At 34.6% G+C, this 72,089-nt stretch overlaps 5 protein-coding genes and 1 long non-coding RNA gene across 8 annotated transcripts; 4 read left to right on the forward strand and 2 right to left on the reverse strand.

Annotated features, from left to right (window-relative positions):
- The first annotated feature begins 3,122 nt into the window (after positions 1-3,122).
- LOC147503686 (Beta-ketoacyl synthase) lies at positions 3,123-22,691 on the forward strand. 2 transcript variants are annotated; one of them, XM_086556923.1, is made up of 14 exons: positions 3,123-3,363; positions 3,446-3,675; positions 8,493-8,600; positions 8,704-8,775; positions 8,945-9,031; positions 9,718-9,869; positions 10,255-10,335; positions 10,417-10,450; positions 11,272-11,338; positions 11,462-11,538; positions 12,489-12,549; positions 12,659-12,741; positions 20,789-20,860; positions 21,066-21,203. In XM_086556923.1, exons 1-14 carry the CDS (start codon positions 3,249-3,251, stop codon positions 21,069-21,071), a joined length of 1,245 nt encoding a protein of 414 aa, XP_086413049.1. In that variant the 5' UTR covers positions 3,123-3,248; the 3' UTR covers positions 21,072-21,203. The 2 variants fall into 2 exon arrangements, with proteins under 2 accessions (XP_086413049.1, XP_086413048.1); XM_086556922.1 differs by lacking the exon at positions 21,066-21,203 and adding an exon at positions 21,987-22,691 and having other exon boundaries at positions 3,126-3,363.
- Positions 22,692-23,364: 673 nt separating this feature from the next.
- CPZ (Metallo-hydrolase/oxidoreductase superfamily protein) lies at positions 23,365-27,522 on the reverse strand. 2 transcript variants are annotated; one of them, XM_086556925.1, is made up of 8 exons: positions 27,022-27,521; positions 26,300-26,462; positions 26,137-26,207; positions 25,924-26,019; positions 25,702-25,815; positions 25,031-25,099; positions 23,627-23,701; positions 23,365-23,543 (listed from the first exon to the last, which is right to left on the reverse strand). In XM_086556925.1, the coding sequence occupies exons 1-8, from the start codon at positions 27,424-27,426 to the stop codon at positions 23,448-23,450; spliced, it is 1,089 nt and encodes a 362-aa protein (XP_086413051.1). In that variant the 5' UTR covers positions 27,427-27,521; the 3' UTR covers positions 23,365-23,447. The 2 variants fall into 2 exon arrangements, with proteins under 2 accessions (XP_086413051.1, XP_086413052.1); XM_086556926.1 differs by lacking the exons at positions 23,365-23,543; positions 23,627-23,701 and adding an exon at positions 24,865-24,951 and having other exon boundaries at positions 27,022-27,522.
- A 3,306-nt stretch (positions 27,523-30,828) lies between these two features.
- On the reverse strand, positions 30,829-34,144 carry LOC147503688 (uncharacterized). Its single transcript, XR_015220238.1, has 4 exons — positions 34,047-34,144; positions 32,716-33,907; positions 31,499-31,850; positions 30,829-31,193 (listed from the first exon to the last, which is right to left on the reverse strand). It is a non-coding gene; the product is annotated as an uncharacterized LOC147503688 (long non-coding RNA).
- A 470-nt stretch (positions 34,145-34,614) lies between these two features.
- LOC147503689 (uncharacterized) lies at positions 34,615-40,451 on the forward strand. The gene is made up of 3 exons (XM_086604931.1): positions 34,615-35,781; positions 35,858-36,178; positions 40,243-40,451. The coding sequence occupies exons 1-3, from the start codon at positions 34,695-34,697 to the stop codon at positions 40,449-40,451; spliced, it is 1,617 nt and encodes a 538-aa protein (XP_086461057.1). The 5' UTR covers positions 34,615-34,694.
- Positions 40,452-42,714: 2,263 nt separating this feature from the next.
- On the forward strand, positions 42,715-49,586 carry LOC147503690 (fumarylacetoacetase). Its single transcript, XM_086556927.1, has 14 exons — positions 42,715-43,076; positions 43,283-43,361; positions 44,214-44,272; positions 44,361-44,485; positions 46,532-46,606; positions 46,897-46,972; positions 47,084-47,183; positions 47,315-47,374; positions 47,559-47,629; positions 47,729-47,791; positions 47,989-48,053; positions 48,615-48,711; positions 48,820-48,945; positions 49,335-49,586. Exons 1-14 carry the CDS (start codon positions 42,870-42,872, stop codon positions 49,395-49,397), a joined length of 1,266 nt encoding a protein of 421 aa, XP_086413053.1. The 5' UTR covers positions 42,715-42,869; the 3' UTR covers positions 49,398-49,586.
- Positions 49,587-50,232: 646 nt separating this feature from the next.
- Positions 50,233-51,014, forward strand: BAG5 (BCL-2-associated athanogene 5). The gene has a single exon (XM_086556928.1). The coding sequence runs from the start codon at positions 50,307-50,309 to the stop codon at positions 50,904-50,906; it is 600 nt and encodes a 199-aa protein (XP_086413054.1). The 5' UTR covers positions 50,233-50,306; the 3' UTR covers positions 50,907-51,014.
- The last annotated feature ends 21,075 nt before the right edge of the window (positions 51,015-72,089 follow it).

The following is a 72,089-nucleotide window of genomic DNA, read 5'->3' on the forward strand; positions in this document are numbered from 1 at the left end:
AAGTGTCAATCATTTATACAGAAAGTGAAATAACTTACCAAGTGCTGAATAACACATCCTAATATATATAGTAAATAGAGACTTACTATCCCATTTATGAACCTTGATCATCAACTCTTTGTGGATAGATATGGCTCATGCAACACTCCACGTCGCATAAAAAAACTCCACATGTGTTGAAAATGACTATCCAATTCCACTTGCTCCACTACTGACAAACATGGTCATAACCATGTATATGACTATTAGTCTAGCAACGTCTTCACCAGATTCATTATCTTTTTTGTTGACATTTTTTTTTCAATGTAGCTAATATAACCACAATTGTTATTTTGGCTTATTTTTTCCAGTATCTTTGCATAAACAATGAAGCTTCAAAAGCATTCTGCCTAAGTGTTCTCAACTGGAATGCCACTATTTTCCCTTGCACTAGAAGGCCAAAAGTAACATCTACATCTTATGGAGTTAGCTCCACCCACTTATGTTTTCCAAATTTGAATTTTCGTATTTTCTTTTAGTTGGTTTGTAAGGCTTTGATTATGCAGGGGTTGTGCTTCTCTAACATTGTCTTTGTGATTGTACCATTGTGAAACACTATAAACAACTTTCCATATGGTGTTTCTTTCAAGTTTGCAATATGGTCATCTTTAAGAGTTTCCTTAAAATCTTGCACAAGACCCAGCAAAGCTACTGCGGAAGATCTAAATGTCTTGTACAACTTCTTCTAGTTTACATTCTGTAATAATGAGAGAAAACCAATTAATAGCAAAGATCATCTATACAAATTTAAAAATGTAGAAATATATTACTATGTAAATTTAAGAATGCAGAGTTAAACTACTATGAAACGTTAAGATTGTAGAGTAAAAGTACTATGAAAATTTAAGAATACAAAGTAAATTTTAAGAATGCAAAGTAAAAGTACTATGAAAATTTAACAAATTTTGTGTTTAATAATCTCCCTCATCAAAAACCCAGTACATAAAACCTCCTTGCATACATCAAACTAACAAAACACCCCTATTTTTTTAAAACAAATTAAACAGACAAAAATACTCTCGAAAAACTATCCCGACACCACCGTAAACAACCCTCTATTTCACATTTGAAATATTATCCCCACACCATAAACCCTCGCCTCTCTTTTCTCTCTCTCTCTCTCTCTCTTTCCTCTTTAAACAAACATAAACAACCATTTCGATCAACCTACATTTTTATATCTAAAACTCAAAATTAACAAAACCCCAAAAAAACGAAGTTGATAAAATGGTCGAAGGAGAAAAACACGCTAAAAGTAGTAGAAAAATGAAGCAATAATATTCAAATTATAACAAAGAAAGAAATAAGAATAAGGTTGGTAGTAAGGCAAAGTCGGTGAAAGTCACAGACCTAGTAATAATTTGTTACTATGCATTCTTATATTTTTGTAGTAGTCAATTCAAAAATTTCTATTGTTAGAGTTTTATACATTCATTTGGATGGTAATAGAGGTTCTCATTAATGGTTTCTACTTAAGTATATTCGGAAAATAAAAATTGGATTTCAAAGTTGCTTTTCACTTTCTTTTTATTTTATAAGCCTTAAATTTTCCAAGAAATGAGACTAAGCTCCTTGATTCTAATCCGATTGAGTAAAAACACCTTTCCAAGGGCCCATACCACATAACCTTCGTATTACTTAGGCCCATACCAAATAACCTCTCTGTTTTCCAAAAAAGAGCTAAAATCCGGTCTATTTTTTATTTCCCGTTTTATCTTATTTCATTTTTTTACCTTTTTGAGAAAATTCACCGTGAATACAAGTTTACAACCAAGAAGAGCGCGGTTTATCCAAGCAGAAATAAGGTTTAACCTCTCTTGTTGACGAACTAAAGTTTGATGCTGACGTTAAGATTGTAGAGTAAAAGTACTATGAAAATTTAAGAATACAGAGTAAATTTTAAGAATGCAGAATAAAAGTACTATGAAAATTTAAGGCTTATCAAATAAAAAAAAAGTGAAAAGCAACTTTGAAATCCAAATTTTATTTTCCCAATATACTTAAGTAGAGACCATTAATGAGAACCTCTATTACCATCCAAATGAATGCATAAAACTCTAACAGCAGAAATTTTTGAATTAACTACTACAAAAATATAAGAATGCATAGTAACAAATTATTACCAGATCTGTGACTTTCACCGACTTTGCCTCACTACCAACTTTATTCTTCTTTATTTATTTGTTATAATTTGACCATTACTTCCTTTTTATACTACTTTTAGCTTGTTTATCTTTTTCGACCATTTTATCAGCTTCGTTTTTTGGGGGGTTTTGTTAATTTTGAGTTTTAGATCTAAAAATATAGGTTGAAATGGTTGTTTAAAGAGGAGAGAGAGAGAGAGAGAGAGAGAGAGAGAGAGAGAGAGGCGAGGGTTTATGGTGTGGGGATAATTTTTCAAATGTGAAAAAAGGGTTGTTTATGGTGGTGTCGGGATAGGTTTTACCGGGTTTTTGATGAGGGAGATTAAATGCAAAATTTGGCAAATCTCAGCATTTCAAGTAAAAACCAAACTATCGTATCGAACTCTTCTTAGTTGAATAGTCGAAGCACACGAAATAAGAAATGTGATGTTTCATTTATTCTAATTCAATTAGAGAAATAGAAAGAAGAGAACACAGAGATAATCAATGTCAATGAAATAGTCAAGTAAGCGGAGCGAACGTTCTGGGCAGAAGGAGGTACGCGGACAAAAATGTGTTTGGTTGATTTATGTCTGTCTGTCCTCATCTCTTCACCCCTCTCTCTCTTCGTTCTTGTCCTTTTTCCTTTCTACGCACTCTCAATCTCCACTCCTCCCTATCCTCTCCACCCTCCTTCCCTTATCCGGTGGTTCGCGTCCTAGTTATAGAAGGAAAGAGAGAAAGAATATGATGGGCATTATAGAATCCCAGGTTTTGGTTCCATAATCAGTATACTAGTTATAGAAGGAAAGAGATCTTTGAAAGAAAACCAATGATGGGCTGTTGTTTTCGATTTTTTTTTTTTTCCAATCACGTTCTCCTTAGTTTTGATGCCCATAAATCCATAATGATAGTTTATAGTGAAAAATTCAGATTCTGATCTTATCAGCGGCACATGTCAATATATCGCGATATTTGTAGCAATTAACCAGAAAATATCGGATTATTTTGTCCTATTCAACGTCCGATCCAGCCATCAACAGACGATTCAACTAACATTTACCAGTGACCAGCCCTCATTCCAACATGTTGTCTCGTTCCCGTTTCAAACTAAAACCCACACTCTTGTTCTCCTCATTTTTTTCAACTCAACCCTTGGACCCTCCTCCACGTGTCCCCCAACGAAGAGTTGTAGTCACAGGTAATAATAATAATACCAATCCCCAATTTTACATTTCACTTTTTTAACATTTTGGTTAAAGTAAAATAAATATATGTCGCAGGGTTAGGAATGGTGACGCCACTTGGATGTGGTGTAGAAACGACGTGGAAGAGACTTATTGAGGGTAGTTGTGGAATAAGGGAAATTACTATAGATGATTTAAAGATGAATGGGTTTGATAGAGATACTCAAATCTATACTTTTGATCAATTGACTTCTAAAGTGGCTGCGGTCGTTCCGTGTGGTACTAATGCTGGAGAGTTTAATCAGGATTTATGGCTTAATACTAAGGTACTCATATTAGTAATTCTACAACTCTGTCATAGTATCCAGTGATTTATTTTTAATCTGTTAGAAAATGTATATTAATGTCGTAGAGGTAGTCATGTATTGTCAACCGCAGAATGTGCCAACTCTAGAATCATCCATTGGTGGTCTTTCTAGCTTACTTCTATTCCGTGTTCCCATGAGTTGGTGCAAATAGGTTGGAAGAGGGTTTGTTGTCTAAGATGGACACATAACTAGGTAGTAAAAGATAGCATGAGTTCCACATGTAACCATTGGAAGTAGGTATTTGTTTCTAGGTATGAAGAGCGTTTGTTAGGAGAATGGTCCTGTTACCAGACCTAACTATTGGGGTGTTTGGAAATGCTTACATAGAGTTGGGGATGTGTTTTATGAGCACATTGGATTTCCACTGGCAATGTTAATAGGATTTTGTCTTGAGAAGATTCTTGGTTAGATGATAGACCTTTGTGTAACTTTAAGAATCACAATGGTTTAATTACTTGGAACTCGGTCATTTCTAATGCTTTGACAAGGATATTGTGGATGCGGTATCAGGATGATTCTATTCGTTCTGTGATCCCTGGAAAAATTAGGAGACTTTTGTGCATCGACAAGGATAGATTTTCTACTAGGTCTATCTACTATGTGCTTCAATCTCAACCTCTTTGTCCTGACCTTAAACTCTTTCGTTATCCCCCATTATGTAATTTGGGGTTCCAAAGTAACTTCCGAAGTTGCTTTCTTTGTTTGGTGCACATCCCCAAGTAAAAATTGGGCAATAGATCATTTTAGGTAGAGACATTTTAAGGATGCCATTGTCAACTTCTGTCCATTGTATTGGAGAGATGGGGAATGTGATAGTAGGTTTTCTTTTTTCTTGGTGGGTTTGGTGACATTTTATAATTGTGTCTAGGGTCTGTAGGGTTTGTCCAGGTTTGAAGAAGAATTTACTTGCCTCGTGGAACTTGAATGTTTATTCTCACAAGTGATGTCGGACTCGGAGCATGCTACATTTTGCAATCCTTTGGGGTCTATGGTTGGAGAAGAACAAAGACATTTTAAAGATGTAAAAAAGCCAATGGAGGAAGTTGTTTTGGGGATCAAAGGCTGCCCATGTTTTTGGTATAAAGTGCAAAAGGAGACACGTGGCATACCTTTTGGGTATTTCATATACAGATGGGGATCCATTGTTTCCTTTAGTTGCTGGCATTGTAGGACATCTCATCCTATTTCTCTTCATTTGGATAAATAGACATTCAAAATTGTACTTCACCAACCAAACAATAATTAAAAGTGTAATAGGAATTATCTATTTATTATTTTAAATGTGTTTTGCGTTTCTATAATTGCTAGCAACGAAGGAGGATTCAGCATCTTAGACTGGACTCTTTTTTCCATTTGGCATCATCATCAGCAAATCTAAATTTCAGTGATAAAAGAAATTTGAAAAGAGAAATTGTATCTCCTGTTTTATTGTGCCAGATATTACTACAAAAGTGGAAGACGTGTGTTACGATCCTAGTTAACTAATATTTAAGTAATTAACTTTCCGTTGCTTGACTACTCGGGTTCTTAAAGAATATTTGTCAGTTGTAAACATTAATGTTATGTATGTGTATGCATCAGTGTTTTAGTTTCCATGTCCATCAACTAGATAGGTAATCTACTTAGTGGGTTAGTGGGTAGTGTCTTGTATTAGTGTCTTACTTAGTTTAGTGTAGTTATTGATGAAGTGGTGTAATTTCTATTTAAGAGTCAAGTTAAATGAATAATAGCAGGTTAAATGTAGTCTCCGCTATTTTCCTATATGTATAAAAATTTATCAAAAAGGTAATTAACCTATATGTCTTAAACCTTTATGGATTGTTGTATCAAAATTTTACGATCTTGTGTAAAATCAGTTATCCTTTATGAATTGCTGTAAAATTTTATAACCTTATTCATTCGTATTTATAAAATCAATTACGGGTTTGCTAGAGTCATATTTGAGCATATTTAATATGCCAAAGTTAGCCCATGGGTTAGCATAGGTTCTTGCGGCCTTTTGAGATATGTTACTCGTTGGAAGCCCAAATATTGTCATAATAGGGTTATCAAAATTATAATTAAATACGAATTTTAGAATTATTTTCTGGTTTTGTTCTCAAAACTTTACAAATAACAACCCCAAGAAAGAAAAACAAATTGAGAAAAGAAGAAAAGAGAAGGAACAACAAAGAACAAAGGCAAAGAAGATATTTTATTTCTTGAATTTAAAGAAGAAATAAAATATCTTCTTTGCCTTTGTTCTTTGTTGTTCCTTCTCTTTTCTTCTTTTACAGTTTCTTTCTCAATATGATATTTTATCCAAGAAATGAGACTCAGCCCCTTGGTTCTAACTCGGTTGAGTATAAACTCCCTCCCATCGACCCATATCACATAACCTCCTTATTATTTAGGTCTCGTTAAATAACCTCCTTGTTTTCCAAAAAAGATATAAAATATGGTATGTTTTTATTTCCCATTTTATCTTATTTCCTTTTTTACCTTTTTGGGATTGAAAATTTCCCGACTATATGTAAATGTTTTTTTACATAGTTATATATATATATATGTAAAACTATATTTGCATAGTTATTGGAGCCATAAAAACTTAAATTTACATAGTAACTTTTGGGATTAAAAATTTCCTATTTTTACATAGTCATATATATGTAAAACTATATTTATATAGTCATTGGAGCTATGAAAACTTAAATTTACATAGTAATTTTTGGAATTGAAAATTTTCCGACATATGACAAAATATATATAAATGTATTTTTACATAGTCATATATATGTAAAACTATATTTACATAGTCATTGGAGCTATGAAAACTTATATTTATATAGTAACTTGATCTATGAAAATTTAAGTTTAGAAGAGTGTGTTTACAAGTATGCAAAAAAATAAAAAATTATGCATGATAAATTGTTTTTACATAGCATTTCTTTGAAATTGACCAATCTAACATCTGACGTAACGAACTTGTGTAATTTTATACGACCTGTTAAAATATATTTTTACACAGTAGATTACTACAACTGATATCCGACAGAACTGATCTATGTAAATTTAAATTTACACAGTAACTGACCTATGAAAAATTAAATTTTCATAGAGAAAACAGGTCAATCATAACTTATGCAAAATTATTTGAAATGAACAACAGCCCAAAAAGATTTCATCTTTGAATTGAAAAAAACTTGACTTTCGTATTCAAAATATTCAAAGAGATTTCATCTTTGAATTGAAAAAGTAGACAATTCTCAGATCCGGTTTTGAGTGGAAGAAACAAAATTTACAAGTCTTGATATTGTTTCTCAAATCTGATTTGTTTGGTTGGAGAATAACAAATTTCAAGAGAAATTGATTGAGAGAAAGAAAAGAAGAATTTCGTATTTGAAAAAAATGAAAGAATGAGAGAAAGTGAGAAAAGAAGAAGAAAGAGGGTAGTGGTGTAATTTTCAATTAATTTGTTGTTGTAATTTTCAGATTTGTAAAGAAAAAGGAAGTTTTGATCAGAACTTAAAAAAAGATAGAGAAAGAGGAGAAGAATAAGAGTTTGTTTTCTGTCATTAAAGTAGTTTCGGGGGCATTTTCGTCCATATTGTGGGGTTTTAAAAAACAGGGAGTTTTAGTGGATTGGTCCGTTGAGAGGGAGGTTTTATGGACCGAAAATTGGATCAGGGAGATTTTTACCAAAACCTGATATTTTATCTAAGGGTTGTTATTTGTGAGGTTTTGAGAACAAAACCGGAAAATAAATCTAAATTCTTATTTAATTCAACCTTAATTTTGAAAACCCTATTATGACAATATTTGGGCTTCTAATAAGTAAGAGATCTCAAAAAGCCCCAAGAACCTATGCTAACCCATGGACTAACTTTGGCATATTAAATAGGCCCAAATATGACTCTAGCAAGCTCGTAATTGATTTTATAAATTCTGATGAATGAGCTTTACACAAGTTTATAAAATTTTGATGCAACATTCCGTAATAGTTTAAGACATATGAGGTTAATTACCTTTTTGATATATATATTTTTTATACATATAGAAAAATAGCAGTCGTTACGCTAAAGTTTTTTGCTATACAGTATTCAACTTTGAGTTGCAAATAGAGGTCACAGTTCCTCAGTAAACCGATCCGGAGGTCTCGGGTTTCCTTGAATTAACCCAAATGTATTTTATAATCTTCACGATTTTAACAACTTGATTCTCAAACCCAATGTCCAAACCTATGGCTTAGCAAGACCCAAAATCAGGAGTCCTATTATGCTCATAATCTGTATTTTATAGAAAGTAATTAGGTGTACAAAAATTTGGGGTATTACATCAAACTTTCCCAAGAATATGTTATGCTTCTGCATTTGTTAAAAAAAAGAGATGTTCAAATCTCCTGAAGTTTATCATAATCTTATCTCTACCATTGGAGTTCACAAGATTATTGAAGCCACTCTCAAGTTGTAACACAAATGCTTAATCATATCTGTATTCCTTTCTGGATAGAGTTTATCATAGCGTATATATCCGAAATGAGCTCTATACCTGATAAGGCCAGTCATTTTTGCATAACTGTAATCTAGTATATATTTCCAGGCTATGTGCATTTTTTGTCAATTTAATGATCATTCCCTGTGCTATATGATACCTATGTGACAATATAAATAGACATTTTCTCCAAAATAATTTGGTAACTGGTTTTTTTCTGTTACGTATTTTCATATTGTTGAAGGGGTTATGATATTTTGAGATGTCACTCTTACCCGTCAATTTGAGAGGTCTTGTTTGTTTAGGAGCACAGGTCGATAGCGAGGTTTATAGCATATGCGTTATGTTCTACTGATGAAGCTCTTAGAGATGCAAACTGGTTTCCAACTGAGCTGGATAAGAAGGAAAGAACGGTATGTCTTTCATTCTTCAAGTAAGCTATTAGGCTGTTATGGAATTTTAGTGTTTGATGTGGGTCTTAAATATCTAATCAGTTGAGGTTGTGCAACAAATTAGGGTGTTTCCATTGGTGCCGGAACTGGAAGCATCAGTGATATCTTAGATGCGGCACAAATGATTTGTGAGAAGGTTGTTCTTTTGAAAATTACATACTGCATAAATTAAGGTTTTACTTTTAATATAGCTGCTTCGTGAAATGATTCATCTTTCCTCTCATGGTCTTACTTACAGGCATGCATATGATCTACATGGCTCTGGCAACAATGTAATGTGATTGTTCTCTGCTTTTTGCACACAGCGTTTACGCAGGCTTAGTCCATTTTTTATCCCACGGATATTGATCAACATGGCAGCGGGTCATGTGAGCATGAGATACGGATTCAAGGTGCTTGGATTACATCTATAGCTAATTTATATTCTAGAGATAGGTTTGTTCAAGAATCAAGATGATAAGCCCTGCATGCCTGCACCCACTTCATACACAGGGCACCGGCCCATTCACTATACCGGTTTCTGATATCTCAAACTGACATATTTTTAGCCTTACAAAGATAGCTTTCAGGAAGGTTCTTTAATTTGTAAAACTTTTAGTGCAGAGTTAATACTAAAAAGTCCAGAAATGGCTATGCCCTAGGTGTTCAAGATGCATCGGTGTGTTCATATTTTATGTTTCTCTATTAAAGGAGGCGGTCCATGTATTGAATGTTCTATAGGATGAGCTGGTAGCTTTTGTTAGACATTGACTGCGGGCTCATCATCCTTAAAATGTCTGCACACATGTAATTATTATCAATTTTAATAACCCTTTGTTATAATTTTTTTTTGTTTATGAACTAGTAAAATTGTATTGTTGTTAATGGAGAGGAAGTTTGGAGAGGAAAGAGAAAAGAAGAAGATATGTCCTTATTAGTTTTGGGCTTGTATCACTTCAATATATATATGAACAATTAGAGTTTACAAAAATAGAAACTTCCTAAAATATCTGGGAGATGTCCTCTTTGAATTCTAACAGAACTCGAGCTTTGTACGTGCAGTTTATTCTGACAATTTTATGCAAACACTTGAATCCAGGGACCAAATCATGCTGCAGTTACAGCTTGTGCTACTGGGGCACATTCTATTGGGGATGCTGCAAGGATGATTCAGTTTGGAGACTCTGATGTTATGGTTGCTGGGGGAACAGAGTCCAGTATTGACGCTTTATCTATAGCGGGGTTTTGTAGGTATTTTATCAGTCAATTTATGCACCTCAACAAGCTTTCTATCTTCTTGACGTTTGAAGAGTTTCATACTCATTACTAACTCGACATGTTATTGCTGTCTTTCCATATCTGATCTTAATGTTTTAAGTGGACAATAAAGTAACCTACAAAAAAAAATCAACTTCACGCAAATCGAGAAGTACCAAAAGAATTTTGATATTATTACACAATGCCTACCAACAGAGTTGTATCATAAGAGGAGTTCTTTCAAAAATATTTTCTTTTCTCTTTGATGATTATCCTCTTTACATGCTAATGCTTTCCCTTTGAAATTTGTCAAATAAGCATACATTGTTTACTCCTTTATTTGTTACTCTGTTGTTAATATAATCTCTTTAATTTGTAGGTCTAGGGCTTTGGCTACAAAGTATAACTCTATCCCTCAAGAAGCTTCCCGACCTTTTGATTGTGGCCGCGATGGATTTGTGTAATCACATATTTCCTTAAGAATATTTGTTATTGTCTTTCTTTCGACAACAACGTAATGTATTAACTTCTTGAATCGCAGGATAGGTGAAGGTTCTGGTGTCGTGGTGCTGGAGGTGAGAGTGATATGCGTTTCTTAGTTCACCATTACTTACCACTTACCAGTAGTTTACAGCTTTTCTTGTTGAATATGACCTGATGTGTCTATTCTTTTTCCCCTCTTTTTGGAAAAGTTCTGAGGACATATATGACACAGTCAAACTTATCATTGTTATTCGTTAGTGCACTTAGAAAGTTTAAACTAAGCTACTTTTTTTGCTGTATAGATGATGTATTTACTATGTAGCTCTCCATCAGAACTTTAAAATTTCTTTCCTCATCAGATGTAGTTGAAAATTATAGAATTGCGGAGCGTTCAGGCGACTGTTAGTTGGAAACTATGTTTGGCATGTTTCAAAATTTTGGAGTAAACTGATTTTTTGGGGAGGTGATTTATGTAATGAGGGGATCATATCTCCAAAAAGCTACGGTAATATGAATTTGTAAGTGCAGTAACGACCATGAATTTGTATTTGTGAAATTTGTATGTGCCCCGGAACTGTTCCTTATTTAAAACATACCTCCCCCAAATGATTCGGAAAACAAGATTCCTGATATCAAGACCATGCAAGTTAGATCCCCAACATTAAGTACACAATACGTTACCCCTTTGCAAATTGCAAGATGATAAGAATGGTATACACCAGACCCAAATAATATATCTCCAATTCTGAAACATACACTTTTGACCAATAGTCTCTAAACCAAAGATGCCACAAGTATTTAGATATTGATGTTTGTCAATTCTTCTTGATATATTAAACTTGGTGCAGCTCTTCATTTTGTAAGGATCTCATTGGTATAAGTTAACTTTATATTATTGATCTTTTGTGATTAGGAGCTTGAACATGCACAAGAACGAGGAGCCAAAATCTATGCCGAGGTTCGAGGTTATGGGATGTCAGGTCTTCCTCTTCTTTATTGTCTTTTGTGATCAATCATTAAGTATTCTTATTGGATATGGATGATAAAGTAATCATACCTATTTTCTCGACTGATCTTTTAACATGATAATTAACATGTTGCAGGTGATGCATATCACATAACTCAGCCACACACTGATGGTAGAGGTGCTATTTTGGCCATGTCAAGTGCAATAAAACAGGTAGGTTTTCATATTTTACCTTGGTGCAATGTGTTTGAAGTGCTTCTGAATGTATTTTAGCCAAACTGGGTGTTCTGGAGGTTAATTATCATTTTTGAGTGACTAGTTAAACAAAGATACTTGTCTTGTAGACCATAGGAGAAGAGCTGGTGCCCAACTGCCCATGTAGTGCGGTACCAGATCTGCTATGCAGAGTATCAATATCGTAGGATGACTATTTGAGCTATTGGATTATTTTGAAATTTAAATATTAACAAATTATACTGAAGGGAATAATACGAATAAGCTGATAGGTGGTCAGGAAAACATAGGTATGCCTTTTGTTTTGCTGTAATGTACCTTCATGGTGAATTGGTGATTATGGGTTCTCTGTAATGTGATAAACATTTTTAGTTGGTATACCATAGATTCTGTCATTCAACACCGCTACTGTTGACAATTTAACCTTAGCCACTTCTATCTTCTCTGTTACTTTGCACCACCTATTTGTCGCTTCTTCTATGTGATTCCCTTATGTTAACTACTGTAATTGCAGAAGAGTGAGTTACAGTAATACCCTGTGTATTACTTTTTCCCCGTTTTGCCCCTGATTTTTCTATGTTTTCACTTATTTTTTCATTCATACATTTTGTCCTTTGTGATTTACTTGTTATTTAATTGACCAAAAGTGTGCTCACGTGATTAAACGGTGATCATGTATTCTTGTCGGCAATTAATAATCTTCGGTTGGGACCCACTTGGATGACTATATAAATAAGTTAGTTGGGAGGAAATCAAAGCCTGAAAAACAGGAAACGAGCTCACTGACAGATACAATACGGGCTGAAGGCAGCTCACTGACAGATACAATACGGGCTGAAGGCCCATGCACACACTAGTTTCAGAATTATGAATTCGTATGGTGGTCCCACAACTAGAATTAGGACTGACATTTTTTTAATGCCTTGCAGTCAGGACTTAATCCTAATCAAGTAAATTATGTGAATGCTCATGCAACTTCCACCCCTCTGGGTAATTTTATTTGGCCTCTACATAATTCTGTTACGGTTCTACTTGTCAGTGTAATAAGAAATTTCTACTATAGATATCTAGTTTGTATATCTGAGATCCAACTCTGCAGGTGATGCGATAGAAGCCAGTGCTATTAAAACTGTTTTTTCGGAACATGCAACATCAGGTGCTTTGGCGCTATCATCAACAAAGGTATGTTTGTGGTCTTATATGTAAATCATCAGAGGAAAAGAATGGGGAAAGAAGCAAAGAGAAAAAGTAGTTCACTTAAGAAAGTATTTTGAAAGAGGATTTCTTATGTGAAATTGTAAGAGCCAGCATGCAAGCTTGTTATCACTTCATAACCAATGATTCATATCTGTCGTATGAACTGTGTCTCCAAAGTTTTCTAGTTTCTCTATGGATGTGTCTGATAACACATTTTTCAGGGTAAAATATGGTAGTTTAGAGAGGAAAGTTATATTCCAGTGATTGATAACTTAAATTGGAGGCTGGAACATGTTTTGGGGAGAGTTTCCCTCTCATTTGGGAAAAATATGTTGTGTCCCTGCGCCTCTAGCATCACTTTTGAACTACAGAAGGACATTGAAACAAACCTTTAAATTCCTTGCACTTCCCTTGAATGTGTTTGAAATGAGTCCTCTCATTTCTATACTAATCAGCGTCCAGCAAATAATATTAAAAAGTAAATAATTAAGCACATAAATGGAAAAAATCACCATCAGATTAGTTAAACCAAGGAGGAATTTTAATAAATGTTGTGAGCGATACTTATGTCATTGGGTGTGTCTCAAAATGATGACGTGATGCGAAATATTAGTTATTGTTGTGTCGAGGACCAGAAGTCCAATCTCTGTTCCTTCGGTGACGATGAACCGATCTCTGAATCTGGTCTTCTCGACTAGGCCGTTTGCTATCTTATTGTACATTTACTAGCGGTGACCCGTTGCTATGCCTCTCAGGACATAAAGGCACACCTTCTAATATGGAATTGGAACAGTTTGAAACTGATGATGGAACATTGTTTCCAAGGATTAGGGCCAAGAGACAATGGGGATTTGGACAACGAGACAAGGGGAGAGTTTGATCATTAACCATTGGTTAGAGCTGATTTTGATTTGTTTAGCTAGTGGAATTGATCAATCAAAGGTCGCGGTGATTTTGTGGTTTTTTGATATGATACTAAATATGCAAGAGGAAGCCCATGTTTCTCAACTAGATATGTTCTCTCCCTGGGCCTGGGCCAGACCTATCAATCGTAGTCCAAAATGCTTGCAGAGTTGTCAGCACCTTGCTTTATTGTGTCAGCAGGAAAGTAGAGGTTTAATCAAGAGGGGATGAAATCCTTGTTGAGGAAACTTTTCAAGAAAGTTTGGGATGTAGTCACAAGTTGTTTCTTTTGGCAATGGTATAAGACTTTTACGATTCGAGTTTTCTGGCTCTTACCTTAATAGCACCTCTGTCAAACTCATGCTAAAGAAACAAGAACCGGAAGATATTGGCAAATTTACGATCAATTAGCCTCATCAGTGAAGATCCTTTCGGTTAGGCTGAAAAAGGTTCTTTTACAGTGATTGCTCAGGAACAAGGGGCTCTTGTTTTTGGTCGTCAGATCTTGGATGGGTCTGTTGATTGGCCAATAAGGGTTATGATCATGTCGTTTTGGGGATTTGTAGAGTACAATCTGGTTACACATGGGTTTTGGGGACATATAGGGGAGTTGGACGAGATCTATATTGTTTGCTTCATTATCTAAACTAATGATCACCAGGGGGTTTTCCACAGGTTCTAGAGGCATTGGGCAAGGTCTTCTGTTCCTCTTGGTTGTTGATGTGTTTGGTAAGATGATAGAGAGAACTGATAATTTAGGGGTTTTCAAGGTCTTAGAGTGGGTGAGAAGATCCAATCTTTCATCCCCAATATCTCGGTGATAAAATGATGTTTTTCTGTGATAGGCAGTAGCTTAGATTTCTTAGATGTATCATTTGCTGCTTGTTTTGAGGTGGTTTCCGAGTAAGAGTGAATATGGCGAAGCATTATTGAATTTGGACTTGGGAGAGGTCGCCTGGGTCAGTTTGCCTCTTTCATTGCTTGGGTTTCCATCAATATACTGAGGCCTTTCCCTGGGAGCGGATTATAGATCCAAATCCATCTGAGACCCGGTTATCAAGAGTAGGAAGTTTGCCGGGCGGAGAGGACGTTTCCTCTCTAAATGCGATCACATCATTTTGGTTAAGTGCATATCTCTTGTATGCAACTGTACTTCATGTATTTCTTTTATCAGTGTTGTGACGACGTCGATAGTGACACAGGTATCCTTTGGTGGGTTGGGAGTCATGCTTGTCTAAACAAACAGGTGGTTTGGGTCTTTGAAGATCACATGAGTTCGATCTCCCGCTGCTGGGCAAGTGGTTGTGGAGGAGAGTAATTTTGCATGAAGGTGAATACTTCCAGGTTTGGTGAGAGCCAACTGTGGTGGAATAGTGGTCATCTGTTCGTGCCTTGTGAATATGTGGTTGGGAGAAAGGGTTAGAATATTTTGGAGACGCTACATAGAAACATTAGTTACGAGCTGGGGATGGAGAGAATATTCAGTTATGGAAAGAGACCTCTTTTTGAGGTTTTGCTAGCTGATATGCTTTATCTCACTTCAAGAGGTCCCAGTTCATTTAAGCGGATTTGGAAGCTGCTTTCTTTTATTGGGGGTAGGGGTGGCAATGGGTCAGGTTCGTGTCGTGTCATACTCGGGTCACGTGTTAGGAGAGCAAACCCAAACCCGATCCAATTACTAATCCTGTCAAGTTTGTCAAACCCAAACCCAACCCGCATATGTAACGGGTGACCTGCTAAGCAAGTGAGTCAATTTTGAATTGGGTTGACAGATAACCCGTAAGTTTCTTTTTTTTTTGGATAAATAATAAAAGAACTTGCAAAAGTGTGCAAAGTTGTTGAAACACATATGCTGAACGCCTGAACCAAACAAGTGAAACAACCTATTAGCCAAAAAAAAAAAATAACCAAACTAGAAACAACCATGTCCAGTTTGTCCACTTTGCTACCACGTGGGCAAGCCTATTATTAAATAAATGCAAACATAAAATGATAAATGCAAACATAGACTAAGTCCGACTTTATTAAAAATTCTTAATTTATTGAAAAGGCATGGTATTGTCTACTACTTTTGCAAACATAGACTACTACTCTACTACAGAGTGACTTCAATCTCCAAATTAAAAGCCACCAGTTAAACTTTCTAGCCTTCCTTTGTATTAGCCACTTTCTTCAACCTCGGCCACAATTCTTCCATTCTTATCAGTCATGTTCAAGTTTGTGATGTCCTCGCACAACTCGTCCGCATTGGGCTCCATATTATCTATATAAGAAGGAAACCATTTGATATTGAAGAAATTAACATGGCAGGACATAAAAAAAAAAAATAGAAAAAAAGAAAAGAATCACACACCTGACAGTCCAAATATCCAATCACGAGTGCAAATTAAAACCTCAACATTTGCAGGCTTGAGGGCACTACAAAACTTATCGACAACTCTACCACCAATACTGAAAGCTGCTTCTGAGGAAATGGTTGATATAGGAAGGGACAGAACATCACGAGCCATCAAAGAGAGATCAGGGTATCGATACTGATTCCCCTTCCAAAAGTGAAGGACATCCAACTCTAATTTCCTATCCAATCTTGGTTCATCCAAAGTATAACTCTAACTGACTTTTTTAGCTGTGAGTAGACATTTCTTCATCATCAAATGTGTCAAAATCTTGGATCATAAGATATGATAGGTGGTACATAGTCACAACAATATAAAATTGATAGAAATATATTTAAAGAACTATATAAATTTAGTTTTACCTCCATAACAGTATCAAGGCAATTTGGAGAATGATTTGCTGGATTCTTTGAAGTGGTATTGGCAGACTCATTAGCATTTTGCATATATTGAGCAAAAAGAGAGGACAACTTAGTAGAAACATCATCTAATTGAGGTGAATCCTTACCAAAAAGCCTATTGTAACACCACTTCACAAATTCTAACTTGTACTGAGGATCTAATATCACAGCAATGGCAAGAATCCCAGAATAATCTGACCAGTACTTCTCAAATTTAAGGTTCATTTCAACAGCCATGGAATGCAGAAAATAATCACCATCTTTTATAGTTTTGGCCAAAGTCTCTTGCACCATAAACACTTGGGGAAAGAACAAGTTTGATGTAGGATACTGTGTCCCAGAAAATATGCAAGTCACCTTATAAAACACACCCAAAAACCGACAAATCTTCTCAATCCTACTCCACTCTTCTCTAACAGGACAATGAGTATAATTCGAATCACTAACTCTAAATGAATAAAAGCATTACGGTAGTAAAGAGCACTTTCAAGCATTAGAAACGTTGAATTCCATCGAGTTGGAACATCTTGACGCAAACCCTTTTTACGTTCCAAAGAAACTTGTGCAATACAATTAGAGAACCTTTGCTTTCTTTGTTGTGAACCTTTCAAATATTTTACACTTTCTCTAATCTTCACAACAAAAGAATCAATTACTTTCAACCCATTTTGAACAATAAGATTTAGAATGTGCGCACAACAACGAACATGTAAATATTCACCGTTACGTAATAAAACATTCTTCAAATTAAGTTGGTTCTGCAATAAACCAATAAATGAATTATTAGAACTAGCATTGTCTAAAGTCATAGAAAACAACTTCTTTTTAATTCCCCACTCGATCAATAAATTATAAATTTTCTCAGACATCGCAATACCAGTGTGGGGAGTAGGCATGAAACGAAAGTTCAAAATTCTCTTTTGTAACTTCCAATTAGTAGCAACAAAGTGGGTAGTGAGGGAAAAATAACCATCAGTGCTAACGGAAGTCCACAAATTAGAAGTTTGACTAATTCTTCCTGGAATGGAATGCAACAAGTCTTTAACAACTCCTTTCTCTTTCTTATAAATATTTAGGATGTGGTCCTTAGCAGTATTTCTAGGTACTAACTTGATTCCTTCATCAATATAGCTCAATGCATCCCTAATTCCCTAATATTCAACGAACTGAAAAGGTAAATCATGTCTAACTATTGCCATATACATTTTCTCTCGAAACTTTTCAAGATCAAACTTTTGGGTCCTCATCAACAAAGAAGATTTGGAATTAGACAAAAACATTTGTCCTAAGTCAGTGGTATTTCTCCTAATGCAAGACTTAATATGACGATTCATATTATCAGTACCCATTTTACTGTCACACAAATAAACGACCCCACACTTGCAACACTTAGCCCTGACCTTCCCATCAGCACGAACCGGTAACAATTCAAAACAATTCCAAGCTTTCGAAGTTTTCTTACGAGACTTACCATTGTTCGTATTTTGTTCAGCACAAGTGGCTTGAACTGCGGGGTTAAATGGGAGTCTTGGGTCTCTACGTCTACAAGATCAATATGAGTTGGCGTCACATTGTGTTGTTCAGCAACTTCAAACTCCATTTATAAGAATAAAAACAAGCAGCAAGAATAAACAACTTAGTTAGAGATGTCAAAAAGTGAATCTAATACTATACTGTTCACGTTCTATAAAATGACTACATTGAAGTGTTAACATAATGATATAAAAAAGGATTAACTTAATTAATAATTTAGAGAGGGAGATCATTCCTTCCAGATGTTATTGGAAGCTTTTTCATACCATTGCACTAGCCCCATAAAATAAACTAAGTAAATAGAAAAAGAAAAGATGAATTACCAGTAAATCAAGGTAAGGAGTTTGAGGAATTTGGGCTGTAGAGGGTTGAATACTTGAATGTGACTTTGACGGCTTCATTGTTCTCTTTATAGAATTGAGACTAGGGTAAGGGTTCAATGTTAATGTGATCATATATTTTATTGAATGAATCTATAATATTCTAGGTTACATTGACACTGGTAGGGGTGTCCATATCATACACGGATATGAATTGTCACGCAAAATATCAAAATTCGAGGTAAATTACATAGAATATGTGTCCGACACGGACACGTGGATACGTATCCGACACGGATTTTTTTTCAAAATATGGCATGTCCATGTAACCTAGATAATATTCTATATGCTGGATTGCCGGCTGATCCTTCTCAATCCAGCTGATCCTTCTCTTTTTAGTATTTTCTTTTAGGTAATTGGGTTTATGAGATTTAATAAAATACGGAAACATATATGTTTAAGGACTTAAAACAGGTCATACGGGTCATGGGCGGGAACTAATCGGGTATACTAACGGGTTATCCGGGTTAATATGTGCAACCCTAACCCAACCCATTTATTTGGTGGGTTTGGCGGGTCAACCCTTAAATGACCCAAAAGCCTTTTTCCCCAACCCAAACCCGCTAATTTCGTGTCGGGTTAGTGGGTCGTGTACAAAATTGCCACCCCTAATTGGGGTCTTACTTGGGTAGGATTCAAACCATTGACAATTTGAACCAGAGGGGTATGGATGTATTTGGTATGTGCTTGTAATGCCTGGTTGTGGAGGAAGAAGATGTGGATTACCTCCTCCTCAACTGTCCATTCGCTTTTAGAATTTGGGTACTATTCTTCATATTTTCAACATTGCTTGGGTTTCACCACCTAATTAAGGAGGTTTTGGAGAAAAATATTTTGTAAGTGGACTCTCTTAAAAAGCTAAATGGTTGGTGGATAATCTATCAAATGCTATCTTGTCGACTATATCGAAGGAAAGAAACATGAGAATGTGTGTCAAGGAGTTTCTTTATGATTGGGCGTGTGCTAATCCATTGTTTAGGTGGGTAAAATTTGTTGACTTTATGTGCAATCGGGATGGGCTAATGAGATGGGTGAGCTGTTGTACTTTGAGAATTTGGGGGAGTGAGGTCGAGTAGCCCTCTATTACTTGGATCCTTGATCATTGTAACACCTGTCACCATTATTATATTACTAATACATAGTGAATTTTACTGATAAGAAAATTTTTGTTGATGGGAAGATAATCGTAGCATTTCCTAGGATCTGGAGATTTATATTACTGTCTTGGAGATGACATTGTGAGTGTTGATGTCTTGACTCTTGACGGGCAAACTGGATTCCTTTCCTTGACGGATAAACAACTTGTTTTGAACCAAATCCTTTCACTTTGGTCTTCATTAATTTTTCCTCCAAACTCTTGAGTGTAGACCGATTTTCTATTTCCCTTTTTGGTCATTTGGGTTTCAAAAGTTCCATTCGAAGTCGGCTTTGTGTTTAGTGTTTATCCTTAAGACGTGTCCTAACAATTGATGACCTTTGGAAGAGACATTACAAAGAAGCTTTAGTTAATTGTTGTCCTATGTGTTTTGAAGGATGGAGGGTCCTTGAATCACACCCTCAAATAGGGTCCTTTTTCTTTGACTGTTCTGGTGTGTATTTCTTCTGTTTTAAGGGGTCAATAGGTATATACAGGTTCGGTGAAAGAGATGCTAGCCTCATGAAACTTGAGAGTAATTTCGAGGAGAGGTTGCCTTAATTGGAGAATGGTTTCACCTGTAGTCCATTTGGGTTGTTTTGTGGGGTGGGGGAGGGATGTTCTTCTTTTCTCTTTATGAAAATAAAGACATGAATGTTCTTCTCTTCTTCTTGTCTAAGCCTCTAAGGTGCACTCTGAGCAGGAGACATACCACACAATGATCATATCATACTGGCTTGGAGTGTCTGTTTTGCTCACTATTCTATCTTCTGTTTCTAATTTTGTGTTAAGCCCTTGCATCAGTAGGACATCTCTTCATACTTCGTATTTTGTTTGGATTATAATTACTTTAATTAGTAGAACTGCATTTGGTAATAATTAGTGAAACTATGTGTCTATATTTTACGATTGAAATTTTTTGGTGCGCCTTCTACATCATCATTTTGGACATCACAGAAACTATTATAATTTTTTACTAGTATAGATATACTTTTTGAAAGCTTTGCAACGTATGCATTATGCCCTTTTCCTTCCAGATAAGCATATTTACTTTATGTCCTTTCATTCTTTGTGTTTTAATATTTTATTGATGAGTTATGCGTTTTCACCTTGCCATTGCTGTTATGATATGGACCACAAATGCGTGATTAGAGAAAAACTCTATCCATCAAGGCCTTTCAATAACTTGACACAGTTTTTTTGTTTTCATAGATGTATGTATCATCAAGCTTTTGTAGTTGTGTGTGACCTATCATTCTAATTGCAAAGTGAATGTTGTTTCAGGGTGCTACTGGTCATCTCCTCGGAGCAGCGGGGGCTGTAGAAGCAATATTTACAGTTCTAGCTTTATATCACGTACGTATATTGATTCTCATAAGCCATTACAGAAGTTTAAATATCATCCTTTGTCTTACCTAGCAAAGTTATCCTCTTTACCCCATCTATTGGGGTGTGGATTTTGAGTTATTATGCAAAGAGAAGACAAAACAGTATGCCGGACAAAATTGGTTCCTTTTTCTGACTAATTTTACATAATGACAAGAAATCTGTCCACTTTCAGGCCTGAAGTTCCACTTTGGATTTTCACTGTATGATAAGACAATGCTAGGTAGAAAGGAATCTCTGGTCCCCAGGCCAACTTAATTTTATAGAGGCACCCTTATTCAAGACGAAACCAGACCCTACAGCTAAAAGAGCACCAAACTTTGATTTGCCAGATTCTGCATGCTTAGTCTATGAACCAAGCAGGGGCTTGATACAAATAAAGAAAAAGAAAATTAGTCCATTTCAAATCGTTTTCTTTTTTTATGTGGTATGTAGGATTGTAATGATGGATCAGCTAAAGAGAATTTTAGTGGTTTGCGTTCGGGGTTTTCCAGTTGTTGTCACAACCTGATCTAGAGAGAGCTAAGAAACAAACAGCTGGCCCTGCGTATTTGTAAACCTTTCCAAATAAACTTTGGACTAGAACAAGGGGTGAGCAGAAGACGTTGTAGGTGTTACTAACAAGTGAAAGCTTCTCTTTCATATTAAAATTGCAATAGGTTAGCGGAATTTGTATCCTTTCGGTATGATATTGTTGGTGAAACACCTTTCAAGTCCTCCACTATCCCCTGTTCCAGTTAAATTGTCGTTTGAGGAGGAAACAAGCACGGCAATGCTGGAAAAAAAAAATGCTGGAGAAGTTTCAGTTTGTTTTTTTATTTTATTATTATTATTATTATTATTATTTTGGGTAATTTGCTATATTTTACCATACGAGTTGGATCCTATATAAATGATGTTTTTTTTTTTGGTAATTCTATATAAATGATGTTGATAGATACGATATACCAACCTTTGGATATAGGATTGTATATATATAAGTTTGTATTGCTGTAGTAGCACAAACAACTTGTTAAGAAGACCAGATTTAACCTCATTTGCAGTTTTTCAGTTGTTGTATGGAAATCAGAAAAACTCATATTTTATTATTTTGTAGGGGATTGCACCATTAACACTGAATCTCAGTAGTCCGGATCCCATTTTCCGCGATAATTTCATGCCTTTGACTACCTCTACGGAAATGAATATAAGAGCAGCACTATCAAATTCTTTTGGTTTTGGAGGAACAAATGCATCTTTACTATTTGCTTCTGCCCCTTAGTTGAGAGAGAGAGCGGATACGTTTTGTTCACAGAAATGGACTTCTAGGAGTGGCAAAGAATCTTCCATCCTATGGTGCAACATGCTGATGTTTTGACTGGATTGAAGTGAAGGGCACTTTGAATCAACCAAACAGGTCCTGAAAGCAGGATGCAGTTTATAGCTATCTGGGGTCCGCTTACTTTCTTCCATTTTACCTTTAAAATGGTGAGAGATAAAGCCATAATTATGAATTTGGCTAGAGTAGTAGATGATGTCAAGTTTTTCTGTAGCTTGTATTTCGACTCCCGCTCAGCACATGTATGCTTCAGTGAGTTAACAAAAAAATAACTCCAGGTCCTCAGTTTCATGATCTTGAAAGGGCTGGTTGACTGTATCTTGCTTTTAAACACGTTACTGTAATTCTGCAAGTTAGGTTATGTTGCAAGGTGGAGTATGTTTATCTTTGAGGGGATACAGAAGAACCAAATGATCCTCAAGTTAGTGTTTTGGTGCTTTTAGTCTCCGTAACTAAAGTCACTTTCAAAATACTAGATTTTTTCGTATTGGGGCCAAATTTTGTTACCTTAAGAACGTACTCACAGAAGTCCGGTACAGCAACCTGAAAAACTGGATTTTGCGTTAATTTGATGAAACACCCAGTCTTGTTCTACGTCTTTTGTGGAAGAAAACCAGGATTCGCACTTTTATTTCCGTAGGAGCAAATAACCCATAAAACGTTCCCACATACGACGTGATCGTTGTTCGTGTGATCATAAAATCTAGACTTTGAAGGGCGATTGTATTTTTGTCTCTTGGATGAATTCCATGCCCATGCTGTTTTGACTGAAAATGTTGACACTTGATATTTTGATATGGATTCTTAACATCTTCACGGATAAGCATCTAATCTTTCTCCTTGCAACAAAGCAAATGATGGATTTCAAGGACCAAAATTAGCGATTAGTCAAATTACTCTGATTCTCTGAAGGTGAATCTTAAATGGCCAACAAGAATCAAGACATAATTTTAGCAAGACATGACTTTAGTTTGTAATAAATTGTTTTTATTTATACTGAGATGGGATACGCAATGGTATGGCAGAGTCACACTTACTCTTCATTGGTTACGAGCATGTGAAAATAACAAATAACTAGAGCTACAACTCCGTTTGGTTTGGCCAGCTTAAATGAGCAAATAGGCGGTACAGAACAATTTATGTGCAAAACCAGGGATGAGGGAGGAGACTCAAAATTTGAATTATATTGAATACACTTTTCGCTACAGTTGTTTATAACAAAGACCAGGGAAGTCATTTCTATATACAAGACTCTGCTGACTTGAAGCCTTCTTTCAAGGCAACCACCTTTCCAGGAACCTTTTGCTGAAGCTTTGATACAGCTTCATCTATGTCCTGTAATTGTTGAAGTAGTTGTTAGCAAGTCTGCAGAAGTTTATTACATAATCAAAGGTTCACTGATAGTATTGTTTGATTACCTGAATCTTGTAACGTGATGAGAAATGAGTGAGCAAAATCGCTTCATTCCGCATCCACTTTGCATGTTCGATGAGCTGCATGGGTCAAACATTTTCATGATTTAGAACTATAAGAAAGCCATGAAAATGGAAAATCACTGCAATATTATGGAATATTGATTAGGATAAGAAGAGCCCTGTCCGGTGCACAAACTGTTCCGCATGTATCTAGACGCTGGGAACTAGGAGTCACCTTTTCCCTTTTCTTTACTGTTCCTTTCCCCTTGTTCCTTTCCCTTGCTTGTAGCAGCCCAGAGCTATAAAGGGAACAGTTAACTCTTGGCGACAATATGCTCACCTAAGTGACATTGACATAGGAGTGCATGTGTTGGTCTCCAATATGGGTGTGAAGTGTCCGAGACAACATCTTGAAAGTACTTGGATACTGGAACACGACTGTGTTAATATTCCGCCTTCAGAACTTCAGACTAGCTGAGCAACACCTATTAATCCATTTTAACACCTGATTTGTTTTATTCTCAACCAGGTTACATTTTCCCCAAACATCACACCAGTCCACTGTTTACTCATGATTTAGGCAGGGAGGATAATATTTCTTCCCTTCAATTTTCTTCGTCTCTTCTTCCAAATGTCACTGCACACTAGACAAAGGGATATTTTTCCTATCTCTCTTTACGTTCCTCACTTATTCTTTCTCCTTCTACCATTTCTTCTTGTTTAAAAAGAATCCAGCTTGAATTCGTCTCCATCATAGTCTGTTATCTGACACGAGTATTAATGTGAGTGTGTCCCACATGGCGCCTTTTTAATATATATATATATATACACACACACATAGGGGTAGGTTCCGTTTACAACACTTTTTATACAATACCCCTTGAAAATATGAATTAAGCCTTAATTCCTTGTAGATATGATCTTCACACCATGGAGATCATCTCCACAAAAAATTCAGCTCATTCGAAAACTCCTAACCATGAGAAAAATTGCTCTCAACCTATGAATTTTTATCAACGGTCCAAAACTACCGATTTTGTAACCCTTTTTTGGCAAATGTAGAAATGTTCAAAGGACCCGATTTTTTGTGGAGGTCATATCCATGGTGAGAACATCTTATCCACAAAAACTTAGCCTTTAAAACATCTTGAAGGGTCCGGTGGGGGGTATTGCATAAAATGTTGTAAACGGAACCTACCCCTATATATATATATATATATATATATATATATATATATATATATAATGTGTTCAGAACACAGATCCGAACTAGACATAGACACCGCTATTCCTAATATGAGTTAAATGTCAAAGATGACATGCTGAACCTCCATGAAAGGTGAAATACATAACTGTTGCTGGAATTCATGGACTAAAATAGATTTAAGTTGCTAGAGTTTCATATACCTCAAACAAATGAGTATGTCCATGCTGCCGAGCATGCTCAATGCTGATACCTCCGTCTAGAAAAGTTGCCTGTCAAAAGAAAGTCCACAGGTTAAAAATTCAGATATAAACACATGAACTTATAAAAAAGTATAGCACCTAGTACTGCATGATGATTTATGCCAAAGATAGGCTCTTGAGCCGCACGTAATACCATAAGGCCTAAAAGTCCAATCCAATGGACCATCTCATTAACTGCTGAAAGGTTAGCTTAGCAGATTTTTATATCACACACAACAAAATTCAAGATCTATATTGCTTAAAGAACCTAGCTGATTGGGGTTGCACACCACAACAACTATTTTTTATATTTTTTGATAGTTAGACCTTTTATTCCCTAATCTTCTTAAATCCCCTTTTTCTCCCATCGTTTACCGGTAGACCACTGAACACCTCCCAATGTGAACATCAGGTTTTGTAGAATACTAAGTGATTTAGTTTTCACTATTCCAATATCGAATCCCATCCCTCCCCCTCCCCACTTCTCCAAAAAAAAAAAAAAAAAGTTTTCAGGAGGCTGTGCAACTTGTAGGGCCCTACCACTTTTGTATGATTTCTTCCGATATTCAATAAAATAATTTCTTTTTAAAAAAAATAAAAACTAAAAGGAAGATAAAAGAAAAGAAAGTTACCTCAGTGATAAGAATTTTCGCTCTCAAGGCATCAGCATTGCGTGGATCAAGCAAAAAGTCAGATGTAGTATCTCCTGTGAATGCCATCTCTGGAGACAAGATTACATCTGTAATCTAACAAGGCAACTTAGAAGTCAAAGAAATGCAGGATCTAAGGCCCTTTCTCAGAGCTACATCCACCTCAGGCCTTGAAAAGAAAATGAGTTATCTTCAATTACAAACCTCAACACCTTGTTTCTTCAATTTTTCAATTTGTTTTCCTTTTAAATGAGTGTACTGCTTCTTTAGTTTCTTTCTGATCGAGTAAATAGCATATCCCTACAAGCCAAGAACACAGGAGCAGTTAATATATTGAAACTTATGGCCATTGCTAGGTTGCCAACTTGCCATTATTAGTACGTTAAGTAGTTTGAAGTTTTACTTGATAAAAAGTACCTGACTAGGTATTACATGGTGAGTTTTAAACGGTCTTACTACGAGATCGTTCCTTAGTTCATAGGTTTCCCCTGGGAAAGAACTTGGAAGTCAATTTTAAACCCGAAAGTCTCGTCAAAATCCCAAAAAACAAATAAATAAATAAACATACATAAACACATACCAACATCCAGAGGAACCAAATCAACTTCTAAGTCCACCTGACTCATCTTCCTATGAATTTCAAACAGCTTCTCCACATCCTCTTTAATGCATGGAGGCACAAATATAGTTGGAGGTTTCAAGCTGTAAAGCCCACGAGTTGCTACATACATTGGAAGTCCACCCTGTCGTTAAATGAGTCAATTTGTTTATCTAGTTAATTAGACGCATAAAAGCAAAATAAAACCAATCAGATTTGGATCAAACACAACACCTGACATTTCAGTACAATATAAAATACCTTCCCGGCCTATCCCCCCATATCACAATCTCTCCGAAGAGATACATGCTGTGTTTCGCTCAAGGAATTAGGATTCCATGGAAAACTAGAGAAAAAGAGCAGAGAAGCTTGACAAAGAAGTAGTGGGGACCTTTACTGCTTTTACCACCAACCAACTTGTGCTATACTAATGTAAGAAAGGAAACAAATTCCCTTAAATCTGAAGTTGCTTTCCCTAACTTTCAATTTGAACATCTCTTATTTCCACCTTTCAATTCAGTACATAGTTAGAATTCCTTATTGTTAAGTGTTCTAGAGAACATGATTCGTCTCAAAAAAAATCAAGCTAAACACTTGAACAGCAATAAACTACACATAGGGTTCTTCCCACGATGACTAAAAACATGGTCTTCTTCAAAATATCCAACATACAATGCAACACAAAAGAAGTTATGAATACTTACAATGTGATCAAGATGAGCATGAGTAATAAAAAGAAAATCCTGTTGAATAGCTCTAGAAGGACACCTTCCAATATCAAAAGCAGCATTTAATCTAGGAACAACAATACAAGTTTCATGTCCACCAATAGAAACACCTTCAATAACATATCCTTCCAAGTCAACGCCTTTTCTATTAGTTTGAGCTCTATATTTCCTATATTCTTCTTCTTCAATAACTCTATCCACTGCAGAAAGAAACCCAGACCCTCTTAATGCATATAAAGTATGGTTTTTTATACTGCGATTGTTGTGTAGTGTAGACTGACTCACAATGCCAAAACAAATCCTCTTCTTGGCCCTGTCAAAGTCGTGTAAAAGGGAATAGCTTGAAGTTGTTAATATTGAGGTGCCTACTGAAATCTGCATTGTACGGTTTCAAAGAGAGATACAGGTTGCCAAAAGAGAGATTCTAGTAGCAGTGCAAGGAGTAGACTGTAGAGTGTGTTTTTTTTCTTGATAAAAGAAACAGATTTTTGGGTGGTTTTTGAGGGCGGGCCTTGTAATGGACTATTACATGGGCTTACTTCATACTGGGAGCTGATGGGCTGTTTTTAACAGTCTGTGGCGTGTTCCTCTACATCCCATAGGGCCTGCCCTGTCAAATTTCATATCCAAATACCTCCCTACACAATGAACTAAGAGCTCATTTTCTGGAGATTATGGAGATCATCTCTAAAAAAAATCACCTCCTTTAAAGTTTAAACATATCTAACCTTGCCAAAAATTGAGTTCAATATCCATTTTTGGTAAAAAACTATTTATATCGATGGCCAAGAATTTTAACATCTCTTTTTGACAAGACTAGAAAAAGTCAACATCCGATTATATCGAATCGATTTTTGGTAGATATATATCGGAAAAAAGTTTTATATTCTATATCCATAATATATATCGGAGGATAATATTTGGTACCAAAAAAATCAAACCTTTTAACACTCTTTTGACAAGACTAGACACATCCATTGGTATGTGCAAATCAGCAAATCAGCTTTTGGATTGTGTATGTTGAGGTAGCCTGCCCATACAAATAAATTAGCCAAAAAATGATTTCAAAGATAGGCGCTTGGACTAATTAATCATAAAATTCCTTAGTTTGATTATATTGATGTTATAGCAACATCGCGGTGAGTTGGGCCTATACTCTATTCCCAATAGCTTCTGGGAATAGTTCACTAAATGGTATCAAACATAGTACAAAATATCAGGATATGGGTATTTATCGATATTCAATTTCTGGATATGTATCGTGGATATATCCCTCTCTTTGAGGATATTTGACATTGTTTCACATACAAATATCGTAGATATATCCAAAATATCGACAAATATCGTAGATATTTCTTGATATATCATGATACATTATTTATATTTATTTGAAATATAATGGTAAATATTAAATAAAATTGTTATATACACAAAATATCGCCAAATATCGTAAAATATCGTAAAATATCTCAAAATATCATAAATATCACAAATATCGTTTAAATATCGTCGATATTTGCAGTCGTATATATCTCTGAACATATCGTGATATTTATATATCTTTTTTTGAAATTTGGATAGATATCTCCAAATATCGCGATATATCGGGATATTTTGTACTATGGTATCAAATACTCTGTTTGTACGGTTAATTTGTCTTCATTATTGAAAATGCAAATCCAACAACAAACTGGGAAAAAACCAAAAATATATGAATGTTAATAACTTATCAAGTAAAATTATGCTAGAAAATTCTTGATTATGAAAGTTAGAGAATCACAAACCCTTGCACCCTCATACCTACTTTAGGATTATCTTTAACCAATATTGAATTTCACCATGAGTGTCGTCCATTCATTTTTAAAAGATATTAAGTGTCAAATTCCTATTTTGGCTTCCACAAGTATTAGAGATACATACCGGGTTCGTGCTTTTGATATAATGTCCTCTATAACCTAGGGCTTTGAGTTGAGGTTCGTAATAACTATGGAGAAGCTCCGTGTTTTCTTTTTTATAGTGCCATTTAGGGGTGGGGTGTACTTAACAAAAGAGTGTGCATTGGGTGGGCTTTGGAAGATAATCTACTGAGGGGTTGATTATGTTTTAAGTTATAATAATAAGTGAGAGGGCTTTGGAAGAAACCCACTGAGTGAGAGGGCTTTGTCAGTAAGAAATTACGGGTTAAGAAAAATAGGCATGATATGGCTAGTAGTGAGTGGCAGCTTGTTGCCCTCACTAAACAAACATTTTTGTAAGTTTTTTTTTTTTTTTTTTTTTTTATTAGTACATTTTAAACTTCCATAGCAAACAACAAAAACCCACACTGAGAGTTGACTTTGGGCTTTGGAAGCTAAGGGGTTAATTGGGAATTGAAGAAAATCTTTGTGGAAAGAGATACAATCACCCTGGTCTAGTATCTGTTTGAGAAGAAAAACGATAAAAATCGATTCTTTTCCATAAAACAAAAACATTCAATCAAAAGAAAGTCAATGTTTTTGAAATTTGAACAAAAGTGGGAAAAAAGAACGGGAAAGAAAAGAGAAAGTGAAAAGAGGAGTGCAATTCTGAAGAATGTGATTGAGTGATGACGACTTCGGTAGAAAACCCTTGAAATTGCGTTCTAAAGTATCATCCACTTATAAATCTTCCAAATCACATCAAAAGACTCGATCACAAGTAAAGTATTTGATTCAAAAAAAAAAAAAAAAAAAAAAAAAGTTAGCTTAGCTGTTAGTTTCTAGTAACCAACTAATAACAAAATTTATGTAAATTTGACGAAATCATTTTCTACGTACATATGCCATATTGTTCAATTGAATTGAGAATTTCGTCAGAATAAAGATATAGTGTGACTGATATCCACAAAATTGAATGGTTATACTGATGGAAACAAAAACACACTCAAACAACTATGTAGTCAACCAAGTACCTTACTCTCTAAAACATGTTGAAGTATTGTATGAGAAAGGTAATCCAATCCACCTGAAAACGTTTATACCAAAAACTAACTAATTTAATCAAAGGAAAAACTAGTGAGAGAAAAAGATTTTTAAACTTTTGGCTATACTAAATTATACTACTAAATCAATTTCAAATAATATATCAAAACAAATAAATTTCAATTTTTTTATAAATGGAGAATGAATGGGTCGGGAAAAACAAGAAATCCACCTAAAGAATATTCTTATGCTAAAAATCAAGTTTTCATTGAAAGTCCATATTAGAACTTGATTAATTCATAGTTAGACTTTTTCTAATCTCTATAATAAAGCCTACTAGCATGAAGGAAAATCATAACCAACTATCTTTAATTAATCATAAAATTACTTAGTTCGATTATAATGTTATATATATATATATATATATATACAACATTAAAATTAAACTTGTTAAAATTACACAATGATAACCCTTAAAAAAAACATAAATTTTGTCTCTAGGCCTCCTTATCATTTCCCCAATGAAAGTGATTAGCTGATGGTCATAGGAACAATTACAATTACTAGCATCATGTACGTGCGTTGCACGTCTTAACGAATACTCGCCGGACCACAAAATTTCCCAAAATACAGAGGTCATTTTCTCATCTTACAATCAAAATCCTTGAGTGAGAACTCCAGGAATAATTCAAACTTGGAATCCCAAAATACAAAAGTCATTTTCTCATCTTACAATCAAAATCCTTGAATGAGAACTCCAGGAATAATTCAAACTTGGAACTGAAATTGGATATATGACATAACCCAGTGAAGACAAAAAATCAACAAAGGACACACATGAACAATAGGCAAATAAACGTCATAAATTCAATTTTTCCATTGATAGAAGAAACCATAGCTGTTTGCAACATCAAAAAGACATTATCCATTGGAACTTCAAAAATTAAGAGGGAACCAAAATATATTACACATGAAACTCTAAATGCGATTCTATGCTTGGGACCCTGCAAACAAATTCCGCCTTTAATATTTGGTTCAAACCAGCAAAACTTCTCCTCTGCTTGGTTGAAATAAAATTTTACTCTATCAATCTGAACTTTCATGAGCTCTCTTCACCCATCCAAAACCTTCCTCAAAAAACATCTTCGCCACACAACCCAAATCGCACAAGTTCATTTTGTGGAAGATATAATCTCCCATTTTAAAGTACTGTTAAGAGAAGTAAAACAATGTTAATGGGTGGAATGGTAGGATAAATATAAGTATTGCTACAATAAAACAGTTGTTTGTCATCTTGTAATATTATAAGCATTGTTTACATACTTCTAGGACCGAAATTTGATTTAGCCTATGACAACTGGTGTAAAAATTCTTGAGATCATCATTTAACAACAATGAAAAGGTACTTATTGTATATAATGTTACCAATATGTTGAATGGCTAGCAATCTTGAACATGCCAAATTTAAGTCATAAGAACTGAAATGAAGTCTATATATAGGTATTAATGCTTACTTTTCAATGACGTCTCTGAGGATGTTTGTAAGTCGTAAGAACTGCGTCATAGATTTTGTGGACTGATCGAAGTTGGAGATTCAGGTGCAATCCCCATTACTGGGATACTTATCAGGCCAACAGTTCCAGCCACATGGTAGCAATACAGATAAAGCTATTGAAAATGCTCCTATATAGATTTCCTTGTATCTAGTCTCATTCCTTCAATCATGTATGGAAAAGGCTACATATCATATGATCTTCAATTCAAGATAAAATAAAGTCTTTATTCTCATCTATGAAGAACAACATGACTCTTATGGATTGCATTTGGTCCATCGACTATCTCAACAGTTCTCCTACATACACCAAACTGATTAAAAGAAATTAATATAGATGAAAATAACATAAAAACTCTTAGTCTTAATCATCGAATTTCATTGCATTGAGACCTCCTATCATATATATTCTAGAGTACACAGGAGAACAATCTAGGTACCTTAGCTCTGTCTTATGACAGTTAATTGGCTCAATCAAATTGTTTGGCACTGAAAATTTTATCAAAGCCAATGAGGCATTGAAACTAATATACATGATTTAAACTACACAACGTCACAACTTTAATTTAATCGCTCAGCAGACCGTTGTTTCAAAACAGGATTGCAAACGTTCTGAATGACTAATAGAAGTTTCAAGAAAAAGGCACCCTCAACAGCTATCAACAATATTGGTATTGGGCTCCTAACATTTTCATGCCCATAGACATATAGCTAATACTTCTATTATGTAAACGACTTGTTGGATTACAACAGAAAGCCATAACCAAGATTGCTAAAAAAAATCAAAATTGTCAAGTCATGGTACAAAACTCTATAAACTAATGCGTAACTTAAGATATTGATCTTTGTAAAATGAAAAGTAATAATGCATGTAACATACACGTGATTTTCACATAAGAGATACCTGCCTAGAGATGTCGTCATACAGATGGAAAAAACCTTAAAAACCTTGCATCAACAAAAAGGAATATATCCTAGTGATATCATCAAAATATGTGGGAAACCCCAAGAACATGTTTAGTTGGTCTTTAACTCCATGACAATGTGATAGCCTAAGCAGAGAGTAAGATAAAGTGATTCAAAGACAAAAAGCAAAAACCGTTTTGACAATTTTCCCATTGCAAGAAGCTAGGTTCCATATTACACTGATATTATTACCATGACGTGGATTTTACTTACCTTGGAAAGATTTTGTACGTAGTTGGCCATATATCCACAACCCACTGCTGAGGCCAAGAAGGGTGGGACTTTATCATCTTTTACTTGAGTCAGTTGAGCGTCAGTAATAGACTTTATAGAAAGATTTTTTCAGTGACACAGCACGAACGTAAAAGAAAAAGACGGTAAAGTGAAAGTTAGAGAAATAATAAGATAACATGGTATTTAACATGGCGGAGGGAAGAAGTTTTGTACCAGACTTCGTTCCAAAAGAAAATTGGGAGTTTCGGGGTACACCTTTGACGGCGATTTCTTTGTCACTGTTGTTATCTTCCAGATGCTCATCATGCATTATATTGGTGCCAAGAGAATGCGTTCACTACATTAATATCACAAATCAAGTAACTCATATGCTGGACTGCATAAATTAAGCATAAATTGTTTCAGTATTGAACTCTCTTTTGCAAAGCAACTCATATACATGGACTGCATAAATTGGATACCTCAAGCAACTCTTATACATGGATACCACATTTTTCAATTAACAAATATACAGTATCCTAATTGTATATGAACATGGATATCACAATTTGCACTCGATAAATATATAGTCCCCTAATTCTTTCTCCTTCTCATGCTATAATAGAAAACAATGCGCACAGTTTCATTTGCAAATTGTTAAGAGTTCACACGTTCTACCTAACTCGGCTAATGACCGAGATGGGCCAAATCCTTTACCACATGGAGATCTGCTTTCCAAGACCAGGCAAGGCTTGACGAGGGAAAAATTCGGTAAAAGCAGGTTACAGTTTGTCACCACAACTGGGGATCACAAAACTGAGGCTGAAATCTCATGTCGTGAAGCCAGTACTCATGACCATCTTCATGAAGTAAATGTTGGAAGATCTTCCTCGATATGCTCATCTTCCATTGGTATCTTCACTCACGTGGTGCCAATCAAGTGTCTTGTTACGGGGCTCCTAGGATTCAGTCCAATAATGTCGCATAAGATCTGTATAGATGATTCTTCCATGACAATACTACAACATTCGTTAAGAACGGGTTGGCAGGTAAAGAGGCTCAATGATACTGCACATCTGAGGCTTCTCTAATCAGGCATCTTGGCCACAAACAGTTGGATGGCGTCAAACAGGCTGTAATCAACTGGTTGAGTAGAGTGTTCCGGGACAAAAGAACACGTTGCAATATGCAGCTGAGCAAAATTTTAGGACTCAACTTTAATATAATTATTGGTCATTCTTAAATATGGAACACTATAATCTTAGATAAATATGGAAAATTAATAGTTAAAAAAGGATGGCCTAGAGAAGAAGAGAATGAGATAAACTAACCTTTTACTTCTGACTTTCCAAAGAAAATAGACGAAAACATGGATCTTCCATTAAAATCCCTTATATTGATCTTGAAAGCTTCATATCGTCATTCTCTGTGACAAAAAAATCATAAAATCAAGAGAAGATGAGATAATAAAGTAATTAGGTACGAAACAGAGTTTTCAATTCTCTTCCCACCATAGTACAAAATACCGCGATATATCGCGATATATATCGGTTTTGCAGCCAACCGACATAAGAAATCACTGATATATTTTTGGGCATGAGAAACTCAACTTATCTAGTGAAATCTTGGTAAATTACGATATTTTGGAATATAATCCAATTTACCGCGATAGATTGGTTTGTATGGGGATTGCAAGTATTGACCCGACAGTTCTTCTTCTTCCTCCACCCTCCTTCAGAAAACCAATGTTTTCATCAATTTCTTACACCCTTCCACCTACTTTCTGCAAGTTCCAACTTCATACTGAAAGTTCCACCTCCACTACAACCAATCTAAGCTCTCCCTCAACCAATCTAAGCTCTCCCTCTATCTTATTTAAACCCCATCCCTTCTCTCACAATTCATATGCCCATCAAGAATAGACGACCAACAATCACCACTGGAACACCGAGCGTTCTTCTTGTGTATCAGGTATTATAATGGGTAAAAATAAAGACGTCGCTTGGAAGCATTGTCAAGAAATCCCGGGCAATAAGAATGGGACTATATGTAACTATTGTGGTGCAATTTTCAATGGTGGTGGGATCACTAGATTTAAACACCACATAGCGGGTGGCAATGTAAATGTAGAGATGTGCAGAAAACAAGGTAAGAAGGTTAGGGACTTGTTTAGAAATATGGTAGACAATGCTAAACTAAAGAAACTAAACAAGGCGGTAGCTCAACGAGAGTATGAGGAAGCAATGTGTAATACTCAAGATGTCAGTGATTCTGATGATGAGTTTGAGACCCAACATCAGGGTTATGATCTAGATGATCTTGAGCAAGCTAGGAGAGCGTCACTTGCAAGCCACCACAATGAAAACCAGTTGCACCGAGGTGGGAGTTTACGAATGGAGGTAGGTGAAGGATCATGTTCTAAAAAGAAAGGGAAAGGGAAAATGGGGTCTCTCTTTAGAAGATCCAGTAGCATGCGTGCTGGTAAGCAGCCAGATATTGCAACCATCGACGTTGACCTCATTCGAAGAGAAGATACAAAGCAACCGTCCATTAAACAATCGTTTAAAGCTGGGTCGAGGGCATTGGGTGATCAGTTTAGAACATTTTTTGGAAAATTTATCCATTATGCTGCAATAAACCCGCACCAAGCTATTGCCAACCCGTATACTCAGCCTATGATTGACGCAGCTTGTAGAGCGGGCCTAGGAGTAAAGCCTCCCTCCACTTATGACTTATTTCATAAGGAACTAGATATTATCTATCTGGAAGTTGAGGAATACATTGAGGCCTTGAGATCAAAATGGGCGACATATGGGGTGACTGTCATGTGTGATGGGTGGACGGGTCCAACAAGGAAGTCTCTCATGAACTTTCTTGTGTATTGTGATGGCCAGTGTTGTTATGTACGCTCCGTGAATGTTTCAAAAGACTATAAAGACCACATATCGATCATGGATCACATGAAGTCTGTTGTAAATTGGGTCGGCAAAGAAAATGTTGTCCAAATTGTTACGGACAATGGACCGAACTACAAGAAAGCAGGAGAACAGTTAGCTAGGCTTCCTGGTATGTTAATTACAATTATGATTTATATGTTCTTCATTTTCTTTTGCGAATAAATGTTAATCTCAATAAGATACAGGGTACAACTTGTTTTGGTCTGGATGTGCTGCCCATTCGATTGATCTAATATTGAAAGACTTCTGTAAGAGAGCATCGGTTTTGAAATTAATTAAAAAAGCTAAGGTGGTGGTGACCTACTTGTACAACCATTCACGGGTTTGCGAACTGATGAGAAGGCTTTGTGGTGGTGACATAGTCAGACCTGCTTTGACAAGGTTTGCCACAAAATATATATATATATGTGCTGAGATTAAAGCCACAAAGAAACCTTGCAGAACTGTTTCTAGATATAAAACTGCAACACTGACCCTTATTCATACGGATTTGGGTGAATTCAGAAGTATCATGTCTAGAGGGGGAAGTTTTATTATATTATATTCATAGATGACTTCTCTAGGTACACCATGATATATTTACTTAGAAACAAGCATGAGGTAGGCGAGATGTTTCTCAAGTACAAAGCTGAAGTTGAAAACCAGCTTAATTGTGAGATTAAAAGACTTCGGTCTGACAGGGGTGGAGAATATGAGTCTAACCCCTTCCAGGACTTTTGTGACAAGAATTACATTATTCATGAGACTACTCCACCATACTCTCCTAAGTCTAATGGAGTAGCAGAACGGAAAAATAGAACACTAAAAGAGATTATGAATGCTATGCTTGTAAGTTCTGGAGCTTTCCTGAACTTGTGGGGGGAAACAATCCTATCTGCTTGCCATATACATAATAGGATACCCAACAAGAAAACAGGGAATAAGACACCATATGAATTATGAAAAGGTCATGTACCTAACCTGAAATACTTCAAAATATGGGGGTGTCTTGCAAATGTTATAGTGAATGAACCTAAAAAGAGAAAATTGGGACCTAGAACTGTTGATTGTATGTTCATTAGTTATGCTCATAATAGTGCTGCATATAGATTTTTAGTAGTAAAATCTAATAATAACCTTGTCGATGCTAACACTATTATAGAGAGTAAAAATGTTGATTTCTTTGAGAATGTGTTTCCTTTGAAAATTGGCATTGAGAAGTTGGTTGGTCCTAGTGAACAACAATCAACAAATCCTAAAATTTCTGAACAAGAAATTCGGAAAAGTAAAAGAGATAGAAAATCCACCAATTTTGGTGATGACTTTTACACATTTCTCGTTGATGATGGTCCTATGACGTATAATGAGGCAATCAGTTCTAGAGATGCACCTTTCTGGAAAGATGTTATCAACTCAGAACTAGATTCGATTATATCTAATCACACATGGGAGATAGTTGATCTACCTCCTAGGGCAAAACCTATACGTTACAAGTGGATCTTCAAAAGGAAACTGAAACTAGATGGTTCCATTGATAAATACAAGGCTAGACTAGTAGTCAAAGGATTCTCCCAGAAAAAAGGCATTGACTATTTTGAAACTAATGCTATTGTAACTAGGATTTCTTCTATAAGAGTTCTAATGGCTCTGGCTGCTCTTCATAATTTATTTATTCATCAAATGGATGTAAAAACTACATTTTTGAATGGTGATCTTGATGAAGAAATATATATGATGCAGCCTGAGGGTACTATAGTACCAGAGAATGAGCATAAGATATGCAAATTAGTTAAGTCTTTATATGGGTTGGAACAAGCGCCAAAACAATGGCACAAAAAGTTTGATAGTGTCATGATGTCCAATGGATATCAAATTAATGATGCTGATAAATGTATTTACTTTAAATCTTTTGATGTGAATACATATGTGATTATCTGTCTATATGTAGATGATATGTTAATCATGAGTCCTAGCCTTGATGTTGTGAGAAACACCAAGATGCTCTTATCCTCCCAATTTGAAATGAAGGATTTGGGAGAAGCTGATGTGATTCTTGGAATCAAAATCATCAGAAATTGTGATGGTTATACACTTTCACAAGAGCATGATGTTGAGAAGTTTTTGAAAAAGTTTAACTATTATGATAGTAAGCATGTGTCGACACCTTATGAGGCAAATAGTGAACTTAAGAAAAATAATCAACATAGTGTGTAACACCCAAAGACATGCGCGCGCACCCACACCGAGCTGAGTCGCATCGCGTCGTGTTGGGTTCGGGTTCGGGTTCGGGCTTGGGCTTACTGTGTGTGTCTAGCTAGTAGGTAGTGGCTTGGCCAATTGCCTAAACTTGTTTTGCTTCAGCAACAAGTTTCAGACTTCTATTCCTAGTAGGTTTCTCTTCCTTATCTATTTTGGAAACCGACTAGCTGTGACCAACCTTACCTCTATATAATCAGGATTGTGCGTCCATAGAGGGAACTTCCACATCTAGAAACATAGAACTCGCGAAACAGCCCTAGCCTCTTCTTATTCTCTTCTTACTATGCCGCTAGAGAGAGTTATACTGTCGTTCTAGAGAGCAACCTGTTCGAGTGCAAGTTAGCCTGCTAAACCATTGTATCTTGTGAGGAAGATGCCATTGTTGCTTTTCTGCACCACTAGAAGGGACAAAATCTTTCCTTAAGGACAACCTAATCCGCGCCTTGGATGTTCCCTTTTACTACTGCCCTTGTTTCTTTATTGTTTTCTTTATTCGCATCCAACAGAAAGTACATGCAAAATTGACAAACTCATTTAAAGCTCTGCACTGTAGAACACAAATTATATAGGTGCTCTATCCCATTTATGCCTTGAAAATGCGTAGTGTCGTAGTGGAGACCGGAGAGAGAGACGTGTTATTTGTTTTCATTTCCTAGTAGGAAAACAAAGAAGCTCGGAGATTTCACATTTACTAGTAGGATCCTATTCTTGAACGTAAATGGGCAACGAAAGTATGAGTCGAGCAAACATAATTCAGAGTCCAATTTTAACCGGGTAATGGGGGTATCTTTATATATATATTATAGCTCTACTCTCTTCAATTGAGGAAGCGTTTCTAGAGTGTCCATGTATCATGGCTAATTAAGAAAAAATAGGAGAAAAAAATGCATTAAGAGACCCACGAAATTAAAACACTGCGAAAAGAGACCCAAAGAAAACCACAAAATCTCTTTCTCCCACCGAAACCTTTTCTTCTCCTCACTCATTCAAGGCAGTTCATATATTTATCCTTAGATATATATTATAGTTATACCCTCACCAATCTATTTTTTGGAGTACTCGCAGAAACTCCAATTTTTTCTAAACTATATTACTAATTACGAAAAAGTATGATATAAATAAGGAAACAATTTCATCTAGAGTTTCACAGAGTCTAACTTTTCCTAAATACTATAGCTAATTATGAAAAAAAACAATCCTATCTAGATTTTCACAGAGTCTCCAATTTTTCCTAAACAATATAGCTAATTGCCTAATTACAAAAAAAAAAAAAAAAATAGGAGACAAAAAACTAAATTGCTAAAAACAATAGTTTCCACCGAAAACGATTATCTTATTAAAACCTTTTTGATTTGATGCGTCATCCACTGTATGATTTAGACATTTATTCATACTTAAGGAATCCAAAAATCACAATTTCGACCACAATAATTACGACATATTCCAACTAAATTTATAAATTTTCAACACTATAATGTAATTTCCAATTTTATAAAACACAAACACACACACACACACACACACACACACAAACCAAAACCAAAACCAAAACAAATTACATATGGAAAATTAAATTATACGAAAAATAACATCACAAAATATATAATAGAAAATAATAAATAATAAAAAATAATTGCAACCCAATAATGAAAAATATTTTAAAATATATATAATATTGCATGAAACTAACGTCACAGAAAAATTAACGGGGAACCGAAAACTGGATGCAAATGCATCGTACTAATCTCAATAATATTTAAAGGGAAATCGAAAATTGGATCGATGCAAATGGAAGCATTAAACTAATCTTAAAAAGTAATTAATAGAAAATTTAAATATGGATATAACTGCATTAAACTAACCTCCAAGAATAATTAATGGGAAATCAAAACTTGGATGCAAATACATCAAACTAATATAAAAAGATAATTGCCAGGAAATTAGAAACTGGATGCAAATATATTGAACTAATCCTCAAAGATTAAATTAACGGGAAATCGAAAATTGGATACAACTACATTGAACTAACCTCAAAGAAAAATTAATTATAAATTGGAAACATGATGCAAATGCATGAAACTAATCTTAAAGAATAATTAACATAAAATCAGAAATCGGATACAACTGCACTGAACTAATCTCAAAAAATAAACTGGATGCAAATGCATTGAACTAGTTAACCTCAAGAAATAATTAACGGGAAATCGAAAAATGGATGCAAATTCATTGAACTAATCTCAAACAATAATTAACAATAATTAACGGGAAATTGGAAACTAGATGCACATGCAAATTGAGAAACCTCCATGGTTCTGTGAAGACTTGGTTGCAGCTATATCCAAGTTGTATGACCAAATCACTTATATCTCCATAGCCCACGAGTTCAGAGAAACAAACAAAGCTGCAGACTATTTGGCTTCTCTTAGTTGTAATGTAGAATCTCCATCCCTAGTTGTTTATATCCCTCCTTTAGATAGAGTTCTTCAAGAGCATGTAGAGAAGGATGCTTTTGGAGTACAATATGTACAACAATTTTCTTGATATATAATATTGGTGGGGGTCTGCCTAACCCTAACTTAATTTTTTTTTAAAAAAAAATAATAATAAACGAGAAATCGGAAACTGGATGCAAATGTATTAAACTAATCTCAAATAACAATTAACAGGAAATTGGAAATTGGATGCAAATGTATTGAACTAACCACAAAGAATAATTAACGAGAAATTGAAAATTGGATGCAACTGTATTGAACTAACCTCAAAAAATAAATAACGGGAATCGAAAATTGGATTCAACTGCATTGAACTAACCTCAAAATATAAATAATGAAAAATTAAAAACTGGATGCAAATGCATTATACTAACCTCAAAACATAGTTGAATTATATGTTATGGGAATGTCTCGATAAATATAGTTTTGCATTTAAAATTGTGTTTATCTTATCTCTTTTCGTATGGTTGGGAACTCCTTGCTATTCAAATAGCTTCAATATGAACTTCGCCTTATTAGGCAATCTCACGAAACTTCCATGAAACTTCTATTATTAAACAACAAAATGAAGTTGAAGGATTTTATCAAAGGTGAGTTCTTTTTAAAAAAAATAGAGAGTGAGATTTTCATGTTATAAGAAATTTTTATGAGTGACCAATATAATATTAATATATAATAGTTATGTATAGTTGGAAATATTTTTCATAATAATTAATATAACAATGCAACACCCGTTCGTAGATAATCTTTGAAGATTCCACATAGTGAGTCATGTATAATTTAAAGAATAATTAACGAAAAATCGGGTATTGGATAATTTTCGATGATCCCACATAGTAAATCAAACATAATTTATTTTTTTATATCATGTTTGCAATGACACTACAGATGGATCAGTAGAAGTTGATATTACACACCACATTGGATAATTAAAATGAAATTGGAAACTGGATTCAAATACATAACTAAGCTCAAAAAGTAATTAACGGAAAATCGGAAACTTTATGCAAAATGCAATAAACTAAACTCAAAAAGTAATTAACTAGAAATCGATCGGAAACTGAATGCAACTGCATTAAACTAACGTCATAGAATAACTAATAGGAAATTAGAAATTTGATGCAAAATCTTGAAAAATATTTAACGAGAAATCAGAAATGGTATGCAAATACATCAAACAAACCTCAAATAATAATTAATGGGAAACTGAAAACTGAATGCAAATGCATTGAACTAACATAAAAAAATAATTAACATAAAATCAAAAATATAATGCAATTGCATTGAATTAACCTCATAGAATAATTGGTGGGAAATCGGAAACTAAATGCAAATGCATGGAAATAACCTCAAAGAATAGTTAACGGGAAATCAGAAACTAGATGTAATTGCATCGAACTAGCCTCAAAACATAAATAATCAGAAACTAGATGCAGATGTATTGAACTAATCTTAAAGAGTTATTAACGTGAAATCGGAAACTAGATGCAAATGCAATGAACTAATCTCAATGACTAATTAATGAAACATCGAAAAATAGATGAAACTGCATTGAACTAACCTAAATGAATAATTAACAGGAAATTATAAATTTGATGCAACTGCATTGACTAACATCAAAAAATAATTAACGGAAAATCGGAACCTTGATGCAAATGCATTGAATTAACCTCAAAGAATAATTAACATAAAATTGAAAATTAGAAACTGGATGCAACTGCATTAAACTAAAATCAGATATTAACTAACGGAAAATCATAAAGTTGATGCAATTGCACTGAACTAACCTCAAATAATAATTAACGAGAAATTGGAAACTGGATGCAACTACATTGAACTAACCTCAAAGAATAATTAATGGAAAATCAGAAACTTGACATGCAAATGCATTGAACTAATAACCCTGAAACATATTTGTATTATGTGTAGGGGGAATAGAATGTCTCGACAAATAATATAGTTTTGCATTTTAAGTAGTGTTTATTATAATTCTTTTATTATGATTGAGAATGTCTTGCTATTCAAGTAGCTTCAATATTATCTTTGCCATATTAGACATTCTCACAAAACTTTAATGAAACTTTTATTATTAAACCTAACAACAAAAAGAGTCGATGAGTTTTATTAAGGTTTAATGTTTCGTTTTTATAGAGAGTGGCGCAATAAATTTGAATAAGTGATTAATAAAATTTTCATATCTCATAGCACAGTATAGTTGCTAATATTTTTTTATAATAATTTAATATAACGACATGACGGATATTAACGATATATCGGATGTATCGGCCCGATATTTTGGGCCTTAAGATTTTGATGATAACGACAAATTATTCTCATATATCTCTCTTTAAAAACCGCTGATTCCAACACTACCAACTTATCTTGTTTTACGTAAAGTCAAATTTTATTATAAACTCACTCTGGTTTTATTTTCACTCTTCTTCTTTCTCTCTCAAAAAAAAACAAGATGGTCCTGAAATCTTTTGTGGAAGTCAACCCAGAATCTCATTTCCCACTGGAGAATCTTCCTTACGGAATCTTTAAATCTGGAAATGAAGCTGACCCTCCTCGTCCTTGTATCGCAATTGGTGACTTTGTTTTCAATCTTTCCGCTGTTTCTTCAGCTGGTTTGTTTAATGGACCCTTACTCCAAAACTCCGATTGCTTTCACCAGGTTTGGTGTTCTTTCTAGTTATTTATTTCAGTGTATGTTGTTGAATTAATTGATGAAATTTTTGATAGGAAGCAATCAAATGTTTAAGTTTGATTCTGTAAATTTGAGTCTGTTTACGAATTCTATTTTTATATAGGACATGTTTTAACTTTGGGTTGTCAGCACGCTTGGTGAAGTTTATGCTTATATCTTATATGTTGTTGTAGACTTCTCTCAACAAGTTTGTTGGAATGGGACGACCTGCATGGAAGGAGGCTCGTAGTACTATTCAAAAGCTGTTATCATGTATGTACGCCTACTTCACCTTTTTTTTTCCCGTTAACTCTTCATTTTCAATAGTTATTATCTGTATCCATTTCTCACTTATTTCCCCCTTTCCAATCTTGTAATTCTTGTCGCTTTTTAGTACATATGGGTAAATGTTGTATAATTACTGCAAAGAACTTTGTTTCATTCATTCGATTAGTTGCGATGCTGGGTTGGTCTTTGTACTGCAGACCCAGAAAATGACAAGTTCCGCACCATTTAGATCTGACCTTAAGTTCTTGATTGATTCTGCGAGACCAAGAAAGTTTGGATTCCGAGTTTGGTTCTTGTACTTTGGTTTGTTATTTGGGAGTTTTGTTGAAAAATTTCATATCATTTGGTCAGTCAGTTGGGGTCTTGGGTTGGTCTTGTGCTGCAGATTGCAGTTGGGACCTTGAAAACGACGAGTTGTGCACCGGTGCACCCTATTCTGGAATTTAGGTCTCCCCAATGAGTAGAATAGGCCAATAGGGTAAAAACTTTATTAATCTCAGATACTTTTACATAAAGAAGCACTCTCCTTAAATAAGGAGACAATATATAGTATGACTCCTACCTACTCAATGTTGTAGTCTACTACTAGTTGTACTTCTCAACGCTCACTTACTGTAATATACTATTACTCATTCTCAACGCACATCACATTATCTCTAGTCTGTTGCTTCTTCAACTTGCATAGGGGCGTGTAAGCCTCTGTGCGTTTCTTGATAAATTAACTAGATCTTAGAACCCATTCTTCTTATTCACTACCACAAAGCAGTATCGAGTGAGCAAAGAAAATACTAATTGAAAACAAGTAAATGATACTAATGCATAGATTTTAAAGTGCAGTTGATGAGCCTACAGTTCGTGACAATGCAACTTTGAGAGAAGAATCACTTTTGCCGATGGTAAGGCTTCCCAATCTACTTTTGGTTCCACATTTCCTTATTTAGCTACCTCTGTTAAGCTTTTAATGGTGATTTTTGGTTTTATCAGAACAAGGTACAAATGCTTCTCCCTATAGTTATAGGGGATTACACAGACTTCTTTTCATCTATGTACCATGCGAGGAATTGTGGAATCATGTTTCGGGGACCAGACAATGCAATCCAACCAAACTGGTATGTAGATCTTGAATTTGTTATGTTTAGTTAACAGTAAAGTAAATAATGTGTTAACCAAAAAGGTTGGGATTATCCCCCTTCGCCAGTACCTAGAAGATTTATGTATCTTCTACTTCTTGATGATGCTTCCTGTTAATGTCACACTATCAAATAGCTTGGACTTCTGACAAAGTATGGTTTATGCAGTATCTTTATTCGTCATACTTACTTATGGATTACTAAGTCATCACATTTTCAATTTTCAAGTGGTGTAAAAAAAATTGATGTCTAATTCGAGATGATTATTTGACAACATTGCTTAATTGACAAATTAAATGTAAGTACTTGTATTGCGTTATTTGCCTCAGGCATAATATCTAAAACCTAGTAGTTTTAGTATTTATCCAAAAGAAACAGGCAACTGCTGGTTTTATTTGATGTATTTGTGAAACAAGTGAAAACTTTGATCAACTAGAACACATGCCAAGACAGTTGAATGCTTGTAGTAATAGTAGAAATCCTTAATATATTGATAATAGTAAAAGTTACAATTATCAAGGCCTCACTCTGACTAAATAAAGAGAACTGTTGGTAATTCTTTAATCCTACATCTTTAACATACTAATTTATTATTGATAAAAAAAGAAATGAAGGAGAAATACCTTCTAAGCAGAAATTGGGGATAAACAATAAATAAAAAATTTCCAAAACTGAATCCAAAAAGTAAGTCTTCAGCCTTTAGTAGTATTCACCACACAACACACCACAAAACACTTTTATTTTTCTCCTACTTTTAGTTGGACTTTTCCTAGAAAAACTAATGGTCTTTTTCACCAAAAAATCATTTTCTTGTATCGAGAAACTTTGAGAATACGTAAGTGTGTGTGTAGTGGGATCCACTTAGGATTCCAAGTCTTATCTCAAAGATGACAAGTCCTTGTCATACAAGTACTTGTACTTGATATACTAAAACACTTTTAATATATATCTCTTTAATATGGAAAATGCCCATTAACAAATCTATATTTACAATAAAGCCCATGGAACTATCAAGAAAGTCCTTTCCTACCAATATTTAAATCTAAGTCCCTCCACCACATTTGTATTCACAATTAGACCATTGGGAATATGTTTTTTATTGTCACACCCATGCCTAATTGACCCAATATGACATTCAACATCAATTGAGTATTGTCACAATTTCTTATACCGGCTGAGTTTGAGCTCAATTAGTCATGTCACAATTTCATAATACATAACTCCGTAGAGTGGTGGATCTTTTATTAGAATTCATGATTCAAGACATCCTACATTTATTACCCAAAACGTCAAGTCTAGTCTATGAATAGACATTGCTTTTTAACATCTCAAAGTAATAAATTTGAGACACAATGAATTTTCACAATTCCTCAAGTTTAGGAATTAATTGGTAGAGTGAGATTTGTACACTAACCTTAACAATGAATTTATAGTGTGTTCTCACTTTGATCCCCTCAGTGTCAGTCATGTGACTACACCAATATACAAACTTAGAGTCATACTCAAATGATAGAGATATCATCATCCTATCATATAACAATTATGTATGTTACAGTCGTATAAGTGAAGCGTCCGACTTCACCCTCTAACTGTGAGCATTATAGGTAAATAGATACAATCAAATCTCCAGCACATGACTCTTCATATGCTTTATTGTTCTAATTCTATTACCTATGAAACTTATGGTTTAATCATATAATATTAATCCACCCATATGCATAATAATAAGATTTGTGTATTTAATCATCAGGTATAAACAATAAATGTTCATTGGTTTTGTAAAGGCCAAATATCCCAACAAGAACATGACACAAGATTCCTACTAAGACTAACACTTAGAAGACACTGTAAGAGAAGACACCTAACACCTAACATTTTCAACAGTGTAATCATGGTGGTTAATGATGTGGAGAGAGTAGGTGTACCTACTCAACATCTTTTGTTTATAATATTAGAAAATAAAATTAGGGTATCATTCCATTGTGTTATGCTGCCGTTATTGAATAGCATTTTATGATTATTCAGGTTCAACCTTCCTATTGCATACCATGGACGAGCATCATCAATTGTTGTCTCTGGGACTGATCTTATTAGACCAAGGTCAGCGATTTCTTCTAATTCTTTTTACTTGATCTAGGCATTGCACCTTCCGTTCACTATTTAGACAAACACCATATGTGAAATTACGAAATAGTAGTATATCCTAGTTTTCTGTGAGGGTCGTTACAGAATATAAACAAGAATTAGCCCCAACCATATTGATTGGATTCGCCAACTTTTAATATGTTTCATATGGTAACCTCCTATTTTGTTAGACTATGACTATCTTTGAATTTGATGAATGTTAGAGTATCATATTCTTTAGCTGATCTTTTATCTCGTTTTGACAGAGGGCAAGCTCATCCAGTTGGAAGTTCCACACCATATTTTGGACCTTCTCGGAAGCTAGATTTTGAGCTAGAAATGGTCTCTGCTTTAATTAGTATTCTGTCAGTTCTACTGTGCAAACACACTCATACTATATTTGAACAACCACACATTCTCTTATATGGGCATTGGGTCATATTTACCTTGCAGGCTGCTGTGGTAGGCCCAGGCAATGAATTAGGAAAGCCAGTGGATGTGACTGAAGCAGCAGATCACATCTTCGGACTTGTTCTGATGAACGACTGGAGTGGTATGGAAATATTATGTAATTTCAGTGTATACAATATGTAATTTCAGTGCATACAATCTTCAATTTCTTCTGGAGGTGTTGTTATAGATGCTAAAATCTAAACTAATTAGAGCTATTTTTCTCATCAACAGCTAGGGATATTCAGGCATGGGAATATGTACCTCTTGGGCCTTTCCTTGGAAAAAGCTTTGGTGAGCCATAAACTTCCATGGCTCGTTAAACACATCGAGTTCACTATACCGCAAAATTACCACTACAAAGTTATACTATTCTGTGTTTCTAATAAAGGATTTGTGCTCTTCTGTTTACTATTCTGCATTTCCATTAATTAATTTTGACGACCATAGCCTATTTTGTGCTCTTGGATGTTTTCAGGAACAACAATATCCCCTTGGATAGTAACACTGGATGCTCTGGGACCCTTTTCTTGTGATGCTCCTAAGCAGGTAACCAACCATTTTCATTGTTACAAAACCCGTAAGACTACCTTTTAAATGATTATAGTTCTTGCGTGAAAACTTATTTTGTAACACTACACTTTGCAGGAGCCTCAACCATTACCATATCTTGTTGAAAAGAACTCTAAAAACTATGACATTTCTTTGGAGGTAGTATATTCTTTGGTGTTTTTTTTTTATAGTGCTTCCTGTTTCTCTATAGCCAATTGTATCATCTTGTGCCCCAAGTCTAATTACTATATTTCCAGTGCATTATTAAGCATGTTGGAGGCATATGAATTCACTCGTACACTAACACTATTGGTTTATCCTTATTAACAATTATATACTGTCTTTTTGGCTGCAAGGTTCGTGTCAAAACAACTGCACCAGAGCACGAATCAGTTCTCACAAAGAGTAACTTCAAGCACCTGTAAGAAGTTTCAGATTTCCAATGATGTAAATTTATATTTCTAATTCTGATCCAACCTATCATAGTTACTTACATCTGGGGACATCCATTAGGCCAACATGCACTTTGTCCATTCTGTCACCTCCAAATTAGGCACACAGTGATGCAGGTTTAGTAATATCCATGGATGTATGTTTACATTAGACTGGACCTTTTCACCCCTTGTGTCTTATATCTGATAGGCAATTCATGTGTGTTTGGAGTGATATGTTTTTCCTGTAGCATCCGATCGCGACCATCAACATTCACGTTGTCCATTCTGTCACTTCCTATTTAGGCACACTGTTGCAGAATTGCAGATTTAGTGAGATACATGTTTCCATATTTTCCATAGCTCGGCCTTTTCACCTGTTTCAACTTATCTCTGATAGGCTTATCACAACTGTTTGGAGTGACATGTTTTTTCCTGTAGCATCCAATTTCCAAGTACAACTTTTTTGATTAAATCGATGTTAGTGCAATTTAAGTCAATTAACTACTTTATGACGGCAGATCCCTTTTTAACTTTTTCTTGTGGATCAGATATTGGACTATAACACAACAACTTGCGCATCATACAATCAATGGGTGCAACTTAAGGCCAGGAGATCTTCTTGGAACTGGGACCATTAGTGGACCTGTACGACTTTAAACTCTATACTGCCGATTGTGGTGTTTTACTATTCTGTTTTTAACTTATGAAATGTCTTAGAACCTTTTGGTCTTGACATTTTGACTTCCCCTGCAGGAGCCAGAATCTCTGGGATGCTTGCTAGAGTTAACCTGGAATGGGAAAAATCCGTTGTCTTTTAATGGTTTGCCTCGTATGTTTTTAGAAGATGGAGATGAAGTCGTACTGACTGGTTTTTGCAAGGTTATCTCTACCAAAGCTTTTATTTATTTATTTATTATTATTAGTATGTCTTCTTGATAATTTCCTTTGTTTGCTTCTTGAAATTTTAAAATTCGGGTATGCATATTCATGTTTTACTTATATTGAATCATTGGATTGGAAAGCAACACATTTAAGATTTTGTTGTTGTTGTTGTTGTTGTTGTTGTTGATCCCCTGATGAAAATCAGAATTTAAATGAAATTGAACCCACTCGTATTGAGTCCCAATCCCCAAACACCCTTTTCTTTAGATGGAAGCCGAAAACTACTCAATTTCCAACCGGGCGTACTTTCTTCTAGAAAATACTCGTGAATGAAAACACAGTAGCAAAAGGGAGAGAGGGTTTGCTGATCTTAATTCAATCTGCAGGGTGACGGCTACAAAGTTGGATTTGGAACGTGCTCTGGAAAGGTCCTCCCAGCTTTAAGCTGAAGAAGCAGTTATTTTTATATTCGATGAATCTGATGCTTGCCATCGTCCCGGCAGTGTAGATGAATAATTGAAAATGCATATGTAATAGAATTTTGCACTGGCAGAGCCATAATATGTGCTGATATCCCGTCAATGTATGCATGTTTCCTCCAATCGTATGAGCTTTATAAAAATTAAAGTTGCTATCCATATTTTATAACTCTTATTTAATCATTGATTATAAGGGCATATTATCTGAATCGTACAAAAGAAAATTGAAAAGGCGCAATGAACAATAAGATTATCTCCCGTACTGGAGAGCATTTGCTGAATGTAGGGAAAAATCTTGCAGCCTCATTCGTGCCTATGAGATTGGTAGCTTGCTCATGAACAACTAAGGTGCACTGTAACAATTCGAACTATTCCCCCTTTTTAATTTTTAACGCTAGATGCTTGAAGAGTCGGGGTAAGATCTCAGCTGTCCGAATTCCTTTCCCGGCCAGTCAAGCAAGTTATATCATACTTTATGAAGGGATGCCGCCCTTTGACTACTGAGCTTTATGAACACTACCTTTATGTTGAGCTCCGAATATGATGTAGCACTTACTTTCACATCTCTGAAGAACATTTGCCAACTAAATTATTTTGCACTTGGCTTGCCATTAGACTAGCCTACATCCATATCAGTAATTTGTTCGACAAAAAAGCACTTGGAACCTCGACTTTTGGAATGAAATTCCTGATACTGTATTGAGAATTTGGAGGAAACTATGCTATGAGTAATTTGAACTTAGCCACATTGTGCGGTTGACCTGGACACCGACATAATATGTCTTAGGAGTTATGACACCTGTGCGCGGCAACAGGTAAAAAGCAAACAAACCCTGATAAGTGATACCCACACTTGTTGATCACTCTGTCTTCCCCACCATGAGAAAAAAAAGCTTCTTCTCTTCTGCTACAACTACTTTCACTTACTACCAAAATGACCAAACTACCCCCACTTCCCAACCTACAACAATCGAAACCTCCACCCGACACGATATCGAATCATCCTCCGCTATCAAAATACAATCCACCTACCGGTCCTACCTGATCCGCACTCTAATAAAAAAGATCTCATCCGTCAATTCTGAAGCTAACAAGTTACAACAACTACTCCAGAGCCAAGAAACAGTAGACTTAATCAGAAGCAATGAAAAAGAGAAGCTGAGAATGAACGAAGCATTGATGTCGTTGTTACTAAGACTCGATTCGGTACCAGGAATAGACCCAACAGTTAGGGAAGTGAGGAGAAAAGTGAGCCGTAGGATAGTGGGGTTACAGGAGATATTAGATGCTGTAGCGGATTCGAGAGTTGAGGGGCTGCAGGAAATGATGAGAAAGTGGGAGGAAGTTGTTGTGGAGATGGAAGAAGGTGTATGGGAAGATGAGAGATGTCGTACAACTGTTGAGGGAAGAGAAATGGAGAGGTTTTGTTTTGAGAAGTTTGGGTTTCGATGCATGGAAAGGTTTCTTCGTGGCGTTTGATGAATCAGTTGCAGTCTACGAATGTAGTATGTTTGTATGTAATGTGATATTACAAATACGAATAACTTTTAGCCGTTCTACGTATATATTATTATCGTCCATTGGTAATTGTCTGAGTTAACACTTCAAAGTGTATTAACGCTCTGTTTGGATCAGTGCACGAGTTGCAAATGACAATTGGTTGGCATCTAATTGCACTGCATTGCGAAATTGCATATCTACTATCTATTTCTACTATATGTATACTAAAGCAGAGATTTCTAAAAGAGGATTTTCTCTCTCCTATGTGGCACTCTAATATGAGAATTAGTTTTTTTTCTCTCTTATGTGACACTCTAATATAAGAGTTAGTTTTTTCTATCTCTTATGTGACCTACATAAGATAATCTTTTCTAATAACTTACAATTTCAAGTACATAGAAACTTTTTGGAGAGTTTGAGTGTATTTTTAATTCTTATATTTGGAGAGTTTGAGTATATTTCCAATTCTTATATATTTGATCAGATAAACAAAATTGCTAAAAAAAAATAGGTGATTTGTAAAAGGTAATTTCCTATTACGAATCAAATATTTTTAGTGTTCTCATTCATATATATTTGATCAAATAAAAAAAATTGCTACAAATATGTGATTTGTAGAAACTAATTCCTTATTACAAATTATACAATTTTAATAAAGTACCGACTTATTTCGAATATATCCTTAACACGGCCTCAAAACATAGTTAAAAATAATTATACAAAAAATAACATCACAAAATATATAATAGAAAATGAAAAAAAAATAACGGTAAAGCAATAATGACAAATATTTTAAAAAATATATAATACTGAATGAAACTAACGTCAAAAAATAATTAATGGGAACCGAAAACTGGATGCAATTGCATCGAACTAATCTTAAATAATATTTAACAGGAAATCGGAAACTAGATGCAAATGCAAATATTAAACTAATCTTAAAAAGTAATTAATAGAAAATTTGAATATGGATACAACTGCATTAAACTAACCTCAAATAATAATTAATGGAAAATCAAAACTTTGATACAAATACATCAAACTAACATAAAAAAATAATTGTCAGAAAATCGGAAACTGGATGCAAATGCTATAACTAACCCTCAAAGATTAAATTAACGAGAAATTGGAAACTGGATACAATTGCATTGAACTAACCTCAAAGAAAAATTAACTATAAATTGGAAACATGATGCAAATGCGTGGAACTAATTTTAAAAAATAATTAACGGGAAATCGAAAACTGGATGCAACTGCACTGAACTAATCTTAAAAAATAAACTGGATGCAAATGCATTGAACTAACCTCAAGAAATAATTAATTGGAAATCGAAAACTGGATGCAAATTCATTGAACTAACCTTAAACAATAATTAACGGGAAATCGGAAACTAGATGCAAATGCAGTTTTATCAAATAAAAAATCAGAAATCAGAAACTGGATGCAAATGCATTAAACTAATCTCACGGAATAATTAATGGAAAATCAGAAACTGGATGCAAATGCATTGAACTGACCTCAAAGAACAATTAACAGGAAATTGGAAATTTGATGCAAATGTATTGAACTAATCGAAAAGAATAATTAACGATAAATCAGAAACTGGATGCAACTGTATTGAATTGATCTCAAAAAATAAATAACGGGAATTGGAAATTGGATGTAACTGCATTGAACTAACCTCAAAATATAAATAACAAAAAATCAGAAACTATATGCAAATGCATTGAACTAACCTCAAAACATAGTTGGGTTATATTGTGGTAATATCTCGATAAGTATAGTTTTGCATTTAAAATGGTGTTTATCTTATCTCTTTCCGTTTGATTGGGAACTCATTGCTATTCAAGTAGCTTCAATATATATGAACTTCACCTTATTAGGCAATCTCACAAAACTTCAATTATTAAACAACAAAATGAAGTTGAAGGGTTTTATCAAATGTGAGTTATTTTTTTTAATGGAGAGTGAGGTTTTAACGTTATAAAATTTTTGGTTGAGTGATCAATATAATATTAATATATAATAGTTATGCATATTTGTAAATATTTTTCAGAATAATTAATATAACAACACCCGTTCATAGATAATCTTTGAATATTTCACATAGTGAGTCATGCATAATTTAAATAATAATTAATGGAAAATCGATAACTGGATAATCTTCGATGATCCCACATAGTAAATCAAGCATAATTTACTTTTTATGTCATGTTTGCAAGGACACTATAAATGGATCAGTAGAAGTTGGTATTACACACCACATTGGATAATTAAAAGAAAATCGGAAACTAGATTTAAATACATAACTGAGCTCAAAGAGTAATTAACGGGAAATCGAAAACTTTATGCAAATGCAATAAACTAAACTCAAAAAGTAATTAACTAGAAATCGGAAATTGGGTGCAATTGCATTAAACTGGCGTTAGATAATAACTAATGGGAAATTAGAAATTGGATGCAAATCCCTGAAAAATATTTAAAGGGAAATCGGAAATGGTATGCAAATACATCAAACAAACCTCATATAATAATTAATGGGAAACCAGAAACTGGATGCAAATACATTGAACTAAACTTAAAAAATAATTAACATAAAATAAAAAACCGAATGCAACTGCATTGAACTAACCTCGTAGAATAATTGGTGGGAAATCGGAAGCTAAATGCAAATACATTGAAATAATCTCAAAGAATAATTAACGGGAAATCAGAAATCGGATATAATTGCGTCGAACTAACCTCAAAGCATAAATAATCAGAAACTAAATGCAGATGCAATGAACTAACCTTAAAGAGTTATTAATGGAAAATCGGAAACTTGATCCAAATGCAATGAACTAATCTCAAAGGCTAATTAATGAAACATTGAAAAAAGGATGAAACTGCACTGAACTAATCTAAATGAATAATTAACGGAAAATTATAAATTTGATGTAACTGCATTGAATTAACCTTAAAAAATAATTAACGGGAAATCGGAAACTTGATGCAAATGCATTGAACTAATCTCAAAGAACAATTAATATAAAATCGAAAATTGGATGCAACTGCATTGAACTAACTTCAAAGAATAATTAACGGAAAACCAAAAACTGAATGCAACTGCATTAAACTAAAATCAGAGATTAATTAACAGGAAATCAGAAATTTGATGCAAATGCATTGAAATAACCTAAAAAATAGTTAACTGGAAATCAGGAGTTGGATGTAATTGCATCGCACTGACCTCAAAGCATAAATATCCGTTTTTTTAGCCTTCTCACATGAGTAATTAGGAACCCAAAACGAAAGTGAGTTTATAAAAACAGACTCTTACATGTATGCAAACTGTATAGAAATTGTAAACTATCGGACTAACCTAGAAAAACAATTAACGGGAAATCAGAAATTGGATGCAGATGCATTGAGCTAACCTCAAAGAGTAATTAATGGGAGATTGGAACTTTGATGCAAATGCAATGAACTAATCTCAAATACTAATTAACGAAACATCGAAAATTGAATGCAACTATACTGAATTAACCTTAATGAATAACTAATGGGAAATCATAAAGTGGATGCAATTGCACTGAACTAATCTCAAATAATAATTAACGGGAAATCAGAAACTTGATACAACTGCATTGAACTAACCTCAAAAAATAATTAATGAGAATTTGAAAACTAGATGCAACGTATTACATTAAACTAACCTCAAAGAATAATTAATGAAAAATCAGAAACTTGATGCAAATGCATTGAACTAATAACCCAAAAATATATTTGTATTATATGTAGGGGGAATAAATGTCTCGACAAATATAGTTTTGCATTTTAAGTATTGTTTATCATAATTCTTTTATTGTGATTGAGAATGCATTGCTATTCAAGTATCTTCAATATTATCTTCGCCACATTGGGCATTCTCACAAAACTTCAATCAAACTTTAATTGTTAAACCAAACAATAAAAAGAAGTCAATGAGTTTTATCAAGGTTTGATGCTTCCATTTTATAGAGCTATGCATAGTGGTGCAAGAAATTTAAATGAGTAATTAATATAATTTTCATATCTCATAGCTATGCATAGTTGCTAATATTTTTTAGAATAATTTAATATAACGATGCTCGTTCGTAGGACAAGTTCATGTGACAAATCTTTTCAAGTGGGAGTAGTGTATTCTTTGAGGATATGGAAATAATCAATATGTTTTAGTGATTTGTACATATTAGTACATAAGCTGAGCGGTGATGATTTACTGCTAAATCACCATAAATCTAATAAAACTATTATACAAGCTAGATCAAGTTTAATATAATTTTATTTGAAAATTACGGATTAATGTCCTAAACTACAAAGTGAAGAGTCTATCTCAATTTGATCCCTTAGTTTCCAAATATTTATGCACCATAATCGCTGGTCATTAACGTATTTCGGTTTATTTTTAATAAAAATATATCGTGATTCAAAAATTTTCCACTAAATCACCATAAATCTATGAAAACTATTATACAAGCTAGATCGAGTTTAAGATAATTCTATTTGAAAATTATGGATTAATATCCTAAACCACAAAGTGAAGAGGCTATCTCAATTTGATCCCTTAGTTTCCAAGTATTTATGCATCATAATCACTGCTCATTAATCTATTTCGATTTATTTTCAATAAAAATATATTCTGATTTGAAAATTTGCCGCTAAATCACCATAAATCTAAGAAAACTATTATACAAGCTAGATCGAGTTTAAGATAATTATATTTGAAAATTATGGATTAATATCATAAACCACAAAGTGAAGAGGCTATCTCAATTTGATCCCTTAGTTTCCAAGTATTTATGCACCATAATCGCTTCATTAACGTATTTCGATTTATTTTCAATAAAAATATATTCTGATTCGAAAATTTGTGTGAGACATTTTGTAAAAACCTTTTCAGCTCACAAAATATTTAATAGATCCTGGGCGTATGCCCGGGTCCAAAATCTAGTCCATGTACTAAAGTAGAGACCTCTAATGGAGGATTTTCTTTTTCCTATGTAGCACTCTAATATGAGAGTTACTTTTTTTTTCTCTCCTATGTGGCACTATAATATAAAAGATAGTCTTTTCTAATAGCCTACAATCCCACGTACATGGAACCTCTTTTGAGAGTTTGAGTGTATTTCTAATTCTTATATTTGGAGAGTTTGAGTGTATTTCAAATTCTTATATATTTGATCAAATAAAAAAAATTGCTAAAAAATAGGTGATTTGTAAAAGATAATTTCCTATTACGAATCAAACACTTTTAGTGTTCCAATTCTTATATATTTGATCAAATAAAAAAAATTGTTAAAAAATAGGTGATTTGTAGAAACTAATTCCCTATTACAAATTATACAATTTTAGTGTCTGTGATAAAGCACCGACTTATTTCAAATATATTCTTAACACGACCTCAAAACATAGTTAAAAACAATTATACAAAAAATAACAACACAAAATATATAATAAAAAATGAAAAAAAAAATAACGGCAAAACATTGAGCACTGTTAGAATATTTGTTACCTTAGTTAGGATTAGCAAGTATCTTGTAATCTTAGTAAGAGTATTATCTTCTCCTAAATATGTGGATCTAAGAGATCTTATGTATTCTTGTATATATACCTACTGTTTTATATCAATAAAATTATCAGAAATATTCAGTAAAACATCTTTGACATGGTATCAGAGCCAACTCCGATTTCCTTTTCATTACCCCATTACTATAGGAATCAAAGCTTTTTTTTTGGTGTTCTGATTTTTTCTGGTCATATAAAACAATCTGTTACACTATATCAGATTGCATTTATTACCCTATTCTTCCTTATCGTTCTTGTCTATTGATCTAGTTAATTGTTTATGTTCTATATCATAATGATAGACTTACCTACCAATAATGATTCTGTTGTTGTGCATTCTAATAATGATTCCGCTGTCATGTCTTCTAACTCGAAGAGTCACTTAGTCACTGCTGCCGAATTTGTTGCCCAGTCAGGTATATCTAACTCTGCTCCTATTGCTTTTACTGAAAATAGTGATTGGATAATTGACACGGGTGCTACTGATCATATGACTTGCGATCGCTAAAAATTTAACCATTTCTCTTCTAGTTGTTCCAAATCAGTCATTACTAATGCTAATGGTGTGTCATCTCCAGTTGTTGGTGTTGGCACTATACTTCTGTCCCCTTCTTTATCTATGATGTTTTATTTGTTCCATCAATAAACTGTAACATTCTCTCTGTTAGCCAATTAACCAAATCTCATAATTGTGTTGCCTTGTTCTTTCCTACTCACTGTATTTTTCAGAACACCCTTACCAAGGAGAGGATTGGTAGTGGTAAACAAAGTGGAGGATTGTACTATCTGGAGGATGGTTTTCAACGGTCCAATCAAGGAGTCGAAGCTCATGTTATGAGTGACGATAAGGTTAATAAAAATAAAAGCGAGATTTGGCTTTGGCATAGACGACTAGGACATCCCTCATTTGGTTATCTTAGGAGATTACTTCCATATTTATTTAATGGTTGTAGTCTTTCTGATTTAATGTTGTCCAATTTCGGACACCCTTAGATGTGCTTTCTGATCACTGTACGCTTCCGCCCATTGTTCATTTAGCACCCTATATCTTCAGGTGTGTGGTGTATGTTCACTTACATACACAACAACGCACCAAACTTGATCCACATGCGTTGAAGTGTGTCTTTGTTGGGTATGGCTCAACTCAGAAGGGTTATAAGTGTTATCATCCATCTTCTAAAAAAAAATTGTCTCAATGGATGTCATTTTCCATGAACATGACCTGTTTTATATGGAGATCACTGATTCTTCACTTCAGGGGGAGAATAGAAATAAAATATAGAATCATGATGATATAATGGTCTTTGATAAAATATAGAAATAAAAGCGAGATATGGAACCTCCACTGAGTGCTCAAGTGAAGGATGTGAAGATCAAGTCCATGATAGTACATTACCTCCTACAACGGATCCACTAATCCAATCTTCTCCAGAACAATCTTCTCTATAAGACCCATTAGAAGTATCACCCGACTCTATTATTGTTGATTCCAATAGTCATAATGTTGGTGATTCTAAAATTCTTAATGCTAATCTACCTAGTCCTAAGTCTGATAGTTCAATATCATCTTCCACCTCGATCTAACCGTGGCCAACCACCAATTCAATATGAACCTGATCCTAAAGCTAAAGTGAAATATCCCATAAGCAACCATGTGTCATCTCACAAGTTGTCCAAGTCATATGCATCTTATGTATTCCGGTTATCATCCGTCTCTATTCCTAGTAAAATGCGAGGAAGCTTTAGCGATTCTAGATGGACCAAAGCTATGGCGAAGAAATGGCGAAGATTGTAAAAGAATGCCACTTGGGAACTTGTAATCTTACCAAAAGGAAAGAAGACGATTAGGGTGCAGATAGGTATTCTGATCAAGCTCAAAGCAGATGGGGCTATTGAGAGATACAAAGCTTCGGCTGGTTCTTGAAAAGGGTATACACAATCTTATGGTGTTGATTATCAAGAAACTTTTGCACCAGTTGCTAAACTCAATACTGTGAGAGTACTTTTGTCATTAGCAGCTAATAAAGATTGGCCTCTTCTTCAGTTTGATGTTAAAAATGCTTTCTTGCATGGAGATCTTATTGAAGAAGTATATATGGATCCTCCCCCAGGTATACCAGAATACTCAGATACAACAATGGTCTGTAAACTAAAGAAGGCATTGTATGGGTTAAAACTAGGGGTGTAATACGGGGCGGGGCGGGTCAACTGCGGGTCAAATAGTGATGGGGCAGGGCGGGGCGGGGTTAGGGGATACAAATCCAGTGGTCCCCGACGGGCGGGCGGGTTGGTTGAAGTGTCATGTCTTAGTACCATCACATCTCGCCCCGTTGGGTCGGCTTTCTGAAGCGGGTTTTGGGCGGGTCATCTGGATCGGGTGGAAATTATCATTTTAACCCAATTTCACTAAAAAAAAAACTTTCTAATTCTGCAAGTAATATATTTCCAATTCACAACATAGAGAAAAAATGGAATCAATCAATAAAAAATAAACAAAAATAAAAAAACTTGAATTTGAATCCAAAACCATATTTGTAAATTTGAAACTTATTTATCGTGATTTACCATTTGTAAATTGATTATTTTCCATAGCATGATAAAATGAAGATGGGAGCGAAGATCTATGGTACAAAACAATAAAATATAAACTAAAAGAATTCAAAATGAATACAAGGATGAATGATTTATCTTCTCTATAATTCGAAAGTTGAATTTGAATTTTTGATATTTTCCCAATGTTCAAACTTGAATATGTGAAATTGATATTGAACTCATAAGTTTGTATTCATATTTCTCAAATTTCTACAAAAGTTAAAAGAAATTATAAACAAAATACAAAAATATTAGAGTTAGAGTCTTGAAATTGTGCTGGTCAACGGGGTATGGGTCAACGACTTTTGACACGTTGTGGGTTGGGCGGCTTGACGAGTCGGGTTTGAACATAGAACCTACACCCATAGCCCGACCGCATAAAAACGGTGGCGGGGCGGGGCGGGCCTATTTTCGGGTCGGTGCGGGTTTGGGTGGCGGGTGAAGATCGGGTACCCTACCGGATGATGGGTCAACGGTTTTTTTTACACTCCTAGTTAAAACAGTCCCCAAGAGCTTGGTTTGGTAGGTTCACCAAGTCTATGAAGAAGTTCGGCTACAAACAAAGCAACTCGGATCACACTTTGTTTTTAAAACACAGAAGAGGTAAAATCACTGCTTTGATTATCTATGTTGATGATATGGTGGTGACAGGTGATGATCATGAGGACATTTCTAGCTTACAACAGTATCTGGCTTCTGAATTTGAAATGAAACAGCTCGGAGACCTTAAATATTTCCTTAGGATTGAGGTAGCCCGATCAAAGAATGACATTTTCTTATCCCAACGGAAATACATTCTTGATTTATTATTTGAGATGGGAATGCTCGGATGTAAGCCAGTTGATACTCCCATTGAGCACCAAGCTGTTTCTGTGTTTGGATGCAACTCCAACCGATAAGGGGAGATATCAGAAGCTTGTAGGGAAACTAATCTATTTATCGCATACCAGGCCAGATATTGCGTATGTAGTTAGTGTCGTGAGTCAATTCATGCATGACCCACGTAAACCTCATAGGGATGCTGTAGAGCGCATATTGAGATATTTGAAATCTGCTCCGGATAAATGCTTATTGTTCTCGAAACATGATCACCTAAAAGTAGAAGGCTACATTGATGCAGATTGGGCAGGTTCAGCCGATAACAGAAGGTCTACCTCAACATACTTCGCTTTTGTAGGTGGAAACCTTGTGACTTGGAGGAATAAAAAACAGCCAGTAGTATCAAGATCAAGTGCTAAAGCTGAATATAGAGGTATGGCATATGGGGTATGTGAGTTGCTGTGGTTGAGAAACTTGTTGACGGACTTGGGTGTTAAACTAAAAGTGGAAATGAATCTGTATTGTGACAATTTGTCAGCTATAGAGATAGCTCATAATCCTGTTCAACATGATCGGACGAAGCATGTGGAGATTGATAGACATTTTATCAAAGAGAAACTTAAAGATGGAATTATTACTTTTCCATTTGTAAAGTCTAAAGACCAACTAGCAGATGTCCTTACTAAAGCAGTGGCTAGCAAGGCGTTTATTGACTCTCTTGTCAATTTGGGCATGTGTGATATCCACTCACCAACTTGAGGGAGGGTGTTGGAATATTTGTTACTTTAGTTAGGATTAGCAAGTATCTTGTAATCTTAGTAAAAGTATTATCTTCTCTTAGATATGTGGATCTAGGAGATCTTATGTATTCTTATATATATACCTACTATTTTATATCAATAAAATTATCAGAAATATTCAGTAAAACATCTTTGACAAGCACACCTCGATAAGTATAGTTTTGCATTTAAAATGGTGTTTATCTTATCTTTTTCCATATGATTGGGAACTCCTTACTATTCAAGTAGCTTCAATATATATGAACTTCACCTTATTAGACAATCTCACAAAACTTCAATCAAACTTCTTTTATTAAGTAACAAAATGAAGTTGAAGGGTTTTATTAAAGGTGATTTTTTTTTAATGGAGAGTACGTGAGGTTTTCACGTTATAAGAAATTTGGTTGAGTGATCAATATAATATTAATATATAATAGTTATATATATTTGCAAATATTTTTCAGAATAATTAATATAACAACACCCGTTCGTAGATAATCTTTGAAGATTCTACATAGTGAGTCATGCATAATTTAAAGAATAATTATTGGGAAATCGGGAACTGGATAATCTTCGATGATCCCACATAGTAAATCAAACATAATTTACTTTTTATGTCGTGTTTACAAGGACACTATAGATGGATCAGTAGAAGTTGGTATTACACACCACATTAGATAATTAAAAGGAAATTGGAAACTAGATTCAAATGTATAACTGAGCTCAAAGAGTAATTAACGGGAAATCGGAAACTTTATACAAATGCAATAAACTAAACTCAAAAAGTAATTAACTAGAAATCGGAAACTTGATGCAATTGCATTAAATTGACGTCAGATAATAACTAACGGGAAATTAGAAATTGGATGCAAATCCTTGAAAAATATTTAACGGGAAATCAGAAACGGTATGCAAATACATTAAACAAACTTCAGATAATAATTAATGGGAAACCGGAAATTGGATGCAAATGCATTGAACTAAATTCAAAAAATAATTAACAGAAAATCAAAAACTGAATACAACTGCATTGAACTAATCTTATAGAATAATTGGTGGGAAATCGAAAACTAAATGCAAATGTGGCGCATTGAAATAATCTCAAAGAATAATTAACGGGAAATCAGAAACTGGATATAATTGCATCAAACTAATCTCAAAGCATAAATAATCAGAAACTAGATGCAGATGTATTGAACTAACCTTAAAGGTATTAACGGGAAATCGGAAACTGGATCCAAATGCAATGAACTAATCTCAAAGACTAATTAACGAAACATTGAAAAATGGATGAAACTGCACTAAACTAGCCTAAATGAATAATTAACGGGAAATTATAAATTTGATGTAACTGCATTGAACTAACCTCAAAAAATAATTAACGGAAAATCGGAAACTTGATGCAAATGCATTGAACTAACCTCAAAGAACAATTAACATAAAATCGGAAATTGGATGTAACTGCATTGAACTAACCTCAAAGAATAATTAACAGAAAACCAAAAACTGGATGCAACTGCATTAAACTAAAATCAAAGATTAACTAACGAGAAATCAAAAATTGGATGCAAATGCATTGAAATAACCTCAAAAAATAAATGGTATTATACATTATGATGTTTACTAAATTATGTGCTTTTTCTATTGATACTATTCCAATAAGTTTAAATAAATGTCATGAAAATGTCTTGGGCACGGTTCTCTACAAAATATTTGTAAATGGTGGTATGTGTTAAATATGTTGTTCAAGTCATTCAAATAATGTTTACCATTGGGTAATTGTTAAGCCTAAGGAGTAGCTTTGTCAAACAGTGGACGTACCTGACTGCCCTGCCGAAGCAAGGAAACAATATATATAAAAGATGAATTTCCCCACTACATGATATGGTAAAAACTATCACCATGGTTGTTGCTACACCTAATTGTGTAGGTATTAGTGTTGGGATGAGAGATGCATATATTGGAAAGTGCATTGCGTAGGTAAAACTTTCGCAATCTTACTAATTCCATGGCAGAGATATGGGCCATACGCTTAAGGTGGCACATGTTACCAGTAAGGAGAATTGGTTATGGGAACTTATTAAGAGAGTGTAAATTGCTAACGGGTGGTTTTGAAGAAGTTGATATAGGGGTCAACAAGCAAACTAGGCAATTCATTTGCTAAAGTTTGTTCACTGTGGTTAACAAGCAAGTATGGTCGTTCTCTCAACTATGTTTCAGTGCAAGTTTTGTAATTTTGATTTTGTGAAATATTAGATGTCTTGCTTCATTTTGTAATTCCATTGCATCAGATTTTATCTTAGTAGGTTTATAACATGATCCAATATAATAAAATAGAAAATGTTACCACCTGTTCATCATACAAAAATGGGCTTATACATTAAGCACATAAAAAGTGGCCCTCTTCTAATGAAAAGATGCATTTTGCCCCCTTTCTGTCTGAAATTCTGAATAACTCGAAGTGTCAAACAACTGACGGTAAATTGTTACCATGTGTTCATTATACAAATGCGCTTTTGCAGTAAGTACATCAACCAAAATACTTTAGCCTGAAAATTAACCGCCCAGACATAATAAGTTTTAAAATAGCAGGCCCGACACGTCGGGCTGCATGACTAGTACTATTAAAGGGTTTAAACTACAGTTTTGGGCTCTTATCAAACCACCCCCAAACAGCATTTTGCTTGTTCTCAAGCAAATATGTGAAATTAAAATAAGTGGCCAAAAATATATTTTTAACTAGTCTCGTTTCACTGAGTGCGACTGCATTGACCATATATAATAAGGCCTTAAACCACTAGGAATTCCCGAGTGGACAAGTTATAGCCTTGTAAGAGTTTTCTACAGAAGGTACTCACAAACTTCATTTATACTATAACGACTAAGAAATAAAAGTAATTGTTCCCTAATTTTATCTCAGAATCTATACATTTCACTAGTGTTTAAACAAGGATGATCATTCTAAAACTTAAACTAATACATGCATAATAATCAATTCATCTTAAGATAAACAACTATACAATGAACTATGATATGAAATGTCTGTTTCTGAAACTTTTGGGTAGCGTGCCTAAGTAGGTTCTCACAAGGAATGTGTCAAAACACATAACACTCTGATTTTTCCACTCAAATATGCTAACTTCAGTGTGCAGTGGGCACACTTTTCCTCACAATCTCAATGATAATCCAAGGAAGTTGAGGTCAATCAAACACATCTACCACTTATTATCACACCAACCTATTCCTAATTGAGCTAGATATCTTTATTAGGTGATACGAGGCGTAGGTGTTGGTTAAAAAAGGAAGGAAATGGATATTCAAAAAGATAAGTCTGAGAAAATAGGTTCTTCATATTATGTAACTTAGAGAAAACCTTGTTCTTTTGCTTCTACACTTTTTGCTCCATACTTAGCCCTTATTTTGGCTTTTGACTCATTTTGATTCTATTTTTGGAGTTCTAACTTTTATTTTTCTTTCCTTTTGGAAGTTTTTTTTTTTTTTTTTTTTGGATGGAAACTTTCTTTTCTTTTTCTTTTATGAAGCAACTAACTAATTTTTGTTTACACAGGTTTTTCTCTTCTCTTTTCTTCACTTATCCTATTTCTCAGACTTATCCAGATAGGTAGGCTGATTTTATTTTTTTTTATTTTGTTTTATTGGGTAAAGGATTTGTGGTTTCTGAAAAGGCTAATGAAAGGGTCAATGGGGCGACTAGCGGATAATAAATTTCATATAGGTGTAAATTTTTGGCTATATCGATCCAAAGAGAGCCTAAATTCTCGCTTAGGATATAGTGTGGTGATCAAGCAAGTGGATGTGTGATTTCTCTACTCGGATTTGACTTCTCCCTTATGTCATCACTCAGATATTTCACTCTTATGAGACTTTTAGGCTAAATGCTCACAGGATATGTATTAAGTACTCTAACCTAGGTCTCAGAAAAATACTACCAAGTACAATCAAAGATGTTCATGTAAGATGTTCGTGAAAAGGTGCAATGACTATTACGTATGTATTAATCTAAGTTTCAAAAATTAAATCCTAATTCAAGTACTACGTGAGATTTCTCGACTAATATCATCAAGTACTACGTGAGATTTCTAGACTCTAACCTAAATTTTTCGAATGTTTCTATCCCACCCCCAAACAATCGAACGCTTTGTCCTCAAAGTGTAAAGAGATAAGGAAAGAATTTACCATAGAAACGTGGTAAAAATTAGTAGTACCTGTAACAGAAATATTATAAAGAAGATATGATAACATGAAACACAATTAAACTGTTTCATACGAACTAACATAGACTCTACTAGAGTAAACATGATAGGCAAAAGGTGGCAAAAATATTTGAAATGAAATACCAAAATACGCCACCCCCAAACAAAATTTGGAAACTCTTTTTAAGATTGAAAATTTTTGCGGCCTATACTCCAGAAAGGTGGTATGTTACAAAAAATTATATGGGTCTTTTTAAAACAGATTCCCTAGACTTAATGTGATATATATGTATTAACATGCAGTTTACCATATATCAATTATCTAAATAATTGTGGATCTTTCCATAAATAGTTAACACGGAATGCACCATCAAATAGAATCACGCACAAAGATTTCCTATGACGTGGCTTAGTGGAATGAGAGCGAAGCCTGATAGACCTAGAATGTAACCGAGCATGCACCTTCTTCTTCTTCCTCCTACGAAAGGGATGCCAAGTTAATGAGCGTGAGAAAATGGATGGTTTTGGAAAATACGTGCGATGTGGATAAATTTTAGAAGGATGGAATGGAAAAAAAATGAAAATGTGAGTTTAGCACAAAACTCATTCATGGTGTAGGTATGAACTGTCTCAAATATGAAAATGAAGGTATCAGGTGGCTTGTCCTTGGGTATTATTTCTGTATTAGGAGGGTTTAAAAAATCATGAAGCACAGGAGAAACAAGAAGGTCAAGTGCAAACTTAATGTTTCTTTGAAAATGTGGAGGGAGAGGAACATTCGTGATGGAAGGTGAATGAGTGACATGAGGATGTGAGGTAGGTGAATGGTGCTCAACTAGTGTTCTTAGTTCTATATCATCAAAGGCCTTGAGATATGCAAGACATTCCTCAATAGGTGGGTTAGAAGAATCACTTGGATAGAGGGTCAAAAATTCTTCTTCCGTTATGGTGTCAAGGGATGAATGGATATCAATAGGAGGGGACTGATAACCCATAAAAACTAAACTAGATTACTCTAACTTCATTCTTACATTTTATCAATCATTTATTTCCTACTCTCACATATATATTCATGCAATATATAGAGTACGGAATCGTTCCACTCTCAATCTATCAAGACTAAATAGAATTCAATTGAACAAACACAAAGAACAATGGAGAGAGTAATGAGATGTGAAATTTCTTTTCTAAATAACAAATATTCTAACAAGCAATCATCCTCACATGGCTTTCTTAACCTCCTCTAATGGAGGTTTTAGCTTAATATCATTATACTATCATTCCCAACACAAGAGCAATAATAACAAGTTATAATTTAATAACTAATTTAAATTTTATAAATCTAATTTTAACAATAGTCTAAGAATCAAAATGAAGACAACCTAATTTATGAATTTAAAACAACTAAAACTAAATAAGAATTTAATCAATAACTAAATTGAAATGAAAACTAATACTTTATTATAAAACTAATAGTGATTCTAAATAATAATATACTTTGTTCTAACACTAATTAATTGAAGGTAAAAACTAGATCTAAAACAAGCTATTCTAACTAATTAATGGAGTCTAACCTAATTTTCTAATCTAGATCTAGGGTATGCTTAAGAGCTAAGTCTTCTCCATACAAATAGAGGAGACTAGATCCACTTTTTCGTGCATGGGCTGAGAAGCCATGTTTTCGGCTGGAAAATCGAGCCCAAAACCCAATCTCTTCAGTCCACAGGGCCCTTTTCAGTTAGATCTGACTTCAGCAGGTTTTTTGTTCACTTTTGCTCCTTTGATTGGGTTAAGGCTTGGACCATTGGAAAGCTCTTTCCGAGCCGGTCGTTTTGACATGAGGTAGGCCCAATTCCAAGGCCTGAGTCCAAAGATACAGTCTTCGGAAATCTGCTGACTTTTGTGTGCTGTTTCTGCCCGCATTGACTCTGACTTCTCAGCTTTTAACCGGGCTAAGGCTTTTTCTCCTTGAATCTTGGCCTTTATTCACAAAACGTCTTAGCAACCAACCCTTGCTCCTTTATATCGCCAAAGTGGCACATTTCTGCACAAACTAGACTTCAATGTGTGAAATACATAAAAGCACGTAATCAGCATTAACTCTTATTTATTACTCGTATAATTGGTCTAAAAGTATTATTTTTAAGGAGTTAAAACTACAGTTTTGGACTCTTATCAGGGACTCGTGAGGTGGTGAAGAAGGGTTGCAAAAGAGTCGAAGGAAATCTCCCTCGATTTTATCTACGTCTAGATAGTCGAAATTGTGATCTTTGTCTTCTTCCATAAGAGGGGTATCTACTAGTGTGGGGACGAAAGCGTTAGCGGCACTAATATAAGATACAAAACTCTCAATAGACTTCACTTCTCCTTCTACAGGCAAACCTAGTTGTCCCTGCTTTTGTCTAAACATGTTAACTTCCACAGAAAGATTTCCAAAAGAAAGAGTCATTGAGCCATCTCGACATTTGATTTAGGCATTGGCGGTTGCCTAGAAAGGATACCCTAAGATGATGGGAATGGAATCATGAGCAACTTCTGTGTCGAAAATAATGAAGTCGGCTGGATAGTAAAAATCCTAAACTTTAACAAGAATATTTTCAACTACACCCTTGGCATACTTAATAGAACAATCGGCTAACTGCAAAGTCATTTTGGTTGGTTGAAGTTTTGTTAGACCTAGTTGTTTATATAAATAAAAAATGAGTAAGTTAACACTCGCCCCCAGGTCTAATAGAGCAGTTGTTATGAAGTAATCTCCTAAGGTGCATTGTATAGTAGGACGACCAGGGTCCTTGTACTTAATAATTCTGTTATGTTCAGATAAATGGGGATATTGTTTAGTTAAGAAGGCTTCGTTGGGTATGTTGGTTTTTCTCTTCTTGGTGCACAACTCTTTTAGAAACTTAGCATGTCCAGATAAACTTTTTATAGCATCTAGAAAAGGTAGGTTTATAGTCAGATTTTTAAACACTTCCCTAATCTCATCAAAATTCTCGTCCTTTTTAGACCTGATTAGTCTCTCGGGGATCACGATTGGTTTATCTCTATATTTAGCATAAGGGTCAAAAGTATTATTAGTCTTTGCTTTATCTTTAGCCGTTTTCCATCTAGGTGTCCATATTGGAACCTCTATAGGTGTAGGATCATCAATTTCTATGGTGGTATTTAGTAAGGTTGTACCTTTTGGTTGTGGTTGGACTGGAACATTTATAGTTGTAGGGTATTCAGTTTCTATGACAGTATTCGGTATGGTTTTATTTTCAGCTTCTGTTTACGGGCGATCTTCAGGCATAGTTACTTTGTTATCAACTACTCTCCCTGAACGAAGGGTAGTGACTGCCTGTATGTCCCCTGGGGTTATATTACCATTACACTAAATACTGTTTATTTCGAAGGCGGTGTTTGGTGACTTAGGATTAGGCACTGCTTGACCTGGAAACATGCCTGTTTGGTTATTATTTTGGTTAGGAGTTATGCCAATAACCTTTTGGCACAAAGACTGCATCATTTGCATCGTTTGTTGCATCATTTTAGAGTTTTGATCATGCTGATCTTTTATTAAGTTAGAGTTTTGTTGCATAATTTGATTTTGTTTTTCCAACAAGGTCACTACTACTTCGTCTGTAGATGGTTGAACTGGAATTAAGGCTTGTTGATCATTTATGTTTTGATGTTGATAGTTCTAGGTCATGGGCACTAAACATTTATTCTGGTCACCTAAGTTTCCTTGTCCTTGAGGTTAAGCTAACTGGTTGAAGTTTGATGGTTGTGGTGGTGGTTGTGCATAGACAAGAGGACAATAGAAATCGAAATGCTCAAAACTAAAACAGACATTACAACGAGTAGAGTTAATGTTCATGACTGTAGTGGGTTGTTGTTGAACAGAGAGGACATCGATAAAAATTTTAAGCTCGGGATCAGGTTTAACCTCAAAAGAAGAAGGAGTGGAGCGGGAAGAGCCATTACCTCCCCAATTGTTGTTCCTCTTAGATTGATCTTTTAAGAATTTATAAGCCTCCAAGGCTCCTTTACTAAGAAAACTATCCCCATTCATGATATCTAGAACCTCCTTATGATAATGTGAAAGCCTCTTGAAGAAGGCACGAACAAGCGTGTCTTTCGCAAGATTATGATGAAGGCATTCAATGAGAAGATCAGTGAAATAATTCCAGGCCTTTGAAAAGGATTCATAAGGATTCTGGCGGAAGAAATGAATCTTTTGAAGCATTTCATCTGTCTTCAGTGGTGGGTAAAATTGTTCCATGAACAATTGAACAAGATTAGTCAATGAGTCCACAAAGTTTGGCATTTGGGCAGTTAACCAAGATGCCGCCTTGTTGGCTAGGGTGAATGGAAACACCCTAAGTTTAACTTGATCCAGACTTGCGCTAGGATGATGGAATGTAGTGAGAACTTGTTCTATCCTACGCATGTGTTGATAAGGTTTCTCGTGGTCTAAACCATGGAAAACTGGTAACAAGTTAAATATATTCGGGGGAATTTGAAAATCCCCTACTAGTTCTACAAGAATGATGCACAACTTAGGGCCATCATTTAGTGCTTTATAAAAATCAGAGAGAGGAGTCTCTGGTTCTTTAGCCATTGATACAGGTGTAGTGTGTGAAATTCTAGATAGGCGTGTGGTATTTTTTTCTATGAAAAATAAGCCTAATTATACTAGAATTAAAACTCCTCTGACAGAAGAAACGAGGAGTGGAAGAAAGAGTACCTGAATGCCTCCTTGCTATGCGTATGAATAGCATCTTTGATATGCAATCTCAGTGCATTGAAGAATTCGGAACACTAAATATAATATAATTTGAACAAAAATATGACCTGTAACTAACCTGGAAATCGAGCTTGCTTCAGTGGGACGGGCGTGCTTAAATATATGGTAACTAGGGAGCGTGTGCGATGTAAAAGAAATCTGAAGAAAAACGCAAATTTAGGTTATTGGAGGTCAGGGCACGGGCACGCTCAAATATAGGTATATTAGGGCGCGTGCGCGCTCCAAAAAATTTGAGAGTTTTACACTAGTTTGCTAAGACGTCCAGTAAGTTGCTTGTAAAATTTTAGAACAATTGAAGTTATGAAAATCCTTATACTTCCCTGCAAAGTTTGTGAAACAGTTTTCGGACACAACACAAACAACTGAATGGTTAACCAATCAAAACAGAGTCAAAAATCGCCAAAACTTTACTGGGACTTCTGACAAATTATGCGGGTTCCTGTAAAAATGTTAGAACAATTGGAGTTCTACAAACACTCCTTATCGGCTGTTGTTCTAGAAATTAAGTGTTGCAAAACTGCAGAAACACACTGAAAAAAATCAACTAGTTAGATAGACAAAACAAATAAAAAACTCTTCAAAATTTTACTGCAAACTACTGACTTATGATAGATACTCCTGTAAAAATTTTAGAATTTTTGGAATTGCCTAAGTAACCCTACTCGTCTATTTTTCCATAAACTTATGGTGTGAAAGCTGAAATACAGCAATGTTAATATGGTAATAGTTCACTAGGTAAAACCACAAAGAAAAAATTTGAAAATATTCCAATAAATCAACAACACCTTAAAGATTATGCCTGAAAAATTTTCAAAATTTCCAGAAATTTGAAAATACCTTTACCGCAGTATTCTTCACTGTGAGTTTGCAGTCCTAAGGGAGCGCGGGAGCGCTTTGTGCAAGGCAAAAGGGAGGGCGGGGGGTGCTCTTAGTTTAAAACAGTGAATTTCAAGCTTGAATAGTAACAAAAATATGAGAAACAAGAATGAAAAATTAAAAGGGTGGGTGGGTAGAGAATGGGGGATTGCCCCTTGGATTCAACCAATTGAATTCTTGTCCTGAATGAGTTTACGATGGCAGCGACGCCATTTGATAAAGACAAATTTATGTAAACTAACTATCTATACATAAACACAAATAATCAATCAACTAAACAAGTGCTTAGATCAATATTCCTACTTTCAAATAATAATGACGTAATATAAAGAGTACGGATTCGTTCCACTCCTAAACTACCAAGACATAAAAGAAATTCAACTAATTTAAATCACAAAGAAACAATGGTGAGAGTATAATATTATGTTGAGATATTTCCATTCTACGATTATACTACGGATTCAAATAAATTTAAATTAACTAAACTAATAAAATAGGGTTTTGATAGAAAAGAAAGTTATAGAGAAGAGTAATCAATCCATCTAATGATTAGTTTCAAACAAGAATAGAATTATTAATTGAAAAGAGATCATCTTTAGGTTTTCACACAATGATCCAACCTAAAGCCTCAAACTTTATCATCCTTAGCAATAACCTACATCTCTATAGTCATTATTACTAGCATGTAGGATTATTACAACCAAATCTCTCGACTTAATTACAACAATCCCTAGTTTAATTTACTATATGCTTATTTTGGAAGTCATACAATAAACTAAACTCATTGAAATACATACACAATTAAATAATTCTACTAAGCAATCTAATCCTCATTAGCCTTCATAATCACTCTCTCTAATGGGGGGGGGGGGGGATTAGCCTAATATCATTGGATTAATTAAATTAAAATAATGAAAGAAAGACATAATGTAAGGAAGAATTAATTAAATTGAATAAACTAAAGCTTTTATTAAAAGGTTCTAATGGAGGCTACAAACTAAACTCATAAACTAAAACTAAAAAGGGAGAGAGAGATAACTTAGGGTTTTTATTCTCTTATATAATGATACAAAATTGTGCATGGGTTTTTAGGCTAGGTTATGGACCCATAAATCAAGTCTATAACCCAATTGGTTGAATCCAAGACTTCTAATTCTGGTCGTATTACTATAGTACATATTTTCACCAACTTATACTACTCTGATCGAGTAAAGGTCTAGACCATTGGAAAGAGCTTTCTAAGCCGGTCATTTTGATATAAAATGGGCCCAAATTCGAGGCCTGAGTCCAAAGATATGACCTTTTGAAATTCTATTGACTTTTCTTTAGCTCTCTAATCCGGTTTGACTTTCACTTAACAGTTTTGACTTGAGCTTTTTAAGGACTTTTTATCCATTAAACTTGGGCTTTCTTCATGGAACTTCTCTAGCAATCACTTTAGCTCCTTTTAGCGCCTAATTAGTAACGAATTGATATTTATTCAATTCCGAAGCCTGAAATACTCAA

The sequence above is a fragment of the Coptis chinensis genome, chromosome 4 (genome assembly GCF_015680905.1).
Source record: "Coptis chinensis isolate HL-2020 chromosome 4, ASM1568090v1, whole genome shotgun sequence".
In the NCBI taxonomy this organism is placed as follows: Eukaryota; Viridiplantae; Streptophyta; class Magnoliopsida; order Ranunculales; family Ranunculaceae; genus Coptis; species Coptis chinensis.

Excerpts from the sequence above, each read along its gene's own strand:
- LOC147503686 (XM_086556922.1), top strand. The coding sequence starts at position 3,249 with ATGTTGTCTCGTTCCCGTTTCAAACTAAAACCCACACTCTTGTTCTCC. Across the intron at positions 9,032-9,717 it reads GCATGAGATACGGATTCAAG|GGACCAAATCATGCTGCAGT; the intron begins GTGCTTGGATTA and ends ACTTGAATCCAG. Across the intron at positions 12,550-12,658 it reads TGCAACTTCCACCCCTCTGG|GTGATGCGATAGAAGCCAGT; the intron begins GTAATTTTATTT and ends CCAACTCTGCAG.
- CPZ (XM_086556925.1), bottom strand. The coding sequence starts at position 27,426 with ATGCAGATTTCAGTAGGCACCTCAATATTAACAACTTCAAGCTATTCC. Across the intron at positions 26,208-26,299 it reads TTTGGTTCCTCTGGATGTTG|GGGAAACCTATGAACTAAGG; the intron begins GTATGTGTTTAT and ends GTTCTTTCCCAG. Across the intron at positions 23,544-23,626 it reads CATCACGTTACAAGATTCAG|GACATAGATGAAGCTGTATC; the intron begins GTAATCAAACAA and ends CAACAATTACAG.
- LOC147503689 (XM_086604931.1), top strand. The coding sequence starts at position 34,695 with ATGGGTAAAAATAAAGACGTCGCTTGGAAGCATTGTCAAGAAATCCCG. Across the intron at positions 35,782-35,857 it reads ACAGTTAGCTAGGCTTCCTG|GGTACAACTTGTTTTGGTCT; the intron begins GTATGTTAATTA and ends AATAAGATACAG. Across the intron at positions 36,179-40,242 it reads GGATTTGGGTGAATTCAGAA|CTATATCCAAGTTGTATGAC; the intron begins GTATCATGTCTA and ends ACTTGGTTGCAG.
- LOC147503690 (XM_086556927.1), top strand. The coding sequence starts at position 42,870 with ATGGTCCTGAAATCTTTTGTGGAAGTCAACCCAGAATCTCATTTCCCA. Across the intron at positions 46,973-47,083 it reads TAGATTTTGAGCTAGAAATG|GCTGCTGTGGTAGGCCCAGG; the intron begins GTCTCTGCTTTA and ends TTTACCTTGCAG. Across the intron at positions 48,946-49,334 it reads TACTGACTGGTTTTTGCAAG|GGTGACGGCTACAAAGTTGG; the intron begins GTTATCTCTACC and ends TTCAATCTGCAG.
- BAG5 (XM_086556928.1), top strand. The coding sequence starts at position 50,307 with ATGAGAAAAAAAAGCTTCTTCTCTTCTGCTACAACTACTTTCACTTAC.